The 72,089-nt window shown below is 45.3% G+C and overlaps 1 long non-coding RNA gene across 1 annotated transcript; it reads right to left on the bottom strand.

Annotated features, from left to right (window-relative positions):
- Positions 1–23,506: 23,506 nt before the first annotated feature.
- On the bottom strand, positions 23,507–69,576 carry LOC147583185 (uncharacterized). Its single transcript, XR_015242903.1, has 3 exons — positions 68,877–69,576; positions 67,794–67,904; positions 23,507–25,635 (listed from the first exon to the last, which is right to left on the bottom strand). It is a non-coding gene; the product is annotated as an uncharacterized LOC147583185 (long non-coding RNA).
- Between the last annotated feature and the right edge of the window lie 2,513 nt (positions 69,577–72,089).

Below are 72,089 nucleotides of genomic sequence, written 5' to 3'. Positions count from 1 at the left end.
TCACACAACAGCAGTCTCTTAAGGAACCAGCTGACCCAATAGTAGATCAAGGGGTTATGTTCATGCAGCTCTTCTCTGCCACAGATCAGTTTCTCAGTCAGTAATTCCTGGAAAGTCACAAATTAATTGAGTCTGCCTCAATTGTCAGATAATGCTGGTGTTTAAGGTGCAGCTGCCCCACCATGTCACCACAAGAAGACAGTGCTTGACCTCCACAGTGGCCCTAGCCTCTCCCCTTAACCCACTGCTCTCACTTCTCAGCTTCCCATTGGATCCTCAGCTTCCCGAACAGTCATGGCCTCTTCGCTGTTGGCAACAGGTTGGGCAATTCTTTTACAGCTTGAGGAACTTGAGCTGTCCACTCGGCTCGCTGTTCTGCCCTCTTCCCTAGTTCTGGTGCCTCCTGGAGGCATGGATGCCAGTCATCACACACCAGCCTAGCTCTAGCGAAGCCACCTGATGTGGCAGCTTCCTGCCCCTCTGCCCTTCCCCACCTTGCCAAAGAGGAAGGAATGGATAACCCAAGAAGAGAAATGCACTAGTTCTTACACTTGGGGTGCATCACAATCTTCTGGGGACCTACTAAAAACATAGGTAACCGAACTCTTCTCCGAGCCTCCGAAATCTGTACAAGTGTGTTTTAGCACATTTCCCAGGCGATGAAGATGTATACCAAAACAAAATGAGATCCTAGATGAATGTGCATAGCACAGAGCCTGGCTACCTTAGAGTTGCCACTCAGTGGTATATTATCTATTGCTCCATGACAAATTACTTCAAAACCTGGCAGCTGGAACAAGAAACATCTATTACCTCACACTTCCTGTGTGTCAGAAAGCCAAGAGTGGCCTAGTTGTATGCCTTTACCTCAAGGTCTCTTGTGAGGTGCCCTCAAGGACTACGGTTGGCCAAAGAAATTCAAGACTCAACTTGTGCGAAAGGCTTTGCTTCCAAGCTCGTTCATGGTTGTCAGCTGGCCCCAGATCCTTGCAGGCTATTGCACAGAAGGCACCACAACATCACATGGATCTCTCCATAGGGCCAACCACAATATGGCAGCTTACTTTCACCAGGGTGAGTATTGAAAAAGAGAGAGAACTCAAGACAGAAGTCATAGTCTTCCTAATATTCAGAGTAACATCTTATCAATGCTGTCATATTCCATGTTTTGGAAGAGAGTCCACACTTAAGGTAGTACACAAAGCCACGAATGCTAGAAGGCAGGGGTTATTGGGGGCCATCTTAAAGCCTACCCACCAAAGGTGGCCAGTTTCTCTTCAGTTTGGGGAGTTAGAGCCAGTCAGTGGGACTCACCAGTGGAAATATTTTTCAGAGTTATTGGAGAGGAGAAGACGTCAACAAGTAATCTGGAGTACTGGTATCAGTTACATCCTATATACATTAGTTACAATGGCCTTGGCATCATCAGTTCATCCATCCATCCATCCATCCACCCATCAAATAATCACTTATTGTTCACGGTCTTTTGTGCTAGGTACTGCTCTGGACACTGGAGGCACAACAGTGAAAAACTTAGGTACAGAGCCCACCTTCAGTGGATTCAACAGTTTATTTGAAGGTGTAAACAAGGAAACAGGCAACCACATGAGGAGACAGAAGCTCTGACACACCCTGCTAGAGTGTGATGGCAGTCCACTGTAGAGGCTGTCTGCTCAAGTTCATGAGCTGGTCAGGGAAGGCTTCCAGGAGGAGGTGACACTTAGGCTGAGACACGAGAACAAGAAAAGTTTTGTCAAGTGGAGAGCAGTCTATGCAGGAATGAGAGCAATGAGAGAAGCATGAATTTTTCCAGATTTCAGGTGGAGGTCAGAGTAAGTCTTCCTCAAGTGAGGTAAGTGAAGGTAAGGATAGGCCCATAGGGTAATAACATTTCCAAAAAGTATAATGGAACTTGAATAAGGCAAACAGGCCAAAAAAGAAGCTTATTTTTCATCTCCTTAGTCTCTTAACTAGAAAGTTTACTCAATTTCCATTGAGTGTGATCATTAATATATTTTAATTCAATATACTATTTTTATCTTATTTTGTGATCCTGGTAGAATTTCATAAGGATAATTTGGGTTATCATGTGCTAATCAGAAGTTCTTATCAGCAATTTCATGTCTTTGATTAATAAAAGTGGGAATGAGAATTAATTAATTAACACAGTTTGCTTTTCCTCAATTCCTTTAACTATTTTATATTTTATTTTATCTTACCACAAGGCTCTGCCTCTGTAAGTGGTCTTAAAACCTCAGTGATCTGGGGCAGGATATAAGTAAACACATACATAAAATTCTTACTACATATATTAATAATCACACTCAGGGGAAATGGACTAAACTTTCTAGTTAAGAGACCAAGGCCATCAAATCAGGGTTGAATTAAAAGAGAACATACAACAGCATCAAAAAAAAAACAACAACCAAAAACCAAAACCACAGGTTGTGTTTATAATTAATTTCCATAAAATATAAGAAAATGGAAACTTGAAAACAAAAGAAAGAAAAAAATATGATAGGTATATCATTGTGAGATGGGTTTGACTGCAAGTAACAGAAAACTCCAAATGACAGTGGCTTAAACAAGACAGAAATTTATTTTTTCTGTGTCTGTGGCACTCCCTCCTGTCAGAAACTTGACTTTTTTGATCCCATGGTTCCATATTGGGCTGATTTAAGCAGTAGGTCCAAGATGATAGTATCTGCATTCCAAGACGGAGGATGAAGGAAGGATGGAGAAGACGACATGGAATATCCTGTGTTACATCATAAGGTAGATTCTTGGAAGCTGCCAAACAACCCATTTGTTTTTATCTCATTGACCAGATCTTAGTCATATGGCCACACCTAGCTGCAAGGGAGCCTGGGGAATGTAGTCTTTACTCAGACGACCAAGTCTCCAGCTAAAAGTGTGAGAAAGGAAGAATCATATCACGAAAGACAGAGTTGCAAGAACCACTCTGTCACAACAGGCACATAGTAACCAAAAGAAAACTAGCATAAAATAATATCAGATAAAACAGACTGACCTTAGGTGAAAGGCATTACTGTCGATAATGAACATCAGTACATATTTTTTAAAAGATTTCACTAGGAACTTGTACGTACTTAGTGATGAATCTTCAAAACATGTAAAACAAGAATTGACAGATTCTAAGAAGAAATGACAAATAGGCCATCACTGAGGGAGACATTCAGTGGTTGATAAGTCAAGCAGAGAAAAAAAAAGTCACAGAAAATTGGACATCACAAGATTATTCTGATGGATATACATAAATAGTATTTCTAACAATGCGAGAATAGAGATTATTTTCAAGCACACAGAAAACAATGATGGAAGTTGGCCATATTATAAGCCCAAATCAAGTGTTGACAAATTTCAGATAATTGGTATGTGTCATTTACTGACATTTACTGACAACAATGAAATTAAGTTTTAACTAGGTTACAAAAAGATAATTTCTAAAAGCCCACTTGTTTTGAACATTTAAAGCATATGTTTTAAAGGACCCATGGTTACTCATGGTTCGTGGTGAAAATGAGAAGATGCTTAATATGAAAAATGAATAAGAAAAATATTATCAACGAAATTTGTGGAAGAACTAGTATCTAGAATATATAAAGAACTCTCAAATCGCAACAGCAAAAATCAAAACTAATCAATTAGAACATGGGCAAATGACATGAAGAGGTATGTTACTGAAAAAGATATGCAGATGGAAAATAAGCACATGAAAACGTGTTAACATCATTAATCTAGGGAAATGCACATTAAAACTACGATGAGGGGCGCCTGGGTGGCGCAGTCGGTTAAGCGTCCGACTTCAGCCAGGTCACGATCTCGCGGTCCGGGAGTTCGAGCCCCGCGTCGGGCTCTGGGCTGATGGCTCGGAGCCTGGAGCCTGTTTCCGATTCTGTGTCTCCCTCTCTCTCTGCCCCTCCCCTGTTCATGCTCTGTCTCCCTCTGTCCCAAATAAATAAATAAACGTTGAAAAAAAAATTTAAAAAAATAAAAATAAAAATAAAACTACGATGAGATATCACTCCTATAAGAACAGCTAAAAAAAAAAATGGTGACAACACCAAATACTGGTAAGGATGCAGAGAAACTCGATCACTCATACGTTGCCGGTAGGAATGTAAAATGTACAACCACTCTGAAAAACATTTTGGCAATTTCTTAAAAAACTAAACATGCAACTATCACATAACCCAACAATTGCACTCCTGGGGACTTATCCCGGAGAAATGAAAACTTATGTTCACAGCAGCTTCATTGGTAATAGCCAAAAACTGGAAACAAACAAAGTATCTTTTTTTTCCCAATTTTTTAAAAAGTTTATTTTTGAGAGGGAGCATGCGAGCAGGGAAGGGTCAGAGAGAAAGGGGCACTGTCAGTGCAGAGCCCAATGCGGGGAGCAAACTCACGAACTGTGAGATCACGATCTGAGCTGAAATCAAGTCAGGCGCTGAACCAACTGAGCCACCTAGGTGCCCCCAAATATCTTTCATTGGGTGAATGGTGGAATAAATTGTGGTACATCCATACAATGGAATAGTATTCAGCAATAAAAAAGAACATGTTTTGATTATTGGTACATCCAATAGTCTAGATACATCTTCAGAGAATTATGATAAGTGAAAAAAGCCAATTCCCAAAAGTTACATACTGTGTGATTCCATTTATATAACATTCTTCAGAGAACAGAGTTAAACAAACAAACAAGAGATTAGTTGTTGCCAGGAGTTGAGGAGCAGATGGGCGCAGGAAGGAAACTAGAGTGGCCATGGGAAGGGCGACATGAGCGGCCCTGCAGTGATGGAAATGTTCTTGCCTCAATGCTGATATCCTGGTTGTGATCTCATGCTGTAGTTTTGTAAGATGTTACCACTGGGGAAACTGGACAAAGGATACAGGGCTCTCGCTATATTACTTCTTACAGCTGCATGTGACTCCATAACCATCTCAAAATAAAAGTTTTAATTTTTTTTTTAAATCTTGTGGGATGCAGCGAAAGTGGTACTTTCACAGAGACCAACACGTACTAAAAAGAAGAAAGGCTTAAAATTAATGATATAATCAATTAGAAAAATGACAGCACAATGAACTCAAAGTAGAAGAAAGGAAATATTAAAGGACGGAAGTTGATGAAATAAGAATGACAAAAATACTGCGGGGAGGGCTGACCAAGCTGAAAAGTGATTCTCCACAAAGACTAACAATGCAGACAAACCTCTGGCAAGATTCATCTCGAAAAGAGAGAGGTGCCAATTGCCAATGTCAAGGAGAAAAAGGAACAAGCGGCAGGTGCAGCAGACTCTAAGAATATTTCAGACAATTCTTTACTGATACGTTTGGAAATATAGATAAAGTGGACACATTTCTAGAAAAATATAATTGACCAAAGTATTTTTTTTTAAATGTTTATTTATTTTTGAGAGGGAGAGAGACAGAGTGTGAGCAGGGGAGGGGCAGAGAGAGAGGGAGACACAGAATGTGAAGCAGGCTCCAGGCTCTGAGCTGTCAGCACAGAGCCCGACGCGGGGCTCGAACTCACAAACCGCGAGATCATGACCTGAGCGGAAGTCGGATGCTTAACCAACTGAGCCACCCAGGCGCCCCCAGAGTACTTTTGATAAAGGAGGAAATCTAGTTGAATAACCATTAAAATATTTTCACATGGAAAACTCCAGGTCTACCAAACTTACAGGACATAAGTCATATGTGATTGTTATGTTACACAAGCTTTTCTTAAAACATTAAAAAGAAAGGAAGGGAGGAAGGAAGGAAGGAAGGAAGGAAGGAAGGAAGGAAGGAAGAAAGAAAGAAAGAAAGAAAGAAAGAAAGAAAGAAAGAAAGAAAGAAAGAAAGAAAGAAGGAAATGGGCACCTGGGTGGCTTATTCAGTTGGGGGACTCTTGATTTCTGCTCAGGTCGTGATCTCACGATTGTGGGATTGAGCCCCTCTTCAGACTCCTAGCTGCACTTAGAGCCTACTTGAGATCCTCTCTCCTTCCCCCCAGCCCTCTGTCTCTCTCTCTCTCAAAAAAAAAAAAAAAGAAAGAAAGAAAGAAGAAGGAAAGACTTTAAGTAATTTATTGAGGCTGGTATAATCTTGATATCAAATCTAGATAAAGACAGATCATGTGCTCTAAATACTAAATAAAATAAAAGTAAAACAAATTTTTTTTTTAACAAATAAGAGATCAAGCAGAGTTTACTCCAGAAATTCACCATTGGTTCAATATTAGGAAAAATTCTCACTTTAATTTACCACATCAAGAAATTAAAGGAGAAAAACTACATGCGCATCGTAATAGGTATGGAATTCAGTAAAATTCTAAAATTTGCTCATCATAAGGATCCTATAAAAATTATTGCATGCCAGCTACAGATGACATGTGTAAGGATGCTCATAGAAGCAAAGACTGGAAAGAACCCAGATGGCCATAAACAAGAGATTGGATGAACACACTGTGGAAATTTGCAGCAAGGAATACAGCAGCGAAAGCGCATACATTATGGGCACGACAAAGCAAGGGTGAGTCTCATGGACGTAATGTTGAACAAAAAGAGAAAATGGAGGCAAATCTAAAAATACATGCTTTCAGGGATATATAGAAAACTTTAGGTGAAACAGAGTGATTAACACAAAACACACAACGGTATTACCTCAGAGCTGTCGGGGAAGAGGCACCTTTGAAGGTGGCTTCTTTTGAAAACCAGACTAAAAGGGAAGTACAAGGAAAAGCACATAATGTTCTTTGGGCTTTTCCTATTTATTTTCGGTCTCAGATTTGTGGGCCAGCATTATTTCTATCTATAACAGCTACTATTTAATCCATCATTTTTGTGGGCACTTACTATGTGCCAGGCGGTAGGCAAAATATATCATAGGCATTAGCTCGGCTTCCTTCTCCCTCATGAGGCACCTTCTGCAATTACTCTCCTTTTCCAGATGTGGGAACTGGTCACATGATTAGGATCGACTAGAACCAGGGTTGGGATCCGAAGCTGTTGGTCCACATGCTATATCGCCTATGAGTTCAGAAAATAGAACTGCCACTTTTTTTTAGAGAGAGAGAGAGAGGAAGAGAGAGAGAGAGAGCAGGAAAGGGGCAGGGAAAGAGGGAGAGAGAGAATCCCAAGCAGGCTCGAAGCATAGCGTGGAGCTCAACGCAGGGATCGATCTCACAACCATGAGATCATGACCTGAGCCGAAATCAAGAACTGGATACTTAACCACCCTGGCTGAGCCACCCTGGCTCCCCTAGAACTGCCACTTTTAAGGACTTGATTTGGGTAAAGCAAATGGCACTTGAAATACTATCCAATGCTCAGGAATGGGGATGTTAGCCCTTTTCTAGGGGACAGCAAATTCAATGCAGTAGAAAAACCACTTTATACCAAGCTTTTACTGAGTGTAGTATCACCTTTGATTGGCCCAGATGTGCATCGGCATTCGTGGAAGGTCATGGAGAGCTGTAACTCTACGCACTGCTGTATTTCTTTAAAATTACCCCCAAAGAAGCTATGGGTATGTCTGTTTTGTTTACAATCTCACACTAGCCTAAATCAACCATAACTAAAACTGTTCTCAGAGTTCCAAAGTAACCTCTTACTAACATGATCTGTAATTCTGATTAATTTCTATTGCTCTCAGCGGGTGTGAGTTCCCATGTTTTCTTCCTGAACAGGAGCCGAACTGCTCATTTGTTTGAGGTGCTCCTCTGAGAGAGGAAGAGGTTGGGCATCTAGACTCAAGTTAATTTCCTTTTGCTCTTGTTATTATAACAACAAATGGGTAAATAAATGGATTACCTTTGCAGGTACCTAGCCTAATTCATTTCAGCCCATTTTCTCAAATTCAGTGCAGAGTAGACTGAGCTGAGGGCTCGGTGGCTTTGGATTTGTCCTCATGATAAGGATGGCTATCATCTATTCTGCACCTACCATGTTCAGGGTCTGGAGACGCTCCATATTCAGCATTTCATTAATAACGTATTAATAACGTATTAATTACGTTATGTAATTAACATATTAATAACGTTCCTTCATCTGTGCCGAAGATGAAGAACTTGGGACTCTGAGAAGTGAGTCTCGTTGATCAAGGCCACAAAGTTAGAAATGAGCGAGCTGGGATTTGAACCCAAATCAGGCAAAGCTTCTCTCACTTACAAGCTGCCTAGATGGGGATGGTCTTTTTGATTGGTTGAGACTAACAAGTCGACTAAAAGAACATCACACCCTAGTCTTGAGTTTTGGATCTCTCTTCTGTGTGCACTCTCTCCACGATATGGAAAACAAAGAGTTGATCTCATTCCAACACAAACACATTTCTGACCCTGAAGGCAAGGTGGTGTTTCTGTCTTTCATTATCACTGGTAAAGAAAAAAAGAATTGCTACTAACTTGGAGGAAGTCTGTAATTCAAAGTTGATATATGCTAAATGTGAAATGGTTACTTTAAGACAATTTAATGTTTTCATTTGAAAGATGATAGAGGCATGGGATCATTTCAATATCTTCATGGTATCATCAGCTCTATAGCCGGACAAATAAATAGATAGACTTATAATATCACCATTCAAATGATTAAAAAGAAATAAAATGATGCCAGATGTTTATTTGGAATAACCCACAGAACACATTGAAAACAATTCCTATTTCTGCAACTGGAAATTGGAATTGATCATTACTGGGCATTAAATGCGCGTATGTTTTTCTGAAGTTCCTAAATCTATTTAATTTCTATGTTGACAGAGATATTAGACAGCTGTTTCAAAATCTGTCTCTCTTTCCTGAGCTATGCATAAGAAATCTTTATGTTAAACCACGAAATGTCAATGAGAGCTCTTCAGTGTACTAATCAGCCTGCGAGTGGAATGTGTGTGGCTGGAAGCAATAACCTTAACTTACATTCTCAATAGTCTTGATTGCCCCACATGCACCCCCTGAAGACATGGCTGTTGAAGGCACCAACTCCAAAGTGCAGCCTGCGTTGCCAGCTCTGACGATTAGAGTCAGGGACAATGAGTTAGCAGACGAGACGTGTTCTCCGCAAATGGCTTGGTCAGTGACTCCCTGCGTACCCCAGGGGACCGGTCCTGAAGCCTCTGCCTCTCTTACCCTATGGCCATCTCAGTCCCATCCACCCTCCTCCAGGGGGCCTACCATGGGCACCAGATACAAGAAAGAGGAGAGCCAGCTTCGTTCCTCAGAGTTCTTTAAGGGCAGGCTGGTGGGTGAACTCGATAATTGACATCATTCCAACATCACTTAGCTTGTTTGAAAACATTTCACAGCCCAAACAAAATCTCATACACAATCGTGCTCTTTGTAGTGTCATTTGTGAAAAAAAAAAAAAAGTATTAAGTTGAGATGTCTTCGAATAAGGAAACGGTTACATGAATTATGCTAAAATGGTTACGAGAATTACGCTAAATTCACACAGTGGATTATAGCAGACCCACTGAAAACGGTTTAATCACAATCAGAAGGTCAAATAAAAAAGAACCCCCCCCCCCCCCCTATTCATGAGCTTGGTGAATCTTCCAAAACAAAGTTTAGTCTTTTGTCTCTTAAGATTAGAATTCTGACTTTGTCAGCACACCCAGAGGTTATCTGTTTCTCGGGAATGGACACGCTAACCATATTTTTGACATGGAGGCATTAAAGCAGAATGCCAATATATCATTTCAAATTCAGAAATCTGTTACATGCCCTGAAATACTTGGATGGGCAAAATAGATGGGCACAATCAGCATATTCTACTCCTAGAAATAAGCTACATGGGAAATAATTTCCTGTTCGCCACAGTCATTTACCTGCCACCGTTTACTGAGTGTTTATAGTGTGCCAGGTACTCTACCAAGACTTATCAATATCTCATTTAATGAGATCATGTTTGCAAAGCACTTAGCACGTGCCTCCCCCCACGCTAAGTGCTCCATATTTGTTAGCTGCTGTTGTTTCTATTGCCACTTTTCCTTCTCGACTTATCACGATATCCAGTTGACATTCTCCCCTTTCTGCAAATTAGAAAATGAAGACAAAGGAATTCAGTCGCTGCCCAAGCTAGCTGGTAAGCGGCAGAATCACAACGAGAAATACAATTGTCAGAGGAGCTGGAACACCCAGTCACCAAGGTCTTTGGCAGAGCCCTGGGGAAGCACAGTCAGAAGGTTGTGCTGTGAGTATAGAATCACAACAAAGGGAGTTAGAAGAATTAAACCTTTAGTAGCATCAGGCCAAAACAGCTTGATATGTTCACCTCCTGGTAGGACGATCTGGCATTTGAGACCCACTGGCTGAGATTGCTTTCCCCTGAATAAGAAAGAGAAGCTAATATTTACTGAGAATTGGTGTGACAGCTTTCATTTAATTTTCATCAAAACATCATGAAGCAGTTAGGGAACATTCCCCAAGATGCCACCGCTGATATGCTGTAGAGCCTGGACTCCAACTCTGGACCATCCCACTCCAAAGCCCAGTCTTTAACCCTGAACTCTGTCACCTACCAACACAGAGACATAGGTGTGGCTAGTCCCGTTTTTCAGATGAGGAAACTGATGAACAACTTAAATCACATGCCCCCAAGGCATTTGGTCTGTGACTAAATGACAGAGAAGAAATACGAAGTTTTTTTGAGTACAAATTACATTGTATTAGCTTGCTCAGGTCGCCATAACAAAATGCCACACAGCCAGGATGGCTTAAACAACAGGAATGTATTTTCTTACAGTTCTGGAGGCTAGAAGTCCAAGATCAAGATGTCAGCAGGTGTGGCTCCTCCTGAGACCTCTTTCTTTGGCTTGCAGGTGGCCACCTCTTTGCTGTGTCTTCACATGGTCATTCCTCCACTGTGTCTCTCTCCATGTGGTCCAAATTTCCTCTTTTTTAATTTTTTTTTTCAACGTTTATTTATTTTTGGGACAGAGAGAGACAGAGCATGAACCGGGGAGGGGCAGAGAGAGAGGGAGACACAGAATCAGAAACAGGCTCCAGGCTCTGAGCCGTCAGCCCAGAGCCCGACGCGGGGCTCGAACTCACGGACCGCGAGATCGTGACCTGGCTGAAGTCGGCCGCTTAACCGACTGCGCCACCCAGGCGCCCCAAATTTCCTCTTTTTTATAAGGACACATTCATACTAGATTAGGGCCAACCTTAAGCACCTCATTTTAGCTTAATCACACCTTTAAAGACCTTTTCTCTGAATATGATCACATACAATGGGCACGAGGGATTAGGACTTCAACATACGAATTTTGGGAGGACAGAATTCAATCCATAGCATGCATCTTCCTAACCCGGAAACAATACTGCTGCCCATAAAGGGATTGTTTTATATTTTTGATAGTTTTTAAAAATGCCATTTTCAGGCCATATAGTCATGCTGGAAAACTGTTTTCTTATTTCTGATGATGAACTGGAGGATAGCCTGCTTGCTGTTAGCTCCTTTGTTCGTTCATTCATTTAGAAATAGAATGCCAATTGGCAAAAGGGAAAACGATTAACTAGAACTCATGGAATTTCAAAATGACTCACCAAATCCTCTTGCTTGGGGCACTCTATAACATGTATTTCGCTATCCAACCAGAGCTTAAATCAAATAGCGAAATTATTGAAATCAAGGCAGTATGAAGAATATCCAGAAGTATAAACCCCTGCAAGGAACTTAAAATTTAGTTGAGGAGACAAAAGCATAAATATATGAGACATTAATAACAACTCATGACAGTAATACAAGTAATGCCACAAGGCAAAATAGGATGAATTGTAGAATATAGAAGCCAGAAAGTAGATGCTGTGAATACAGAGAAAGGCCAGTGACTGAGAAGGGTGATCCAGGAAGGTTTCCTGGAAGAAGAGGAAGTTATCATGTTGAGTAAGTCAGAAGCGAATTCCCTCGGAAGCATCCCTTGGGGATATAAGCACCCATCTCTCCGCATCTCACAGGTGCTGTGAGATTCAACACATGTTCAACGAAGCCATGTATCTGGGCGCGGCTGACAGGAGATGGGAACCCGAAGAGGGAGGAAATGACTGGATAAGTGTTGGGCAGAGCCTGCAGGGGACGGGGAAAAGAAAGGAAATTCCCAGAACACCCGTAGTGGCCAGAATGAATCTGCACGAATTTGGAAATTCAGAGCAAGAAACACCTTTCCCCTGGTTTGGCTCAGAGGCACTACGGTGGCATTTAGGGCAAGTCAGCCGGAAAGGGAAGCAAGACACAGCTGCAGTTCAGATTGTGATGATGAAGAGATGCGCAGGAATTCAAGGTCAGAGAAAAGGCCCGAACTGGCTGCTTGCCTCTTTCACCTTCCAGGAGAGCTAGAAGAGAAGAGGACTGAAAAGATTCCTGGAAGCTTCTGTGCAAAGTAGAGGAAAATAAGAGAGACAGCATATGGTATGAATGCTCCTTACCGGGGAGGAACAGGTGCCCAGCCAGCCAGCCCCCCGGCTGTTGGCTGAAATGGAACCCAGGACCACGTTTGCAAGTCATTTAGTCCTTGAGCTTCATCAGCAGATACATTGGCTTTGTTCTGGAGGCCAGCAAAAAGAAAAAAAAAAAAAATGTGTCAAGAAAGTTGGAGGAACTTTCTTGCTATTTTGCTTAGCAGACCAAGGTCAAGTACACGATTCATTCTCTTCAAGAAGGAAGTAGTGTGACAGGGAGGGCGGCAGATGGTGACGAATTGCAGGGAGCTACCTGGGGTGTAGCACTTAATGTGCTCTGGAGTCCGGCTACGTGGGCTCAAACCCCTGTCCTCCACTGACCAGCTGGGTGACGTTGAGCAAGTTAATGGAATCTCTCCGTGCCTCAGTTTCCTCATCTGTAAAATGGGATTAATAACGAAGCCTATCTCATGGGGTTATTTCAAGGATTAATTAAGAGAACCTATGTCTGATATTTAGGTAACACTGAAGAACCGTTAGCATGAATATTAGTACACGTGAGAGTGGCGGGACATTCTGGGAGTGTGAATGGGGCGTGGTTGGGGGGGGTGAATTAGAGCAGATGCAAAGAGAGCACAGGGAGAATTTAAAGAGAGAAAAGATGATGGCTCCTAAGGTCATGAACAGACAAATCAGATTGCTAACCAAAAACAAACAAACAAACAAAAAGACTCCAAACAAAACAAAAACAAAACAAAGTATCTCGATGCAACGCCTAACAGGAAAAATGTTTCAGGCATGGGAGAAGTGGATTTAGGAGAAGCCGTATTTGACTTTTGGCCTCTGGGAGACTGTCACCAGGATGAGGAGGTGGCCCGAGCCTGGCAACATCCAGAGCCTTGAGGAGAGGCAGGACCAAGTGTTTCCTGGTCCAGGGAAGGTGGCTGAGGAGTGAGTGAAGTCAAAGGTGAAGGCAAAATTTTGAGGAAGGCATGGGAGAGAAGAAGGGAAAATGGTTGCAGAGGTGCTAAGCAAAGAGCGAATGGTGAGAGCACTTTGGGAGAGGACATCAACAGAGAAAGGGAGAAGGCGTTGAGATGAAGCCAGCGTTGCTGGGAAGGGCAGGTGGCTTGCCTTAGAAGACACAGCACCTTGGCTTGAAGTCCGTGGACAAGTCGCCTGGCCTCGTCAATAAAGTGGGGATCACAGAGCTATCCTCAACACCTCACAGGATTGTTGCTGTGTAGGATAAATACACGTATACGAAAATTTTTTGTTGATGCCACGGAATCTCTCCATTAATAAGATTTGCACTTGACAAATGTCCGTTTTCCCTTGTAAAATGTCAGAGATGCTTAGGCAAAACCCCAAGGTTATTTAGTCATCAGATAATACACCAATGACAGAAATTAATTTTACAGGTACTATGAAAACCCCCGCTTTGTTGGTCACGACACGCAGCAATGCAGCGAACAGGGGTGAGTCCGTGGAAAACCGTGATGACTGCGGGCAGTGATAGCGGTTGAGTCGTGAAGCTTCCTCCACACGTGTCCGTAATTAGCTTATGTCACCACAGGGGCTGTGAACAGAAGCCCCTATACATCACACGGGCCATGAGATAACAAGGTCAATGGTGGGCACTTCATTCCCCCAGTGTAAAAGGGAGGAGTGCATGGCAAATCGGTTTGTGAATGTACTCAATACCGTCTCCATACAGTATGGTTTTCACTGAGAATGGGTCTGCTCAGAGGCTGGCTCGCTGTGGCTGTGCCTTGCTGGCTGTGACCCAAGAGCTGGGATCAGGGAGTCTTTCCAATGCCTCCTCCAAGATGGTGGAAGGGATGGCTTTGTGGGGGCATTGAGGTTGCAAAGGAACACGGAGAACGTGTCCTATTCTCTGACCTTGGGCTGAAATCCATGATAACTTGTCTCCAAGAAGAATTTCGGTCTCTAAGAGGGTTTGGCTTAGCCTCCTTTCACATTTACAGTAAAGATCCGGGATGAACTCAAAAGGCTCACACAGCTGGGAATTACACAGAGACCAGAAAGGTATGGATCACGCAGGGGAGGCCTCCCTGCCTCACTCTGTAGATCTGGTGCTGGGCCGCTGTCCTTCTCCTTGGCTTGCTGTGGGCTGCTTTGCGAGGCTCAGCAACAGGCGGGCCACCGCCATCCCCGTGGTGCTGGAAGTACTCCTCAATGTTAAAATCAGGCGAGGGCATAACAAAATATGGCATGTATACACAAGGAATACCATTCAGGCTTAAAAAGGAAAAAACATTCTGACACGTCCCACACCACAGACGGACCTGAATACATTATATACTACGTGAAATGAACCTGACACACAAGAACATATACTGTATAACTCTACTTATGTAAGGTGCCTCAAGCAGTCACATTCGTAGTGACGGGAAGTAGGGCAGAAGTTGCAAGGGGCCTGGGGAGGGGTGATAAAGAGCTGATGATCAATGGGTAGAGTTTCTGTTTGGGGAGATGAAAAATTTCTGGAGACGGTGGTGGTTGCACAACACTATGAATGGACTTCGTGCTGCTGAATTGTACACGTAGAAACGGCTAAAATGACAAAATTTATGTTATGTATATTTACCCGCAATTTTTTAAAGTGTGGTTTCAAAACTAAAAACAAACAAACAAACAAACAAACAAACAAACAAAAAAACCCAGGGGCACCTGGCTCAGTCGGTTAAGTGTCCGACTTCAACTCAGGTCACGATCTCTCAGTCTCTGAGTTCGAGCCCCGCGTCAGGCTCTGGGCTGATGGCTCAGACCCTGGAGCCTGCTTCCGATTCTGTGTCTCCCTCTCTCTCTGCCCCTCCCCTGTCCATGCTCTGTCTCTCTCTGTCTCAAAAATACATAAACGTTAAAACAAAACAAAACAAACAAAAAAAAACCCCAAACAATAAAAATTAGAGGGGCCTCCACATGTCATAAGGAACTCGCTCTGATAAACCCAACGCATAGACATTGTCAATGTGTTGTTCCATGACGCTTCAATTTACATCTCCTCTCCGATATATGAGATTTTTCACAATTCCCGAATATACGAGAAGGTTGGGACAAGTCAAGAATAAACATTTTTGGATGGGTTGTGCTTTTGCATTTGGACACATAAAAGGACATTCTGCAGAGGTTGGTCGGCTCTTCCAATATTTTAAGCAATTTACAGGTAGTGTTAAGTACTTGGTTAAAATCCTTCTAATGTGTGCGATAATCATTTTAGCTGTTAGAGCATAATGTGAGTTCAGACATACAGTTATACTAAAATCTTTCCCACTCGCCTACCTCTTGCACAGATTACGGAGGGAATGTGTTATAGACAATAAAATCTAAGGGGAAAAAATTGCCATCCTGTTTCACCTCTGCCGTTAAACCCAGCGATGGCGGCCATTGCCGTGTAAAAGGAAAACCAACAAGTTTACAGTTCCTCATTTCCCATGGTAAACAGATTGCTTATTTTAATTTTGAAAATAAAGCGACGGAGGCTATGTAGGTCTGTAAATAAGAGTGTGCATCTCAATTTTCTGCAAATGCTTAAGTGGTTTACATCTGTTTCCTCCCAGTTGTATTTCTCAAACATGAATTTCCATTTTAAAAAGAGTCGTAAAATCACTACTGTTTCTCTGTGGATCTATTAGCAATAAAATAGCCTACAGAGGTTTGCACAGCCATGGAAAATGTACAGTGATAATAGGTTGTCCTGCTGTTACATGGCTTATGCAAACTTTACATTTATCACGGCAGAACCATCTATCCGCGGGGTTGTAGCACAGCAAACAACGGAATAAAAAAGACCAGGAGAAGGAAGATGAGACGGAAATCTCTATGTACACATCATTAATCAGACAAGATGAATTCTCAAACTTGGAAGCGTGTTTCCTCAAAGCCAACTGCGAGAAGGAGCAGGAGGGAGAGAATGTGTCGGGAATGTGTCACAATCTGCAATGGACAATCTTCTGTAAAAATTATCTGCAACAATAGAAGCATTAGCTTCTCTCGTTGGCATGCTGTGTAGTTCACGTCTCTTGTACTTTTTTTTTTTTTTTTTTTTAAGAGCAAAGCCAGATCATCTGTTGAAAACTTTTAGTACAGGGGCGCCTGGGTGGCTCAGTCGGTTGAGCATCTGACTTCAGCTCAGGTCATGATCTTGCGGTTCGTGAGTTCGAGCCCTGCGTCAGGCTCTGTGCTGACATCTCAGAGCCCGGAGCCTGCTTCGGATTCTCTGTCTCCCTCTCTCTCTGCCCCTCCCCCGCTCATGCTCTGTCTCTCTCTCTCTCTCTCTCTGTCAAAAATAAATAAAACATTTTTTAAAAAATTTAAAAAAAAAAGAAAACTTTTAGTACAGCAGACAATGCAATTATTCTTTCACTATTTTGAGGAAAAGGCCTCAAAATAACCCATTGCTTTCTCACACACCAGTTCTCCCTAACCCTCCTCCACCTTCCCTGCCCTGTCTAGAAAGCAGATGGGCGACACAGGGCACCTTATTCGGCCTCTGAAATTCTGTCTCGTAAGTGAGACTGAGACATTCAGACCCCTCTGATCCCACTTTGTAGCCCAGTGAAATGCTACCACATACCAAGAAGGTGTTTGTTTTTCTAAACCTAAATTAATTCACTAAGGTCTGGCATGATGGCAGGAAGCAGGTTTCAAAATGGCTCCATCCTAAACAGGACACACGCATTCGTGAGGTGTGCCCCGTGCCTCATCTGGAAGCCCCCGGGTGTTTCTCAATCTTCTGAGTTGCCCTGTTTCCCTGAAATAGAAAAGAAATCAATAAAATGTGCCGATGGAGTTTAGCCTGCTTGGCATCTCAAAGCCTGTTCTGTTCGGTGGGGTCTTTTTTCCTTTTTTAAAAGGGTTTGTTTTCTTCTATTAATGTGATAGAGGCATTCGAGACATATTCTTGAGCCTTTCAGGGGGAAGATGGAAAGGACACCTTTCAATTAACCTTTTGGTGAGTGACCACTTACCATACTCATTGCCAGAAGTCCCACCGTGCAGGAAACGACCAGGGTGGGGATGGGTGGAAGGAACCCCCGTAAGAGAGGGAAGTGAGAGGTGGGGGGCACAGCTCGTATGCCCAACAGCCCAATAGTTGCTGCCACTCCTGTGCTATGCTTCTTTTATTCAGGGGGAAGCCTGTTCTTTTTAATCAATTCATATCCATCAATGCCTGGAAGGAGGGGGGTGGGCTTTTAGGTAGATGTCCCGAAATCATCAGGTCATTTCAAACAACTGAGTGGGAAAAAAGCCAACTACCAGCGTCAACCCATCCGTAAATCAGGCAACTAGTTATTGAGACACGATCATTTTTTACCTTGGTTCGACAGCATCTACACATCACCTAAGTGTACCATTGTGTGTCCGTGGGGGTGGGTATTTATTTGCAATCTAGATCTGATGTTCTTATACTGAGTTGCGCCATGATCTCCCAGGAAGCGGTGAAGCAGCCTCTGACTACTGAAGCTGAACTTCAGGAGTCTGAATCTGAACTTGAATTGCACTGCTCTCTAGTCGATCCTCACTTTGTACTGTCAGTCATCTTTCCCTGGAGGCTTTGTCTTACCTCCTCTATCGTTAGTTCTCTGTGGGCAGAAGTCTGATACTTCTCATAATAGAGTCCCCTAGGCCTGGCAAAGCTTGTATGGTGACTGTATAACCACAGAGGTTGTCCCTGCCCTGTGTGGTGTAGACGAAGCAGAGATGCAGTGTGAAGTCTCAATAAAGACCACCCGCCCACATCCGCTCCTGATACCTTGGAGAGGAATTGGATGCACAGTGGTCAGCAGTGGTTTCCGGAATAGTCTCCAGATTTGGTGGGGAGCTGGAGGTGGGCCATATTGGCTACTGTTCCATAAACAGAGACCCAGAGTTCATTAACAACACCACCACGTCTCAACGACTGTTTTTAGGTTGAATTGAGACCCAGAATTCCTTGGCAATTCTGGGAGGCATCCATTAGACCCCTTTGGGTGGTTCCACAGTGGCTGCCAGTGTCCATTTCTCCTGGATCTCTTTGGTGACCCCTCCTGGGAAATCCTGGGAAAACAGTGCTTCAGATAATGTCCTGGGTCCTGCAGATCATTGACAACTGGATCAAGGCCGGATAATAGCAGCAGTGCCAGTAGTAACAGGAATTGCTGTAGCTATTTGGAGCCTTCTATGGGCCAGGTGGCACGAACTAAGACCCAGACAGACTCACTGGCTTGTCCAAGGCACCAGTCCTAAGTTTCGGAATTGGGGATACAATTCCATGCCTTCAGGCCCTGGGCCATGCTTCTTCTCCAGTCCTAGCGTCTTCATGGTGTCCTATGTTTGCTGAGTGCAAAGGAATCGTTTTTTGCTTCCAGCCATAAGAGTGAAGAGCCCATGCACGGGGCGCTCCTGTCGGGCTCCTCCTGAGTACTTTTCACTCTGGTTCTCACATCCCCACGCCTCTCCTCCTTCCGCACTTCCCCATCCCACTATACATCTTTTACACAGCAGGACAGGGTAATTCGCTGCATGCTAGGCAGTAACTACATAGTAATAACAATAATTCTTGGTACTTAGAGCTCCTCATCCGAGGATGTCACCCAAGCTTAAAGAAATTTAAATATATCTGCTCACAGCCGCGTGGTGGGGGTGGTCTGGGTCTCGTTTGCAGGCCTGGCGACGTGCACACATAGAAGAAGAAGGAAACACCCGGTCCTTCCTAATGAAGCCTTCCTTACAGACGCGGGGCCAAAAAAGGGAACCAGAGAGGGGATGGGCCAGACAAACCATCAGGGCCTCTTGTTTCTCTGAAGTTCCCTTGCCTTTGGAGCTTGGCAAGTTCACCAGACTCTGGTTTTGAGGCATCCTGTTCACCTGCTGAGAAAGGGCTGTTCACCTGCTGAGCCTTTATCATGAAATTAGCCACCAGTGTGAGTATTCTTCCAGAAATTGTCCCCAAGGCAAGCACCACTGGGCTATGGCTGGGTCTGATGACTGTTCCCTGTTCTTATCTACCTGCAGTCCCCTTTCCATCTGCCCCCCGGGGGGGCGGTGTCTTATTCCTGTTCTGAGGGCAAATTCACCCACTGGCTTCCCTGGCAATATCCGAGCCCAAGGCCTGGGGCAGCCTTCCCCCCAAGAGCAGCCTGAGAGGCGGTGGGGGCCGGGGGGGGTCTCTTAGCTAAGAGTCAAAGGTCCCAGAACCTCATTTCCTACTCCCACCTTCTAGCTGCCCCTTCCTTGGCGGAGTTGAGCCTCTGGGCTTGCTTCTCACCTACCTGGCCCTGTAGGTCGTACCACTCTGCTTGTTTAATCTAAAGTCTGCCCCTTTTAGGGGCGCCTGGATGGCTCAGTCGGTTAAGCGCCTGACTTCAGCTCAGGTCATGATCTCACGGTTTGTGGGTTCAATCCCCATGTCGGACTCTGTGCTGACAGCTCAGAGCCTGGAGCCTGCTTCGGATTCTGCGTCTCCCTCTCTCGCTGCCCCTCCCCCCGCCCCGAAAAATAAATAAACACTAAAATAAATACATAAATACATAAAGTCTGCCCCTTTTGACCACACTGATCTGTCAGCACCTGCACCCCGATATGACACAGGGGAGAGGTGGATCTTTGGAAATTAAGTTCACCAGCTGGGGAAACACTCTTGTATCTTGGATGAAAAGGGTCTGGTTTTCAGACATGCTGCAGGAGAGGATCATCTTGGAGCACAGAGCACATGTCTGCTTCCCTGACCACACCAACACAGTCGAAGGATGTCCCCCTTCCATGCAAATGACCGTTGTGGACGCGGAAAGATTTGTGGAGGAGTAGCTGGCATGGACAGGCATTGTCCTCACTCTCAAGGAGCACGTCGTCAGAGAGGGAAGACACGACACCAGCACGCACAGATACAATGACATCTCGATTTTCGGGTATGCTCCAAATCTTGATTCCAGGCATGTACCAAGCTCTGAGACCAAAAGGTGGTTCTCCCCTCAGACTCAGTCACGGTGAGAAATCCAGAAGAAAGAGGAGCAATTTAGTCCAGGTAGATGAGAAGCATTTCCACAGTAAAATCATTGGAGCTTTTCCTTCTGACTCAAAGCAAATCCATTTGTCAAATACACCATAAATATACATTTGCACTATTTATTACCTCTGCCTATAAAAGAAAATTGTATTAGGTGATTGTGCTGAAAATGTGTCAAAAATATAATTTGCATCTCTTTTATGTGGGTGTTTTTGTGTGTCTTTGCTATATTTCAATTTGCTAATATACATATATATCTCTGTAGAGACATATATAAATGCTGTTTAGTTCTTCTGATCTTTGTTTTTATTTTCTTGGTATAAAAATTTCAATATAATTTGTGATTCTAAAAATATTGCTTTCGAAAAATACGGTATGGAGTCTTCATTCCCTTAATTCCCATAATCCACTGCAATAAAACATTTACTAAAAGTATATTAAAGAGAATGTCCTGAAGGATTTGCTTCTCTTTGACAAACTGTCACTGGAGGATTGGGCAGAGTGCTTTCTGTGTTGTCCTGAATTTCCTAGAAGCTATCTCCCTTCAGTTAGGCAGATTCCCCCAAGCTTTCCCTTCACCCCCTAGATGGGTAGACTCATCTCCCCTCTTAGCAACTCTACAAACCACAGGGAACTGGGGTTTCAGCTATTAGAAGCTCAGGCTTTACTCTGCAGGTGTCATGCATTTGGAAAGGACGTATGTTCGTCTGCATTGTTTTTATTCACAGCCTCTGAAAGCGTCTTCACGGTTTCAGAAAAGACTTCTGCAATTACGTCTCCTGCTGGTTCCCCTCAACCATCCTGGGAAGCAGGTCAACACCCTCTTATGTTAGGGAACAAGGGATAAAGCCCAAGGGGAGATGATGTTGCTTTAGGGTCACACAGAAAATCATTAAAAGATTAATACTCGGGTCTCCCAAGTCTCAAATGTTCTGCTTTGCTGTTAAAAATGTCACCTTAGCTTCTTTTCCTCATCTACAAGCCACATCCACATCATTTCTCCAGAACGAGACAACAGCTAGGGCCAAGAGAGGCCACTGTCCCTTCTGTCCTGTTCTGAACTCTGGAAAGAGATCCTCTGCCAGATTGCCCCTGGCAACTTGGCCTCACAGAGTGGCTAGGCAGACAGAGGCTGCTAAGGACTGAACCACGTTGTCACTGTCTCCCACCCCCACCCCGCATCTCGTTTATATGTTGAAGTCTTAACCCCCAATGTGACAGTATCCGGAGATAGGGCTTTTAGGAGGTAATTAAGGTTAATTGGGGTCATAAAGATGGGGTATCATCTGATAGGACTGGTGGTCTTAAGAGGAGAGAGAGACATATCTTTCTCTATGTGCACACACTGAGGCAAGGCCATGTGAGGACACAGTGAGAAGGTAAGCCGGGAAGAGAGCTCTCACCCGTAACCGACCCTGCCAGAACTTGACCTAGGACTTCCAGCCCCCAGAACTATGAGAAATAAATGTCTGCTGCTTAAGCCATCCTGTGTATGATATTTTGTCATGGCAACCCAATCAGACTAAGACAGAGACCCTAAGGCTTGATTTTCAATTCATCTCTTGGGGTCTATGTGGCATAGGCAGGGCCTAGAGGCTGCTCAGAGTCTGGCTGGACCCAAAGTTTGCCAGAGAGGGTCCCCGGGGATGAGGTCACCCTATAGCAAGGGCTACAGAACGGATCCCTGAGTCAGAGCTGGGGGCTGCTGCAGAGCCCCGACCCAGCAGAAGCACACGACTGGGAAAGTCACCAACCAGACTTTAGCCACCACCGTCTACGGAACAAGCAGGTCCCAGGTGAACACGTGAGGCTGAAGATCTCATGCCCAAGAATCTCTAATCTGCGCCCTGCTCGGTGTGACCTTGTTTTCTCCGCATATTCTAACACCCCCAGAGGGAAAGAAGGTGGTGTAGGAGGGGGGTTGATCTCTGAAAGATAAAATATTTTTAGCAAAAAGAGTCTTGACATCCCCTAAAAGGACCGTTACGTCAGCTGGACTGTATGTAAACAGGACTGGGCAGTTCGTTTATTTTCCCCTCCTACTGCTGGGGACTCAGGAGGGAGGCCAGTTTAGTCACAGGCAAATAAAGGTATAACCTAAGTTGTCATTGAACTTGAATTTGTGCCCCACTCCAGAGGAAACTGGAGAGTGTGCCTCTTCCCTGGGAGAGGTGGGGCTGGGGACGAGGCCAACTTCTGTCATGTTCCATGAAAGTGAGCATCTTGGGAGTTTGCACAAATGAGGCCTGCCCCGTCCCACCCTTTATTCTGACTCCCACGCGCTTACGATACGTAGGCTGTGCTGTGCTGTGGATACGTTAGACGAGATTTGCAGTAATTCTCATATATTTGTGTCTTCCCAGCTACGTTGTAAATTCTCCTGAGCAGAGACACAAAAGGGTGCCAAGCGCAGGCTTTCCAATAAATATCGACCAACTAAGCAGCGATGTCGCTGCCCCTCCCCGATGGGACCTGAGTGTGTCTGGAGATTTTGCAGCCTGTTTCACACTCCGAGCTGAGGACTCCTGGGCTGGGCACCAGTCCCGACGTTAGCTATGGGACCGTCAGCTTCCATTTTAGGACCCCAGAGCCCATGTCTGTAAAACAGCATGGGTTGAGCTAGGTCCCCATCAAGATTCCCTCGGAGGTCTCAGCTGTATGAGAGCGTGAGATCTCTTATTTCATCTTTTCTTGTCTTTCCAGCCAAAGGGCCATCTTTATGTAGCTTATTTAGTGTCACTCCAACTCTGCAAAGAAGGTGCTATTATTGCTGTCACCATTTTGCTGACGAAGAAACTGAGACACAGGGTACAGCCTGCCCAAGGAAACAGGGCTAGCAAGGATCAGAACCGGATCAAATGCAGACAGAGGGTCCTACCTGAGCCACCACACGGTGCTGCCTCCAGCACTGGGAATTATTAGCCAGTAGGTTGGCTTTGGACCAGACAGGAACACATACTTCCTGAGTTTAGAAGCCTCCAAAGAAGCTCCTGCAGCCAAGACCCACTGTCACTCCTGCAGCCAAGACCCACTGTCACTCCTGCATGCTTTTTCCCTCCGCCCCCAAAGACTATTTTCTAACCTTGTCATTTCACAAGCATTGATTGAATGCCTGCCACGTGCCGGGCTGTCTTGGGACTTGGACGGGGATCTGGAGTGAGGGCCATTAAAGGGGCAAGATCAGGGGACACTGTCTGCAGATGGTCAGTTTCTAAGACGTTTTTAAGGACTCATATTCAAATGTATCGTGCTCATTCCAGGACACCTAATTCTATCATCTCATAGAATGCTGGAGGAATTATGGGGCGCCTGGGTGGCTCAGTCGGTTGAGCGTCCAACTTTGGCTCAGGTCACGATCTCGCCGTCTGTGAGTTCGAGCCCCGCGTCGGGCTCCGTGCCGACAGCTCAGAGCCTGGAGCCTGTTTCGGATTCTGTGTCTCCCTCTCTCTCTGTCCCTCCCCCGCTCATGCTCTGTATCTCTCTCTCTGTCAAAAATAAATAAACATTAAAAAAAATTAAAAAAAAAAAAAAGAATGCTGGAGGAATTCTCCATGGGGCTATTGGTTGAGTGAGCCCCCACAGAGCCCTAAGTGGGCCCATCTTACCCTGTGATTTATGATCTTTCTAATCTTTAACTGGTTTATTTGGCTTTTGTAAGGAGATGGTAGAAGAGAAGTGGGAATACCTTATCCTATGGATGGATTTGCTTGTAATTCACTTTAATTCCCTGCCATGAGAAAACTGTGCATTTCTTTTGAGCACCACGACTTTTTTTTAAAGTTTATTTATTTATTTTGAGAGAGAGAAAGTGTGTGTGTGTGTGTGAGTCGAGCAGGGACAGAGAGAGAGGGAAGAGAGAATCCCACGCAGGATACGCACTGTCAGCAGAGCCCGATGTGGGGCTCAAACCCACGAACTGGGAGATCATGACCTGAGCCAAGAATAAGACTCTTAACCGACCGACCGAGCCACCTAGGCGCCCAGAGCACCGTGATTTCTTTCCACAAAACAATCATTCCTCAAATAGCTGATAGCACGAACTGGAACGAACGAACTGGAGGCAATGTCCTTTGCTGAGTTAACAACAATAATGTAGTTACTTTCTGAATAATTCCACGAGGGGCTTGCTTTCCATCCCGAAGAACGTTTCAGCAATGTGACCCTCCCCAGTGGACAGCTACCACCCTGCCAAACAAGGGAGGACGGCTGGCTATCCTGCTTCTCAGACAGAATCCAGACTGCTCTGGGCCCTTTAGGGGACCAAGGAGCTGCCCAGGTAACTGCACGATGCTTGTGGGCGGCATAGGGGCTTGAGACCCTGCTGAGGTTACTGTGGTCAGGGTGGAGCATAAACCCTTCTTCCCCAGGTGGACCCCACCTCCCCCTCAGGCTATGTGTGTTTGCTGGGCCAGTGGCCACTAGTCCTGTAAATGCCAAGGGCAGAGGATGTGCTGGGGTGAAGAATGCATTCTCAGCTGCTTCCTACACCCAGGGCAGAAGGAAGAGCTCAGAGGGACGTTGCAAAAGGAGCGAGGCTGGGAGGCTCTGGCAGGCTGGGAACTGGACGCTGGAGAGCTCAGCACCTGTCCCCATGAAGGGCACTGGTGTGCACTGAGCGCACTTGAAGAGGACTGGCCCAAACTCCAGGAGGGTGTGGCCTCTCCTCCTTTACAGCCTCTCTGGTGAGTGGGTAGGAAGAGAGAGCCCCCACAGGGAACTCAAGTTTACCCAGAGCAGTGTGGTCCAGCTAGACCATCTTAGGCCCCCCAGGTGAGAAACAATGGGTGGGGGTGGGGGTGGGGGTGAGGGAAACGATCTGCAGCAAGAGGGGTTTGTGCCCACCAGGCCTCCAACCATAGCCAGAAGACAGTGCTGGCTGGGACAGGGAGGTGGTCGGCTCTCTTCTGAGGTTCCTTGGCAGAGCTCCAGTGGGAATGTCAGTCTGGAAGACATCTCTGCACTGTGTGACTTCCTTAAAGCTGGCTGAGGTGGTGGCCAGGAGCCAGCAGCCGACCCACCCCCTCTCTGGAAGGAGGCCATTTTGTCTGCCTGGTGCTATATCAGCCAGGCCACCCTCTGAGCCTGTGGCACTGAAGAAGGTTCCAGAGAACTTGCCTTCAGGTAATAGTTGACTCTCCAGCCAACATGCACTCTATGTGTCTCTAGGAGAAGCAGAAATGCTTCAGTCATCCACAAAACCGTGTCTTTTCCTTTTAGAATACAGCTGCATAGAGAGAGAGAGGGAGGGGGGGAAAAAAGACAAGACACCAAGTACAGAATAATGTCAAAGTAAGCGAGGCTCCCCCTCCATTTTTCATATTGTTTCCTATTTTCAATAGCTACTGGGTGCCAGAGAGGAAAGGAACAACTTTAAAAAACAATTAGTGGGACATGTGGTGTTCATTCTTGGCTGGCACTATGCAGCCTCATCTGCTGGCGAATACTCTGCAGTCTTTCATGAAAAATGTTTTAGAACTAATGAGCTATATTTGCATTCCCCGTAGAATGGATTCGGAATTTTTCATCTACGCCACACCATGAAAAATGGATGTGTTTGGCACAGAAGTCATTTGAACATAAAGCCCGGCCTCAGTGGAAAGACAACCTTCAGAAAAACTTTTCAAGTAACTTAGCTCGTTCGTACTTGCTTCCACTGGGGAAGGTCAGGCTCATGTGAAAGATGGAAATTTCCTGCACAAACCTAGATGCTGATGAGATTTGTTTTTGTAGATAATCTGCAGCAGTGAGATTTTTCATAATGTCACTGCAAAATAAATTAAAATGTTCATCTTCATATGGCTGGTTCCATTGCATTAAAATAAATGTTGCAAGCTCATTTAATTAGTATAGTTAGGAATGTCTCTTCCCTGCTTCACTGACTCTCCAAATCACAAGTTAATTTGTCAAAATCAGACCATTGTTTTTCCTTCATTCTTCATTACTAGAGACAGCCCCATTTAAATAAATGTTTATGCTACAGAGAGCAGAGCAGTGAACAACCCCAAATATTTTCATAAGCCAGTGCTGGAAAAGTTTAAAACACAGAAAGTGAAGATGTGGGTTTTTTTTTTTTTTTCCCCTCCCTTCGTGGTTATTGGATATTTGACTGGCTGAAAAGGTACAAAATTGAGCAGTCTGCTGTAACTGATGATGCCCCGTCCGCCATTGCTCATGTTGGCGGGCTATGTCCTCTTGAAAGTAGTTTTCTTCTATGTTTTCAAAGACAAATGATGACAAAAGATACCATCTCTATAAATTACCCTCATCAAATCATTCTCTTCACGAACCCTTGGTTAATCAATTAGTCGGTGATGGGGGAAGGGTCTGAAATGGGGTTGGGGGGGTCTGGTTTTCACAGCCTTTTGCTCACCATTACTGGCTGTGAGCAACCAGGCGGCCCTGCTGAAAATGCAAGAGACAACCGAACTCCAGGGCTTCCTTCTTTCCTCCTTCACTTCCCAACCCTCCCAAGCCTCCAAGTAAAATCAGAAGTGTCGGTGACCACCGACAAAGCATGAATTCCTGGCAGTGAAAGGGTGTTGGGGTAAATGATGAAGAGCAGGGGGGGAAAGGGCTTCACGTAATTGGCCGAGGTGTTATGTCTGCGGAGATCTTCTGGAAGGCATCCATCAGTAATGAATGAAAGAGCTTATCAGATCCTTATCAGTGCCCCACACCAGCGAGATGTTGCCTTGCTGCACGGGAGGGACCCTCCCGCTGGAACTCACCACAGTGCTCAGCTCTAGATTCAGCCCCAGGCATGGGAAGGTCAGCTTTCTTCCCTGAAGTGTTGTCCTTCACCGAGACAGAGTGACCCGAACCGCCTCTTCCATAAAGACACTAAAAGGTCAGACTTTTTCTTCTTACTGTATAGGGTTTTCTTGCCCCATTACCCATTTTCTTCTACCACGCATGCTTCGCACGGCTTTTCTCCTCTGGATCAAATGGGTACAAGAAAATGGATGTGGCTCTTCAGAATTCTCCATATGTGGTGTGCTTAAAAGACTTTTCAAAGCTGTCCTCGGTCTGACTCTGATGAGGTCTGGTCTGTAGAATCAAATTTTCTTTTTTTTTTTTTTTTTTTAATTTTTTTTTCAACGTTTATTTATTTTTGGGACAGAGAGAGACAGAGCATGAACGGAGGAGGGGCAGAGAGAGAGGGAGACACAGAATCGGAAACAGGCTCCAGGCTCCGAGCCATCAGCCCAGAGCCTGACGCGGCGCTCGAACTCACGGACCGCGAGATCGTGACCTGGCTGAAGTCGGACGCTTAACCGACTGCGCCACCCAGGCGCCCCAAATTTTCTTTTTTTTTTCTCGCTTTCCTTCTTCTTTTTTTTTTTTTTTTTTGCACAAACTGGGACCAACTTTGCCCCGTTAATAAATTATTTCAGGAACAAGAGGACACGGTTACTATGCCTTGTACAATGTGCCTCCTCCTTGACTCTCAAAAATCAGAACTTTCTCGAGCCACCGCAGACTCAGGCTGGCAGGAAGCGGCAGCTTTCCCGGCCTGCCTCACTGACAGGTGGGAGTTGGCCGAACAGGACACTCAGCATGCCTTCATTCATTCACTTATTCATTGGAGACACATTTGTTGGCACGGAATTAGGCACTGCGTGTGGACAGCCAATCTTCTTTCGCACGTAGGAGCGTCACCTTATGACTCAACTAGGGCCAACATGCCCTGGAGCCTACTGTCCTACCCCTGAAGCATGCCTTATCCATGATATAATTAACTGAAAACACCTCCTATGTCTCTGGTTGACTCTGGAGAGGCCTTTGTGAGACTGAAGAGCTAGCCACGTACCTGAAAGATGAGCGAACTAGGGGCGGGTCAAGCATCTGGCGTTGGCAGCGGTCTAAAGGAAATGCAAAATTGTCACCCGGAGTCCTTGCTCTTTGGCTCAGCTCACTCTACACTGCGTTTCTCGGTATGAGAAGGGCTCATCTGCACTTTGGACATTGAGAAGGCCGGAAGCAGAGGAATACTGACACGGAAGGGCAAACTAGAGAACAGGGGAAAGGTTCTCTTAGGAAAAAACACGCTGCCACATGACATCAGCCTGTTTCTCTGTCCCTAAATCGAAAGCCAGGCCAGAAGCACGGAGCCAGATCTGTCAGCCGTGGCCGACAGGACAGGCTGACTTCAGACAAACGCAGCTAAGCTCTGTGAGGTTGCTGCCATGGGGAGAGAAAGGCCTCTATTCAAATCCCGGGCTTCCCTGACCAGCCGTGACCTTGGGCCAATGATGCTTTCTGAGAGGCCTTTTCTCACACATAAAATCATCATCGTCATCATCATGTATCTTTCGCAGGGTTCCTGGGAAAATTAAATGAGACCCTACGTGTAAAAGTGATCCGGCACGTCTCAAGTGTTTGGCAAATGCTAGTTCTCTTCTGGGGGCTTTTAGAAGGATTAAGGTAGCAGAGGAGCGGGAGGTGGCTGGATCACAATGAGTGAGGGGTAAATAGAGTGTCCTTTGAGAAAAGTTAAGTTTTCACCCGCATTGGTTTTTAATGAAGTCTGGCTGCTAAACTATTCTTGAGTGGGATACTACTCTACGACTGAACCACATCCATCTCTGGTTTCTACGGGGCATAACACTCATAGCTTTTTTTTTCCTGGAATGAACTTAGTGATCATCTGGTCCCAGCCCATTCACAACTTGCAAAAAGGTCAGATGCCTTCTGAGGTCATACCTAAGTTAGCAGCTCCCCTCCGTGCTACCTCTCACCTCCCTTCAGATGTGAGAGAGCCGTCTGTAGACCACCTGGGACTAAGGATGCCCATCCCCTCCCATCATTCCTGGTATCTTCCCCGGGCTTCCCCACCATTTATTATCCTTTCCTCCTTCCTTAACCCTCGAGAGTTTTACCATCTTCCTTTTTAAATTTTTTTTTTCAACGTTTATTTATTTTTGGGACAGAGAGAGACAGAGCATGAACGGGGGAGGGGCAGAGAGAGAGGGAGACACAGAATCGGAAACAGGCTCCAGGCTCCGAGCCATCAGCCCAGAGCCTGACGCGGGGCTCGAACTCCCGGACCGCGAGATCGTGACCTGGCTGAAGTCGGACGCTTAACCGACTGCGCCACCCAGGCGCCCCTACCATCTTCCTTTTTAAATGTGATGCTCGAAAGCAAATAAAATACACCAGATGCTTCTGACTATGGCAGAAAAAAAGAGGGACAGTGGCCTCATCACCTCCTGTGATTAAAGTAGTATGTTGGCAGTCACATCATGTTGCCCTTATAATCAACTGAAATCCTTGGGACTTATTTTTACACCCGAATGGATGTCAGTCAGCCTCTCTCATCCTGTAGGTGTGTCATTAGTTATTTATCTCGATAACAGAACCTTATGTTTATCACCCTTAAATTCAGTGAGTTTGAGGCTATCGCTCCAGACCGTCGAGACCTTTTTGCGTCATAATTCTGTCATCTGCTGAATTAGTTTTACTTCCCCGTTCAGTGTCAGGCTGTTATTCTGCCAGTCACACATTTCTCCCTCTGGTCCTCAAGGATAACAGGATAGACTCTGTCAAAAGACTTGCTGAACTCGGATGCTTATTCCTCTGAGCTCCCTGTTCTCAGGACACCCAGGCTTACAGCAACACCATCCCAAATTCTAGTGCCTCCTCAGGATGTACGTCCTTTCAAATACTGAGAGATCTGCTAGGAAGAGGTGGCCAATATAGTTGTTATTGAACGCTTTGCTGTTTGATCAGTTTACCCTTTACAATGACTTCCAAGGAATGGAACTAGGAAGGAGTCTACAATAGACTGAATATTTGTGTTTCCCCCAAATTCATATGCTGAAACTATGGCATTTAAAGGTGGGGCTTTGAGGAATTGATTAGATTGTGAGCGAAGAGCTCTTGTGAATAGAATTGGTTGGTCCCCTTATAAAGCCTCCTTTACCCCTTCTTCCCTTGAGAGCACAGTGAGAAGACCACCCACCATCCGTCTACGAACTAGGAAGCAGACCCTCTCTAGACACTGAATCTGCAGGTACCCTGATCTCGGACTTTGCAGCTTCCAGAACCGTGAGAAACAAATACTTGTGGTTTCCAAGCCACCCACTCTGTCTATGGTATTTTGGTGACAGTGGCCCAAAGACAAAGTCCTTGAGAGAAGGAAGGGATGCAAGTAGAAATATCCAAGGTGAAAGGAAATGGGCAAACATGGCTTACTTCACACTTTTCTATGCTCAGAAGGTTAAGCAGTTTAATGAATGATCATGAAAATGTAAGAAATCATGAGAGATTTTTTTTTTATTTTTTTTTTATTTTTTTATTTTTTTTTTAAAAATTTTTTTTTTTCAACGTTTATTTATTTTTGGGACAGAGAGAGACAGAGCATGAACGGGGGAGGGGCAGAGAGAGAGGGAGACACAGAATCGGAAACAGGCTCCAGGCTCTGAGCCATCAGCCCAGAGCCCGAAGCGGGGCTCGAACTCACGGACCGCGAGATCGTGACCTGGTTGAAGTCGGACACTCAACCGACTGCGCCACCCAGGCGCCCCGAGAGATTTTTTTTTTTTAATTCAGTGCAGTCAGAAGTGAAAATGGGCATTGTGTTCTGCCCTTTAGTTCAGTCTTTGCTGCCTAGAATCTAAAGATTGTGTATCATGCATATGCTTATTTATAAGTCTGCCAACTTTGCTTTTTATCCTTATTTCGAAGATGTCATGAGCATAAGAGAAAGGTCCATTTATGTAAGGTTCAAAATCACCTATGGTGTTACAAGTGAGGAGAGTGTTGCTTTTGGAGAGAAGGGCAGGCAGGGGTTGGGGGGTGCGGGGGCTGGTTTTTGACCTGCGTGGTGGTCACACAGGTGTCTTCAGTCTGTGGACGTTTATCAAGCCACACAAGTGTGAACCGTTTACTTCTCTCTACGTAAATGGTAAAGGGAAGCCAACTGGCAACGATCAGAATGCTTTCTGGAAGTCTCTTCTTTTTTTCTCACTGAGCACAGACAGCAAAAGAGCGTACAGTTTGATTCATCAAGTTTTTGCTTTCTGAGTGCCTTGTACCCACCAAGCATTTTGTTGGGGCTCTGGAGGTAAAAATGAAGCAGATACAGCTCCTGCCTACAAAGAATTTCCAGTCCAGTGAAGGATAAACATGTATGGGATGTCGCTGTACTCCAAGGAAAAGTGTCCTGAGGTCCCAAGAGGGATCAGGTGGTCGCTTTTTGTGAAAAGCCATTTAATTTTTTTTTTCGACGTTTTTATTTATTTTTGGGACAGAGAGAGACAGAGCGTGAACGGGGGAGGGGCAGAGAGAGAGGGAGACACAGAATCGGAAACAGGCTCCAGGCTCCGAGCCACCAGCCCAGAGCCCGACGCGGGGCTCGAACTCACGGACCGCGAGATCGTGACCTGGCTGAAGTCGGACGCTTAACCGACTGCGCCACCCAGGCGCCCCGTGAAAAGCCATTTAAACAGCATTCCATATATTCAAGAACCACATGTAATCTTTAAATGTGAATTTGGATTTAGTAAACGACTTACTGTTTTACTACCCTACTCATATAATTAAGAGCTGCTTAGATTCTACTTTCCTCCCATTTTGTGGCCAGATCGAATTCATACATAATCAACAAGTGACGTGTGGTTGTTATTACTGAAGGTATTAAAATAGCGTATACTTTATAGCATTTTTTTCAAAGGTCGAACTTTTCAAATATCCCAAACAGGACCAATACTCAAGGAATTAAGTATAAGGCAACTTTTGACAGGAATTTTAAATAAAAAACCATCCACTGATGAACAGGTAAATAAAATGTAGTATAACCATATAATGGGATATTATTCAGCTACAAAAAGGAATGGGTGCTGGTACAGGCCACAACATGGATGAATCTTGGAAACATGCTAAATAAAAAAAGCCATATTCAGGGACACCCGGGTGGCTCAGTTAAGCATCCGACTTCGGCTCAAGTCATGACCTCGTGGCTGATGGGTTCGAGCCCCACACTGGGCTCTGTGCTGACAGCCCGGAGCCTGGAGCCTGCTTCGGTTCTGTCCCTCCCTCGCTTGCACTCTCTCTCTCTCTCAAAATAAATAAATAAACACTTTTTTAAAAAGCCATATTCAAAAAGTCACATATTGTATGATTCCATTTCTTTTTTTTTTTTAATTTTTTTTTAACGTTTATTTATTACTGAGAGACAGAGAGAGACAGAGCATGATCACGGGAGGGGCAGAGAGAGGAGGAGACACAGAATCCGAATCAGGCTCCAGGCTCCAAGCTGTCAGCACAGAGCCTGACTCACAAACCACGAGATCATGACCTGAGCCGAAGTCAGACGCTTAACCGATGGAGCCACCCAGGCGCCCCTGTGATTCCATTTCTGTGAAGTGTCCAGAAGAGGCAAATCCACAGACTCAGAAGCTAGATTAGTGGTTGCCAGAGGCCAGGCAAAGGAAGGAGTGCTGAGTGGCTGCTAACAGGTACAGGAGGTTCTCTTTCAGGTGCTGAAAACGTTCTGGGATTAGACAGTGGTGACGGTTCCACAACCTTGTGAATATACTAAAAACCACTGAACTGTGCGCTTTAAAATGGCGAATTTTATGGTATGTGAATTATATCTCAATAAAAAATATACAAGGCAATTTTCAAACATACAGATAGAAAATTTTAAATCATAAAATGTTTTCTACTGAGAAATCCTCCACACAATTTTACGATACATCTCGCGAGTGAGTACCAAAAAACATACACATAAAGATGGAAAGTTGTAAAGATCAAAATGAGGAAATGGGCTTCCCCTTCTGTGAAAATTACATCAGGACGGAACATAAGCCCTTACACGAGGCTGTAGAGGGATCGGGCCGTGACTGCTCCCGCCTGGGTCTCTACTTCTAATTCCCGAACAGAATTCGTTCAGAACTGGATTACCCGCATCAGCGAGTATTTTATGAACTCCCCCTTTTCTTAAGCTGATCGGCAACAAAAACGTCTTTGGTTTACTCCTCCGATAAGCAGCCCTCTCTCCGATCCCTGCTGGTGGAAATTAGAGAACGGTTTGTGCGAATCGGCCTTTCCAGGTGAGGTGAGCTTTCTGTGAGGGAGAAGGAAAGGAATCAAAGCAGCCGGGCTCTGTGTTGGAAACCCAGGTAGGCCCCCAGTAATAAATACATTTATTGCTTGGACAGTAAAAAGTACTGGAGAGTTTAAAATAAATTCAGAGTTATTTAAACTTAATTTATGACCAGGAAAATAAACCCTCTCTTCCACCATTAATGTTTTTTATCTGGGCCATCAAATGTCACACGCTACTGATTTTGGATGTAAGGTCACTGGAAACAACATATCAGAGGTGTCAGCACCACAAATCAAGTGAAATTCCCTTAAAAATAAAAACGTCAGGAGTAAAATAATAGGCAATAGTTATTTCATGCTATGAGAGACTTGTAATATATCAAAGGGTTCACCTTTTTCTACCTTTATGATGTATCGCTTTGAACACGAAATATACTTCTGCTTAACAGATAAAGTAAAGAAAACAGGCATCAGAATGCCGAAGATAAGAATGATGATGTATCATAAAACTATTTGGGGACACATAAACATTAGAATGCAGACCGCTGAATGTATCAAGAGACAAACAATGACCCTGCCTCTATGGGGATCTGCGGTCTGGCATGTCCGTTATTTTAAGGGGTCATCCTAAAGGTCACCTCGAATGGGATCTTTGAAATCAGAATACAAATTGCATTGGATTTTGGTAAGGAAATGAAGGATGTCTTAGGGCTTGCGACGCTGATGCAGTTCTACACAGAAGTCCAAATCCTGAAGCAATCCTCTGGTCTTTTATCCACAGATTGAGAAAACAGAAGCAAATGCCAATCTGCCGGGAGGAGATGAGAGATAAAGCAGACTTGGAGCAGACAGGTTCTTTATGATCCTGATGTTAAACACCTGACAGGCAGTGGCGTTTGCCATAATGCGTCGTTGTTAAATGCATTAACTCCTGGCAGAGTGAATTCGCCCAGGATTATACTTTATGCAAAAGCATCTGACTAAAAGGGTTAGCAAAGCCTCAGGTAAAAATGACTTTGTTTCATCCTTGTGACGTATCTTACAGCGATTTTCTAGGACATTAAAGGTAAAATCTCACTTCCTAAGTCAAGGACTCATAATCTGGTGGATGAAATGGCTCCAGGGAAGGATAAAAGAGTATAGAGTCATTCACGTATAAGCACAAATTTCGCCCAAGATGGTAGTGAGCAGTTAGAGAAAAGCCATAATACTTTAGTTTAAGCCTCCCCAAGTCCTTTTATCATTGGGAGCGGGCGGCGGGGGGAGAGGAGGTCATGTTTGCCTGTCGGCGGAGAATGGGGACGGGAGACAAACCAGTGCCACCACTCTGTAAGCTTTCTACCGGGATCACACCACTAGAGCCCCGTATCCAGCAGGGTGAAGTATGACTGCCTCCATATTGGAGCACCCTTCCTGGCTGCTGTGGCTATCGAATTCGAGGGATGAAACGGAACGCAAGACTTGAAAATCTATCTCCCTTCAGATGATAGATGAGGAAGCCGAGGCCCAATCCCAGGAGGGAGGTGCTTGGGGAACAGAGCAAGATGGGAACCTCCGCTGTGATGCCTCCTTCTGGCGAGGTCACTCGTGTGCATGTCACACACCAGCCCCACACGCGTGAAGCAGCTGTTCCACCTGGGAAGCCGGCTCCCCCCAAATGATCTCCAACTCGCCCTTGACTTACTACGTTTGTGATCCTACTAAGCCACTGAATTCTCTGCCCTTCAGTTTACCCGTGAAGCTGCTTGACTCCTGTGCCCATCGACTTTCCAGAACACGTCTCTAAGCTTGGGCATCTTAGGAGGACACTTGTATCCCCAACATAGTCTAGCAGTTAGAAACCCAGACTGTTTAAATTGAAGTCTGGCTCTGCCATGGGCTAGCCGCAGGCCATTGCATAAGATGCTACACCTTTCTAAATCCTGCTTTTCTTACCCACGAAACAGGGACAAGGATAATAATACCAACCTGGTGCGGTATTGTGGGAATGAAATGGAAGGCTCTCAGGACCACAAAGTGTGCATTTAAACAACAGAGAACGAATTGCTTGAAGCAGAAAGCTGTTGGCCTCAGGGGTCCTGGCCCACAGTTGTCCTGCCACCCAGAACCTCAGCTGGCACCTGCAGACACAGGACCTGAGCTCGCTGCGAGAATGGCGTGATTCTGGGAAGGCAAACCCCGTACCCCCAGGGCTTCCCTGCTCCAGCCTGTTACCTGCTCAAATGATGGATCGTTCTCTGGTTAAGATGGGGTCCGATTCAGAGTCACATGGTGAGAGACACGAGCCCCGATGCCAGCCAGTGCCCTATTCATTTGTGGATTTGGCTTATTAGAGACAAATGATGCTGAGGCAGTTCTGTGGGCATCAGATGAATTATTTATACATCCACTTAAGTTGTTTTATCGGAAGGCTCGAATTCGTTTAAGTCTTGAGTTTTCCAGCGTGGTGTGTGAGCATTCTATCGAGCGTTTTGTAATCACTTTCTGAATCTTACTTTGAGGCACCACCTTGAAAATCCATGGGCTTTAAGACTACATAGCAAGGAGATGTCCATACTCAAGGCTTCACGTGTGAAAAAAAAGATCAAAACCAAACTTAGGTTTCAGAAAACCATCCGTTTCGACAAAATGTTTATTGGGAATCTGTTTTTGAACCGATTAGACCTTTGGAGGTCTAAAGTGAAAGATATTTCAAATAAAATGTAATGATACAGCACTTTTTTTCATTTTCCCTAACTTTAAGGGAAGCTTTTTCTTCCTTCAGGCACACAATTTCACTCAAAAGTAATTGCCAACCCTGCCTTATTCTATTACTTGTAAATTCAACATAATTAGAGACACATTCAGTTCATTACTAGCTTGACTCTTTGCCCAGCTTTTTTTCAGCCTGTTGCCTTTTCAAAACACTTTATTAAAAACTTGTTTCAGTATCATATTCTTCAAAGGAAAAGAATAACTCCCAAGTACGTTTTATAGGAATTGCTCATAATACAGGACCCAATGCCAGAAACTAATAAAATCAAATCACAGAACTTACATCAGAAGCCTGCCATAAACTCCTGCAGAACAGCTTGGGCATGTTTGACCTGGAAATTGAAATTCATGTGCTCTAACAACTAGTTTCACTGGAGAAACTGTCACCAGATCTTGCAATTTAAAAACTCTGTTCTTATTCCGTTGACTGTAATGCAATTTAGCCCCTAAATATCCTTTTTCCTCCGAAGAACTCCAAACACTTTCCCGTCATATTACCCAAAGCAGCAGCCTTGTGGGCATTTATTAGTCCTGTTTCACAGAGTGAGATGCTTGGATGGGCATTGGTTTTCAGGTCAGATCACTGAGATAAGGAGTTTTGACTTTGATGTTTCAAAAAGGTGCTTTAGTCCCGGGAACAGGGAATTTCAGGAGAGAATGCCCTGGTGAGAGGGTGAGTCTATGTCGATACATGCAACCCAGAGGTGGGTCATCAGGCTTCCTGGTCCATGTGTCAAATGGCCTGCAAGTTTGAAAGCTTCAGCAAATGAGCCCGTGGGTGTATGTGAAGTACAACAACACTGGCTATTTTCAACACTAGCTCTTCAGAGAGCACTGAAGCAAAGCAAGCAGGCCATCCTGGAACCAAGTGCCAGGAAAGAGAAGCCGGCCCCAGGGAGAGGCAGTACTGATGGAAAAGAGAGAGCTGTTCCAGGTCACCCTGTTACCTGGCAAGCTGAGTACCTGCCGAGCAGAAAAGTACAGGTGTAGACAAGACCAATTCTGGGAACTTATTTGTTAGATTTGCTGTTACACTCTGGACAGGGGTGCTTCAAATAGCTTACTTTAAAAACCTATCCAGGGGCACCTGGGTGGCTCAGTCGGTTGAGCAACCAACTTCGGCTCAGGTCATGATCTCACGGTTTGTGAGTTCGAGCCCCGCGTTGGGCTCTGTGCCGTCAGCTCAGAGCCTGGAGCCTGCTTCGGATTCTGTGTCTCCCTCTCTCTCTGCCCCTCCCCTGCTCATGCTCTGTCTCTCTCTCTGTCAAAAGTAAATACACATTAAAAAAAAAGTTTAAAAAAAAAACCAAAAAACGTATCCATAACAAATCAAAACATGAAGATTTGCCTCCCGGAATCTGGAAGGTGTTTCTCTGATCGAGTCACACTATGTCTGGTCCACAGCACGTGGATTAGGGTATCTTAGCACATTGGTTTCCTGGGACCCTAGCATTAAGCACTGAGGTATGAGAATGGTGACTCTGTGGTCACTAGGTAGAGAAATTGAGGCTGAGGTGTGTTGCTGGTCCCTTTCTTAATTTCCAATTAAGATAGCCGGTCACTATCTTAATGTCAAGTGAAATACAAAAGTTTGGGCCACACACACTAGTTTACCATTTTAAGACCCCAGGCTTCTACTTGGCTAGTAAGGGAAGGGTCCCTCATGAAGAAATAAATATTTCCTCATTCTGCTGTGTTTCGTCAGCAGAAAGTATGGGATCCAGTACTCAATAAAATAGTCCGACCTGAACAACACATTTTATTTTTTTTTTAATGAATTTAAGCACTGACCTTCCATTCTTCACAAAAAGTAATTCTAATTTTTTTTTCAATGTTTATTTATTTTTGGGACAGAGAGAGACAGAGCATGAACGGGGGAGGGGCAGAGAGAGAGGGAGACACAGAATCAGAAACAGGCTCCAGGCTCTGAGCCATCAGCCCAGAGCCCGACGCGGGGCTCGAACTCACGGACCGCGAGATCGTGACCTGGCTGAAGTCGGACGCTTAACCGACTGTGCCACCCAGGCGCCCCACAAAAAGTAATTCTAAATGGAGTAGAGACTTAAAAGTAAAATCCAAAACTATGACACTTCTAGAAGATAACGTAGGGGAAAAAAATCTAGGTGACCTTGGGTTTGGCAATGAGTTTTTAGATACAGTACTAAAAACATGATCCACGAAAGAAAAACTTGATCAGTTAAATTTAACTAAAGTTAAAAACTTCTGCTCTGTTAAAGGCACTATAAAGAAAGTGGGGGAAAAAAAGGCACAAACCAGGAGAAAATTTTTGCAAAACACATATCTTATAAAGACTTGTATCCAGAATATGGAAAGGACCCTTAAAGCTCAACAATGAGAAAACAAGTAACCCAATTAAGAAGTGGGCAAAAAAATAGGAACAGACACCTCACCAAAGAAGATAAAAAATGGCAAGTAAGTATATGAAAATACGTTCGATATCATGCATCTTGAGGGAATTCTAAGTTAAAACAACAGTGAGATATAATTGCACACCTATTAAAATGGCTAAAATCCAGAGTATTGACAACATCAAATGTTGACAAGGATACGGTGCAATGGAAACTCTCATTCATAGCAAATGGTATAGCCACTTTGGATGACAGTCTGGTACTTCCTTAAAAAATTAAACATACTCTTACCATATGATCCAGGAGTTGTCCTCCTTGGTCTCTCCCCAAATAAGCTGAAAACTTGTGTCCACACGAAAACCTGCACACAGATGTTTATAGCAGCTTTATTAAAGGTTGCCAAAAATTGGAAGCAACTAAGATGCCCTTCGGTGTAAATGAATAAACAAACTAAGGTACATCCACACAATAGAATACTATTTAGAAATAAAAAGAAATGAGCTATCAAGCCGCAAAAACACATGAAGCAACTTTAAATACCTATTATTAAGTGAAAGAAACCAGTGTGAAAAGGCTAAATATTGTAATAGTCCAGCTATGTGACATTCTGGATAGAGCAAAACTATAGGGATGGTGAAAAGATCAGGGGTTGCCAGGGGCTTGGGGGGCAGAGGGAGGAATGAATAGGGTGAGTACAGGAGATATTTAGGGCAGTGAAACACACAGCGGTGGATACATGACAGCATGCATTTGTCAAAACCCATAGAACCATGGAACACAGAGAGAACTCTAATACAAACTATGGACTCTCGTTAATAATAACGTGTCAATATTGGTTTATCAATTACAACAAAAGCACCACACTAATGCAAGATGTGAATCACAGGAAAAACTGTGCAGGGGAAGATGGGGTTTGAGGGAACACCCTGTACTTCTCAGTTTTTCTGTAAATCTAAAACTGCTCCAAAAAAAAAAAAAAAAAGTCTAGTAATAGTTAAAACAGTGATTTAGTAGAGACTTGTTTGATCAGATGACGCAAATTGCTCAAAACCGATCTTTTTGCCCTGTTCAGGAGCTGGTTTTCCAGGAGAGGCGCTGTAGATATTGGTCAGGGGCTCGTGTTCCATGAGAAGCGCGCTAGTCACCTTTCACCGGGTCTGAACAACGCACACATACTATTTTTAAGTAGTGGACAATGAGTCCTATCATCCCTAGTTTACAGATGAGAAAACTGGGTTTAGAAAAGAGTCATAAGGCAGTGGCTAGAATTCAGGCCTCTTGCTCACCGAAACTCTAATATTTACTGAATGAGCTCGTTCTCGTATGCAGGAGGGGTAACGGCTTTAAACAGATGAGCAAGGTGTGACTGTTACAAGAAGACGACAGCTGCTAATCCTGGCCTTGAGATACATTGTGCTGTCACTGGAGACGGAGGGCGGCTGACGCACTCACTGCATCGCTCAAAGCTCCAGTCACACGCTGGGCCCTCCAACAAGAAGAATCTTACCTCTAGGACCGTGGGTGCCTGGGATAAAAGCCTCTAGTCTCTGAGGTCTATCATTCTCTTGATGAGAAAAAAAAAACCCAAACTATTGGATATTGAATTTGTTTGAATCATAACAGCATCTGCCAAGTAAGAGTATAATTTCTAGAAGAAAGGGAAAGAGAGAGAGAGATGGGTTGTGGGGATGCCGAGGGGGTCGGGGAGATAGAATTACATTTTCAAAACCAGAGTGTGATGATTTGAAATATCATTTACCAGTCAGGGTGGGTGTGGTTATACTCCAATACGAACAAAAATTTCAGCAGCGTAAAATGGTGCAGGTTTATTTCTCACTCAGGTATGTGAGTATTCTCAGGTGGTGGGGCAGCTCTATCCCATTCTGTCCTCACTCAGGGTACGCCATCTAGAATGTCGCCAGTCACCAGAGCAAAGAAATGGGGACATATAAATCATGCACCTGCAAGACCTAAAGTCTTAGAGACTTCCCCTGGGAATCGATACACATCATGTCTGCTCATGTTTCAGTGGCCAAAGCAAGTCACATGCAAAGAGATGGGGACATGAAATCCTACCAGGCACCTGGAAGGAGGGAAAAGGGAGTTACCAGTGAATGATAGTAATGACTGCCATCACCATAGCCCTTTATCACAGTTCTCTTTGGACGTCACACAAAATGGATTGTTTTTAGAGGAAGAGGTAGAGGAGGAAGGACAAAATATAATGAAATTGAATTGATGCTCCACTTCCTGGGCACTGCTTAAGTAGAGGCTAGACCAAAGATTGCCTTGGTGTGCAAAACTGTGTTCTATCAATAATGCAGATTAGTCTTAGAAACGTAACTTAGGGAGAGGTTTCAAATCAGACTTGAGAGTTCTTCAGGAAAACGGTCAGCATCCATTGGTCAAATTGAACCCTATACTAACAGAGCACAGTTGAACCCCTAATGAATTAGTTTATGTCATACTAATCCATGGCTACAACTATACTCTTAATTCTAGGTGGCCTCCTTTTTTTTAAATTTTTTTTTTTTCAACGTTTATTTATTTTTGGGACAGAGAGAGACAGAGCATGAACGGGGGAGGGGCAGAGAGAGAGGGAGACACAGAATCGGAAACAGGCTCCAGACTCTGAGCCATCAGCCCAGAGCCTGACGCGGGGCTCGAACTCACGGAGCGCGAGATCGTGACCTGGCTGAAGTCGGACGCTTAACCGACTGCGCCTAGGTGGCCTCCTGATAGAGCAGTGGGCTAATCAAAAAAGAGAGTCATTTAAGAGACATAGGTTTAGAAAAAAAATTATCACCAGTAAAACCTCACAGGCAATAGGTCAGGATTTACTATCATTATCATCATCACTGACATGCAAACACTCAGTCTGATTTTATTTTATTTTATTTTATTTTATTTTATTTTATTTTATTTTATTTTAATGTTTATTTTTTGAGAGAGAGAGAGAGAGAGAGAGAGAGAGAGCATGAACGGGGGAGAGACAGAGAAAGAGGGAGACACAGGATCTTAAGCAGGATCCAGGCTCTGAGCTGTCAGCACAGGGCCTGATAACAGGACTCGAACTCACGGATCGGGAAATCATGACCTGAGCCGAAGTTGGACTCTTAACCGACTGAGCCACCCAGGCGCCCCTCCCTCTGATATTTTAAAATTAGGCTCACCTAGTCATTAAAATAGGACTCCAACTGATCTTACCAAAGTGAAATATGTGAACAAAGAAACTCATTATTCAGTAACCATTTAGCAAGCACCTACTATGTGCCTCGCACTGTTCTAGGAAACAAACACAAATTACCACCCCGACAGAATGAATGAGAGGTGTAACCTTAGGTTAACTTGAAAGCGGTGATTATGATTATTTATTTTGAAATATCTTTTCATGAGGACTTTTGGGTTTGAACATCAGATAAAATAAATGTTTTAGTCCTTGGGAAATCTGGGTCATGGCTCTGCGTTCAAGCCTCATGGCCAGCTAGCGTGCATGGGGTCGTTCCCACCCCAGCAGAGCTGTTAGGACAAAACGCTGAGCCAGGAGGAGAATTAGTCTCCTTGCGTCCTCCACCGACTTCCTGTATCACATCAAGAAAGGCACTTGACTGGTTCCGTGCTTAATTTCTCCATCAGTCAAAGGAAGGCAATATTTCTTGCTCCTGTTCCCACTCCTCCCAGGGTGTTCCATGGATTAATTACCTACGATCTAGGAAGTGCTCTAAGTGCCTCATAGAAAGGAGTTTTTTTCAAACACAATGTTCTACTTTGAAACGCCCCTGGAGAAGCACGGGCGTGATTTTGGTGTCTGGCTTCCCCAGGAAGGATCTATCTATCTGGAGATGCCACTCTAGCTCACTCAGTGTTCGTTTATTGAAAGACCAGCCCCCGGGTAAGTTTGGAGATGCAAGCAAAGCGACCATGGTCCCCTTCAAATAAACACCTCCCCCAAATTCACAGCAAATGCTTGTCCTGAACTTCTCTTCTCCCTGAAGCCCTTGGCGGACCATCTCGTACCTCCCCTGACAAGTTCAGTCTCCCCTTGGTGGCATCTATGGTTTGAATTTAGATGCTGACACTTACCAGCTGTGTGATCTTGGGCTGGTTATTTAACCTCTGTGTCACTCCTCAGCTGTGAAACAGAGATAATAATAGTCATTTCACAGGGTGAGATGGTGGAGGTTTACAGGGAGGACGCAAAATACTTAAGTAGTATCTGGCACCTTGAAAAAGTGCCCTAAATGCTCATCAGTTTTATTATCCCAGCAGATGTCAGATTTGTATTGGACATTCTTACCACCCCGTTCCTGGCCTGGCAGCCTTCTCTGCCATATACATTTAAGGTTCTTGCAAGCATCCGTTTTCATCCTCTACCTGTTGCACTGTGTGGGGAGAGCTGATAGCATGACGGCCGATGTAAATTATCCTCTGGCCCGCGGGTGCCAGTTGGCAACACTGTAGTGGCCACACGACGGAGAAGTGGGGGCCAGGGCAGGAATGGGGTGGAAAGGAGGGACAAAGTCCCGGTGCCTGCAGAAGGAAGAGAGGGTAGGAAGGGTGATAAGATGATACAGTTCAAATCAACTAACACGTTGAGCGACACTGTTGGATGCACAGCACCGCACTTGTGTCTGTGGGGTGTGTGTGTGTGTGCGCGTGCATGTGCGTGGGTGAACACACACACACACACACACACACACACACGCATACACACACACAAGCACTCACATGCATAAGCCTGTACAGGGAGAGGTATAGAAATGTTTAAAAACACGGTGTCTCTGTCTCAAGAAGCTTGCAATCTAATTGAAAGGCTAAGACAAGTAGCCAAAAAATTTAGTTTAGTTCAGACTATGACATGTGAAAAGATAAGAACAAATGAGGGGCCAAGAAGGACACCCAGTCGTATGGGGAGTATTGGAGATGGTTTCCTGATGAGGGTGGCACCTGAAATGGCACCTGAAATGGTAGGAGGCATTGCCCCATTCATTCCTTCACTCAGTAAAACTTTATTGAGTGCCTACTTTGTGTCAGGCGCTGTTCTAGGTCCTGGGGAAGCAATGGCAAGCCAAATGGACACAGTTCTTGGTGGTAGCATGGAGAAGAGCATTTGGGACATGCGAAACAAGAAAAACAAAGGGACAGAGGCAGGAAAATGTACGTTGGAGCATGGCTGGGACAACGGGGAAGAAGCAGCAGCTGGGAAGGCAGTTGGAAGCATGCGTGGGAGGGTTCAAATGCCAGGCAGTGAGCTTGAACTTCATTCGGGGAGGATGTGCATGTCTATAGAAACAGGAGGAAGTCAAGCAGGGCAGAGCTGGGACTGAGCAAGCCTGATCCACAGGAGCAAGTGGAAAGGATTGCGGAGAGGAAGGGAGGGACGTATCAGAGCCTCCCAATCCTGGGGCTACCGACTGCCAGTGAGGGCGCAGACACAGGAGGTGGCCGAGGGGGCCGCCGCAAGGAAGAGGCAAGCCAGGGAGAAGCAGAAGATTTGGTGTCAGGCCGTGTCACCAGCCTGCCTTTTATAGGTTGTGTTAGCCAGGCTGTTACTTAACCTCTGGGACTCTGTTTCCCCATCAATGAAACCAACCAAAAAAACAAACACCACCGGAGAGTTGTTTTGAGAAATAAAAATAAACTGCATGGTTTTAGACCCTGAGTAAATAGTAATTACCGGGCACTGCATGGATGAAATAAGTAAGGCATTCACTCGTTTAACTTTTCTTGCCCGTGGCCTTATTTGCCTACGGCAGTGTTGGAGCAGATCCTGCAGACAAACGGGTGATCTTGCCCCCACCCTTGGTGATGCTGAAGGGTCAAATGTCTTTACAGAGTAGGGAATGGGTGTTGTTGCTTAATGGGTATAGGGTTTCGGTTTCGCAAGGTGAAAAGAATTTTGGAGATGGATGGCGGTGATATTTGCATAATAATGAGAATGTAACTAACACTACTGAACTGCGCACTTAACAAAGGTTAAGGTGGTAATGTCATGTTATATGTATTTTAACCGCGATTGAAAAGAAAATAAAAAATAATAAACGAGGGCAGGTGTAAGAGGAGATAACATTTTTTTTTAAGTCTTTATTTACAGTTCCAAGTCTTTGTGACCAGGAGTATGGTGGGAATCAGCAGAGACATAGGATAATCTAGATGATTCCATTTGGGGGGTAGATGGAGAGCTGGGTGGGTTTGGACACACTGAGCTTGAAGTACCAGCCAGACACTGTGTTGAAGCCATCCTGCCAGCCAAAAGAAATGTGAAGCAGGAGGCTGGCACAGAAGATGCACATATGGGGACCATCGGGGCTGAGTGGGGTTGACACGGAGGAAACAGATGTCTCAGAGCTCCATGGAGGACAGCGGAGAGAAGGTGAGAAGACAGCGGCTTTTCTCATGTCAAATAATGGGGATATCCAGGAAAAGCAAACCAAACAGTGGTCTCAGTTAAAGCCAGGCCTCGGGGGGCAGGAGGATGAGAAGGACAAGCACAAGGGGGAAGGAAGGTTCTAGGCCTCTGAGGCAACACCAGGGCCGCACAGCTGGTGTGTGTGCAGCCTGTCACCTAGTCTACCGCCCACGCACCATACTTCGGCGGCTCTACCCCGTCGCCTCCCCCCATGGCTTGCCATTGTTTCCATCACCTCTTCAGACCCCTCCTGTCCCCATGCCTTCTGCTTCCCCAGAACCTCAACCCTGCTTTCTTCCTCAAAATGGCGGTTCACACCTCTCAGCTTCTCCCTGCACAGCCTTTCAACTCTAGCTCCACGCCTCATTCTCTGGAGATAATTTCACCAGTACAGGAAAAAGTGCAAATACAAAGGTCATGACATACTATTCTTTTATTAAATAAGCGACCACAGTTAAAAAGAATGGTGACGGTCAGTGCTAAAGAGAGAATGAGGGAATGGGAATCCTCATATATGTAGGTGGGAAGGTAAACTTGGTGTAACCATCTTGGAGATTAATTTGATGATATTTATTTGTTTTTAATTTTTTTTAACCTTTATTTTATTTTTGAGACAGAGGGAGACAGAGCATGAATGGGGGAGGGTCAGAGAGAGGGAGACACAGAATCTGAAACAGGCTCCAGGCTCTGAGCTGTCAGCACAGAGCCCGACACAGGGCTCAAACTCACAGACTGCGAGATCACGACCTGAGCCGAAGTCGGACGCTTAACTGACTGAGCCACCCAGGCGCCCCTTGATGATATTTATTTTTTAAAAATTTAAGCGTATTCTCTTTGACTCTGCAATCCCACTTTTCAGCACAGAAGTTTGGAAATCTATCTAGGATGTTTATTGCAGCATGCTGAACGTTGCATCAGCAGGGAATTGTGGAATATATTATGGGACATCCATTCAAAGAATTCTGATCAATCAATCCCTGATAAATCTGCATTTCTTGGCCCAGAGAGATTCTATGGTACAGCCCAATATACAGAGGATAAGTCTACATAATAAACGCACACAAATACCCATACATCTACCTAGATATATACAGATGTCTGTTTAAAAATAGGAAAAAAATCAGGAAAAACATGCACCTGCCAATACTGATTATCTCAAGGGGATAAGATTTCTTGGGCAGACACAGGAAAAGAAAGGGGTAGAAATTTCACCTCTGTATATAATGTCTTTTACAAGTGGCAAAATTTGAGGGGGTGGGTGATTTTTCTTTTATGTATTTATCAGTATTTTTCACATAAAGTAAATTTAAAATGTAAATTGAAAAATATTCTCGGTAGAGGCACTCTCATGAGTACAGTTTATTCTTTGATATCAGGCAAAGACGGAGGTTTCTGACAAGCCAATGGATTGCCTGCAACTGGGTCACCTGATAACCCCCATCCAATCAGAAGCGGGTCGGGAGCAGGTGTTCCTGTCCGTGGCCATAGCTGGACTGTGGGGAGGGCGGTTTCGCTTGGAGGGGTCTGTGGAAATGCAGATGTCAACACGGAAATACCTAGTACTTCCCACTTCAGCCCAGGACATAAACTGGGGAAACATGTATATTTCAGGGACATGTAGGGAGAAGAAAATTTGAGGGAGGTTAAAAGAAAACTAAAACAGTGCAATGCAGAGAGGGAAAGGAGCCAGTAGAGGGAAGAAATTAGAGACACGAGCAAGCTATTCCTTGAATAAGCATTTACCAAATGACTACTATGTGTGGGTGTCATTCCAGTGCTGGGCATAGGGCACTGAACAAGGCAAGTACGATCCTTATTTTTATAGAGTTCGTATTCTCTTGGGAGGGAGGTTTGAAGGTGGGGGTAGAAATTGACATTAGAAGTTAGGAGTCAATTTAGCTGCAAATGACAGAAGACCTGACATAAGGATAGCTTTAGCAAGTTACAGCCTAATTTCTCGGTCACATAAAAGTCCAGAGGGACATGACTCAGGGCTGGTAGGGCCACACCATAATGCCATCAAAGACGCAGGAGCCTATTATCTTGGTGCTCTGGTGTCCTAAGTATGAGGCTTTCACCTCAGAGTCCAACGTGGCTGCCTAAGTCCTAGCAATCGCATTCACATCCCAGCCAACAAGAAGAAGGAAAGAGAATAAAAAGAGTGCTTCTCCTCCTTCTAAAGATACCTCTACTTATATTTCATTGACCAGAACTGAGACACATAGCTATGCCTCACTGCCAGGGATACTGGGATATGTGGTCTTGTTCTGACTGACCACATACCTGGCTAAAATTTGGGGTTCTGCTGCTAAAGAACAAAGAAAGAATGAATGGCAGGAGGTACCTGCTTGTCTCTGCCACAGGAAGAAGTCAGAAAATGAGCCAACAAAAATATCACAGGGAATAAATGGTTTGATGAGTAAAGTCCTGTGGAAAGAAACAAGATGAGGCTATTTGAGGTGGGAGTGGCCAGGTAAAGTCTCTCCACAGAGGTGAGATTTTAGTGAGATCTGAACAACAGGAAGAGCCAGCCAGCCATGGAAAAATCTGGGGGAAGAACATTCCAGGCAGAGGAAGAGAGCAAGGTGGAAATGAATGAAATGGAATGAAACGGTCGCCATGATTGTGCACACAAACAGACACAGGGTCACATCTGAGGGGTTCCAAGAGCGGCGGGAACACTAGTGGGGCTTATTAGTGCTCTTTCTTACAGACATTGCGTGCACATGCGTTTGTGTGTGTGTGTGTATGTGTGTGTGTGTGTGTGTGTGTGTGTGAGAGAGAGAGAGAGAGAGAGAGAAACAGACAGCAGAGGCACTCTCTCTTACTCAGGTGCATGTTTGTCTGTGCCAGACCTTCCAGATTCAAAGTCTCGAGTGGATGAACAATTTGGAGGGCCAGAGATGGCAATCTAATCCAAACCCATCACGATAATAATTATAATAAAGTTTCTGCTACTCAGAGCTATGTTCCCTCTTCCCTGTCAACACCCACTGGGATCCGCGATGTCTTTGCTGAGTGGGGAACTCGGGCTGTTGGCGTCAATGACACTGCGGCATTTCTGTGCAATCAGATGCAACACGTTCTGCTTACCGCCTCTCTTTGGTCCCGCGGCCCCCTCCCTGTGCATCCAGACCTGGCCTATTGTTCTGGTCCCAAGGCAGCTTGGCCAGAAGATGGAAGCCATTAAGAATTGCACATTCATCCCATTCAGGTTCAGGCGATGCCCAATTCCAATGAAGCCAAATTATTCTGCTGTTACTATGTAATTTAATTCTCGCAGCATCCTAGGAATTGGGCGAATAGATGTTGTTCCCGCGATACCGGTGGAAAAAAGAATTGAAACACAGGAAAGTAATTGATTGACCTAAGGTGAAGAAGCAGGCTGACTGCATCTCAAGACTCTCTCCCTTCGTTGTAAGTGCTTTGTCTGCTGGACCACACGGCCTCCTGACTGGCGTGGCTCCTATTTGAGCCACAGATCGCTAACATAAAACAGCCAAGGGATCCTTGCTCTGTTGCCTGCCGGGGCGACATGTGCTGCTCTTTGGAAGCCGACACACAGTCATGGCGTGGAAAGGGTTACGCACTTAGACCTGGGGATTTCTGATTCATACAGGAGAACAGCAACATTCAAAAGAGCATTTCTGCCAAGTGCTCTATTTTGAGGCAATCCCGCAGTGTAGCTCCTATCCTAGTTGTGGCCAGGTCAAAGGCAGCGGGAAGGGAGGAAACCGGAGGGTCGCGTTAAAATCTTGGCTGGTGGGGGGAGCAAAAGAATGCCTGTTACCTTGCTGGGCATGTGAATTTTTATCCAAAGGATTAAAGGATATGGATGTGAAGTAGGGACTCGTGAGTTTCTTTCAATTACCTTTAGCAAAGTTACTCCAGGCCGCGTGCTCCTCTTTTACCGCTAACAAAAGGGGATCGTGCTTGAATTCCTTCCAGGGTCTGGGTTCGTTTGGTTTCTTTCCACCCCCGAAGCGAACATTCTGCTCTCAGCTACACAGGTGCACAGCACAGCACCGTGATCTCTCATAAACCCAGCTCCAGCCAAGGCGCTCACAGACACAATGGCTGAATTTATGAGGCACACGTCAGCAGGGGGCAGGGCTGGCTCAGGCGGAGAGATTATGGGGTTCCTCGCTTCTATGTTACCAGGTCAAATTAAGTGCTGGCCAGGTGTCCCTACAACACACTCCCCACAAATAAACGGGGGTCTTGTGTGAAAAATGGTCCCAAGACCTTGAATCAACTTTCATCGTAGACAGCAATCTCATCAAGGGTGTGAATCTGCCAAAATATCAAGACGGTCTCAGCAAGAACTCGGGTTCAATCTAGCTTTAATGGCCGGCACCTTTCGAGGTTAGGCAGCAAATACAGTGGGGGCTGGATGTTTTCTTTGCCTGAGACTCCGCTTAGAATTTTATCACAAAGGCCAAAGCCCCAAGGGCGTAACTGCAGGCGTGTGTCTAGCATGAGGATGAGTTCGCTTGGGGACAGGGAGACCCAGGCTCAAGTCTCAAGTTTCCTACCTTCGCTTCGTGGCCTAGGCAAATCTCTCTCTTCTCTGTCACACAGGCTGATATTTCCCACCCCTTCGCACTGGTGAGGATCGGATGCGATGGCGTATATATAGTCGTTCGCTTGCAGTAAATGCTCAATAGGTGTAGACACTGGCAGTGTTAGGTGTGAAAAGGAGCGTGTTGTATGACAATTGGGCTTTTTCCAAGCAGTTTTTATGGAAGAAGATCAGATCAGAGTGAGTTGAAGTCACAGGATCATTTCCAGGCCCTCATTGGCTCTCAGGAGGACACCCCTCTGTGATCCCGTCTTCTCTGGCAGCTGCCTCCCTTAATAGACTCGTCCCCTCCCCATTCAGGCCCTGGTGCTCCTGCTAAGGCTCTCAGCTGTGCGTCAGCTGGGCCAGCGACTTCTAGAGCTGGCTCTCTCCACAGAGCCTCACGAGATGAAGCTCTGTTTCCTGGCTCTGTCTCCATTCAGGGCCATTGCCGGATAAAAAGTACAATCACTGAATCCACGGTGGCCTGGCACGGAGCGCTATCTGTGCACACGGTACGGATAGCCATGACGCGTACCTGGCATTCTCCTGGGGACAGCAGGCAGCCAAGGCCTAGACACTTTCCCTAGGAAAGCCCTGGACATGTTAATAACTTGGAAGGAGAAAAGCCTCAGAAGAAGGTGCACATGATAAATGGTTTATTACATCAAGGACCCATTAGAAAAATTAATTAGAAGGTAAAAGAGAATGGAATAAAGAGATGTGGCAGCTCCCTCTGGCCCAGTCACTTTCTCTAGGATCCAAGAAGCTGTGGGATGTGATTTAACATGATACATTAAGGCGTCACTTGGGTTCATACGTCGCCGTGCAACTCAGCGGCGGTGTGCCGGGTGGTGTGAGGTTACCTGCGGCAAACACGCATCTTTGTACTAGAATAAGGTGGAACCTACTGTGCCCATGAAGGACTGGGGGGCTTCCCCCGCTCCCTCCTGGAGATGCGGCCTGATGCCGCTAGGTGGGCCGGCCAAGGGGAGAGAAGTCCCTGTGTGAGCTGACCCTGCTTCTTAGCTCACCTCTTGCAAAGGATCGTGTTGCAAATAAAATTCCTCGGAAGCATTGTTCTGCAAAGTGGCTTTCGTCCCTTGTCCGCATGGGAAAAATAAACTGTGGAGTCCGAGCACAGCTCTGGTTACCCTCCTTCTAAGGAGAGGGCTTTCGTGGTTTCCTCAGCCTGACTCGTTGCCTGCTTTGGACCACACTTTCTGGAACCTTCTCAGTTCTGGACTTCACAGAGCAGGGGTGTGTGCCTTCGGGGAGAACAGCGGGACATATTCGAACCCACTTTCTAAATATATTGCAGAAGAGCTGACAAAGGTGACGTCTTCCAGAATGCAATTTAGAAAGAAGTCAGCAGAACCTTCCCATGCCTTCTTTGCCCTGTCTCTCATGGCGTTGCGCACAATGTCTCACGTGCTACAAGTAGATCAAAAGCACGGAGAAGCAGAATCAGGCCGCCGATTTCTGGAACCACTACGTGACGGTTGTTGGAGTCGATCTGCGGAAGAAAGAAAGCGTTTCCGTGCATCTGTTTTACGGGAGATTCAAAGATACTCAGGCATTGGGGCCAAACGGACCTGATTTCAAATCCAAACTCTGCAACTTTCTACCCCGTGACCTTGGGCAAGACACGTTTCTTTGCTGGGCCTCCATGTCGTCATTTCTAACTCGGAGAAAGTAACTCGAGTGTCATGTGGCTGCTGTTCAGATGAAATGAAACGCTGTGACTGACTGGCCTTCAATGGAAGGTGTTCCGTGCACGTGAGCTCCTCTTTCCCCGCCTTTCTGCTTTAAATCTGTTTCCATGCTGCACGCAATTAAAAGTTTACGATGTTCTAAAACTGATTTTCCAATTTAGGGGCAGTAAATTGTAAGTCGCTGCTATTTTCCTGAAATGACATTCTTTAGATTAGAGTCTGCTGGGTTTCTTTTCAATTGCATTAAATTCTATCCCCTGCATTTCTAATAAGACACCAGCGTGTCTGCGAAGGATGCAAGATGGCTGATTCTGACTATGAAAGCGTCCTACGGGAATATTAACACCCCAGACCATCGTCCACTCGCTTGTCCCCAATGGGGACGTCGCCAGAGGACGTGTCAGGCGCCTTTGAATGTAACACCACTGTGCTCATTGATTCTATTCGCCCGGCCTTGTACAAGCTTTCAGAGACACTGAAATGAGTGCGTTTTCGTTAAATTGTGATGGGAGGTACTGATGTGCTCTTCGTGGCTCCCAAGTGGGAGTTGCTCTCTTACTAAGACCATTAGTGTCCGCCCCACCAAGGCCAACGTCACCGTCCCACATACTAGGGTCCTGTCCACAGACGGGGAGGAAGAAAGCTGGCTCGTGAAGGTCTGCTCCATAAAAAAAGACTTGTTTGCTTTAGACTTGTCAGAAAGAGCCAGTCGAGGGCTGGAGCCCAGGGGGTGGGGAAGAGCCTTGTCCTCCTGGCACCCATACCCTGCTGATGATCCCCGCCCGGCCAAATGTCCCTCACCTCTGAAAACTAGCTGTCTGGGCAAAGACTTTTCTGGGCTACATCCTTGTTAGATGGTAAAGCTTTCTATCCCACGTAAAACCCAATTACTGTAGGGAAGGCAAATAAGCCCCGAGCACCTGTTTAATTTAGATTCTTTTCCCAAATACTCTAATTAACCCCGAGGAAGCCTGCTTTGAACAACTGACTTCCTTTGCACAGCTGTCAGATCCTTCCACCTGAAATCCTCACGCCCCCTGAAGCCCCCCTGCCTCCCTCAAGTGTCCTTCTTTTCAGGGTCTGAGGGTGGCACGGGGCCCACCATGCCCACTTAGGGGTACAAAAGACAAGTAAGCACAAGCTTACGTAGGCCTGAAGCAACCCAACCGCTCAGCATGTCAGGCCAAAGCAGAGAGGAAAAGAGGGAGAACAGCCCAGCTGAGCGTCTAGAAACACACCCTCGGGCTACAGGGGTGCAGCTTCCAAGCCACACATGGGGGTGCCAGGTTGTCTCATGGGCCTGCTGGTGCCTTCCGGAAAGCTGGTCTCTGTGGGCGGGGAGGTTTCCCCACGTCTTTTCTGCTTCCTGAGGCCGGGTGCCGGTGCTGGATAGCAGGAAGAGGGCAGCTCCGAGGCCACCGTCTGTGGCACGAGGAGCCACCCCAGCCCGCCTGCTCCACATTCAGCCATCCCTGGACTGGCTGGGCCCAGCTGCGGGGAAGGGTCGGGCCAGAACTAGGAAAGAGGGCGCGGAGCAGATGAACTCAGAGGGAAGGAGACCCTGCGAGCCCGTACAAAATCCCTCAGGCAGGAAAAAAGGCAAAAATGAAAGAAAGCACATTCAGGCAGTGCTTGCACAGGAACAAAGTCGGTTCTCTGATGCCCTGCAGATTTCAGGGACTTTGAATGTACCGACAGGGAGGGATGGGGTGAAAGGCTGAACCCCGTGAAGGGCAAATGTGTTCTCACGGAGGCCTGAAGGCTTTCTCTGAAAGGAGGTGCCCTTGCCCAAGGGAGGGGGCAGGCTTCAACGGGGGAATGGGCAGAAATGTTTCCTCCTCAGAGCAGAACTGACTCCAGGTGGTCGTGGCTTGGCTAGCCGTGGGATGTTTCTGGATGTCTGCCTGCGTGTCCTGCATAGTGTTCTGAATGTGTGTGAACAGTTATGCAAAATTCTCCCTTTTGCTGGCCCAAAGCGAGGAAATGTTTAGGACGAACTTCCTAATAGTAGAAAGGGCTTTTATTCAGAAGCCCAGTAGAACTTACAAATGACCAAGAGCAGAGCAGGCTTAAGTCATGTGGCTGAATGGAAAGAACCGGGGTTTAGAGTCAGATTAGGCTGAGTTCAAGGATACCCCCCAGCATAGGGTGGGAACTTGGGTACACCATTCAGCTTCACTGGGCCTCCATTTCCTCATCTGCACCAGGTGAGTAAGAATACCTCTTCTCTTAAGAGTGGCTGGGATGTGGAGTCACGACACCCGGGGGCCTTTATAAAATACTGATGTCCAGACATTCCGATTTCATCAGTCTGGGGTGTGGCCTGGGCAGCAAGATTTTAAAGGCCCCATCAAGTGATTCAGATGTGCCGTCAAGTTTGGGAATCACTAGCCTAGAAAGTACTAAGTGATCAGCAAATGTGCCCTCTCCAGGACCAGCTACATAATCTGTGGCGCCCGCTGTTTGGAAATTTTTCATAATTTCAAGATGGCGAGAGTAGAGCATTAAATCAATCCCAACCCTTGTTTTCTGCCTTCTGCTCACTTCCAGGGGGATGATTCCCCACACTAAATTATAAAGGAAAAGAAGTCATGTGATGGGCAAAGGGAACGAGAAATGAGGCGATCCAAGGTAGTTGTGGGGGAGTCTCTTGCTAGCAGGGTTGACAGGATATTTTCTTCAAGAGCCTGGGACCTGTACAGAAGGAAGCACCCTGGTTGTGGGGTCCTGAGGACGATACTGAGAAGGCTTTCTACAAACCTAAGTGGAGAGCTCATTCCCACCTCCTCACCAGTCCACATCAGCTCGTACGTGTCCATCCATGGCAACACGAGACATCACGGCACCAAAGCAGGAATTCAAAGCGGGAAGAGTGTTCATGTGGGAGATCATTTCTGTGATATCAAGACACTTATAGGAAAGACCTTATATTTCGGTGATATCAAGACCTTATAGGAAAGGCAGTGCAGCGATGAAAAGAAATTTCGCAAGAAGGATGGGACACACTGCATCTCTAGAGAGAAGCCAGGCAAAAATGATGTCGTGGAAAATTAAACCCTTTGGGCCAGCCATCCAGCATGCCCTTTGGGTGGCATCACTCATTTTGGGGTGTTGATGCTGGCTTCCCCTCCTCAGCCTTTTCAAGGGTACCCGAGACTCCATTAGGGACCCTTGATGCTTTAATGCTGTTTTACTAGAACAGGGAGGCGGCAAGGAGGGAAGGGAAGCAAAGGGGAAAGAAAGGCTGGTGTGTGTGATCTCCTCCTTGGAAAACTCCCCCTGGATCCTGGGGCCGATTCTTCCCCCAGCCCTGGGACGCAGTGATTTAGTGAAAGGCACTTGTGGCAACAAGTCACAGGCTCTGTGAAAACATCAGAAATGGGCTAATCCTGCAGAGAATTTACAGCCGTCTGGTCCCCACTCCACTGTCTGGTCTGGGTCCTTAGGCAGGTTCACACAAAAGGTTCAGTGATTTCCACTCAGCCAACAGAAACTCAGAGCATCTGTGCCTGGGCCCAGCTGGTGGCTTGAGCCCGATGCGAGGCTGTCAATCGCAGAGGTAGAGGAAACAGTTTGGGGAACGTTGATTAAAAAACAATGAGGGGCAATGAAAAATCTGGGGATTCTTCCCAGGTTCAAAATGGGAAGAGGAAAATGCGTGGCTCTGAGGACGCTCTGTGGACATTTCATCGGCCATGAGGACACTCAGCTTGGACACTGAGGGATTCTGCCCCCCGGGCCTCTGGCTTTCATCTTACTGCTTTGGGATTCAGAAGAGAACAAAGCAAACTTTTCCCAGCCCCTGCCCCTGGTCCCAGGCTTTATGCTCAGCCAGTTGTTCACCCCTGTGAGGGTTGGTCCTGCCTTTATAAAAAAAAAAAAAGTGGGGATAATCAGAGGGTTGGTCCATGAGTTAAACGAGATGATGCATCTATCTCAGCACTTCCTGAGAGCATAAAGAGAGGGCTCAGTAAATGCGAGCTCTTTAGGTATTTAAGTATCATCCTCACAGAGAACCCGGAAGGGCAGGACTGTTATTCTCCCCACTTGAAAATGAGAAAAGTATGACTTAAGAGAGGTTAAATAACTTGGGGTGCCTGGCGGGGGGAGGGCTCAGTTGGTTAAGCATCCGACTCTTGATTTTGGCTCAGGTCATGATCTCACAGTGCTTGGGTTCGAGCCCGTGTGGGGCTACTGTGCAGAGCCTGCTTGAGATTCTCTCTCTCTCCCAGCTTGTCTCCCTCTCTCTCTGCCCACCCCCCGCTAGCTCTCTCTCTCTCTCTCTCTCTTTCTCAAAATAAATAAAATTTAAAGAAAGAGAGAGAGAGAGAGAGAGGTTAAATAACTTAAATCAGTTAGTGGAAGTTCCAAGATCAGATCCCAGGTACATCTGAGCCTTGGGGACACCAAAGACCTCCACGAGCACAGGGGTCCACCAACTATGATTTCCACCCGAGGCTCACCCTACCCAGTTCTGAGGTCGTATGTGTCAACTTGAAGATCTAAGAAATCTCAAGGCTAGACAGAAGAAGGAAGATGGAATAAAAAGGAAGGAGGAAAAATACCTGAGACGGATGATCTCACTAATCGGCAAATTTAAAAAGAAATAGGAAAAGAAAGGGACAATTTTGCTCTCTGTGGCAGCAGTGGGGGCCGTGGTGATGAGATGGCGGTGGGCATGGCCAGTTCGAGGAGTGGCCTTCGGCGGGATTTCCAGGATGGTTGCTGGACTCTGATGCCAGATCTGAGCTGGCCGGCCGGCCTGGAGAAGCTTTCTCAGTTCCAGCAAAGGCAGGCCCCGAATTCTATCCTTGGCCTGGGCGCAAAGTCAACGGACCCTGGGCCGAGGGGCCATGTGCGGGCTTCCATGCTGGGCTCTGAATCCTCGCAGGCCAGGAAAGGAGAGAGGGAAAGACATTTCAAGTGCGCGCGCACAGCACTGAGCTGTGTGCTCTAGGCCAGGATGGCGGCCACTGCCGAAGGGGCTGGGCCGCGGCACAGTGGCTCGAAGGATGATGGAGTGGCCTTTAATTGTTTATACTCCGCAACCTGGGTAGTGTTGGCAACAAAGCAAGAATGGAGAGGCTGCTGGCAGCCAAGTGACAGGCTGGAGAGGAAGCCTCCACCCACCTAAATGGTTAAATGGCCAGTTTGCCAAGGCCACTGAGCAAAGTGTTACCTCACCACGGGGCAGATTAAAATATGCATTTTCTCCTAATTGAGCATAGTGAAATCAGCCGGCGGTCCTGTCACAAGTGCAGGAATGAATTGTCACAGCACGAAACACACTACTCGACAGAGCATCTATTATATGGGGGAGAAAAGCCACATAAACTTCCTTCACGTTGGAATTTCAACGGATTTGAAATTTGTCCAGGGGGCTTGGAGAAGCCTATGTGAAATGGTCACCCTGCCATCCTAATCTTCTAGAACGGCAGCTCATGATCTAGTGATAGCATCTGGGGCCTATCGCATACCAACATGGCAAGGTCTAGTTTGCAAATTGGGCAAGACAGCTAAAAACTCTTTGTACTGATTGTCTTTTTAAAAAAAAAAATGTTTTATATACTTATATGGTTAAGTATATATTAGGGCAAATGTATATAAGGCAAATCCTATTTTCTACCGCTTCCCATTACAAAATTAAAAAGTGTGTCCTTATAAGAGAACAGAAAATCCCATGACGGAATAAGTCCATTCTATCCACAAATCTGGTATAGTACCGGACAGAGCCGCTTAGAGCAAAGACCAGCGTGAATCTCTCCCTTACACAGATCCCTGGGGGATGCTAGTGACACGCTGGCATGAAAGCTTTCACATCAGGCTCATTTCTGAGCCACCACTGGCTGGTGTTAGTTATGAGACATGTCAAGCTAAGTTGATGTCAACACTCTGGAACAGACAGAACCTATGTTCTCCGTTTTTAACTTCACAGTCCTTGATATTTTTAACACATCGATAGTACGTTTTGGTTTAAATATCCCTCATTTCAGGGGCGCCTGGGTGGCTCAGTTAAGAGACCGACCGACTTCAGTTCAGGTCATGATCTCGCAGTCCGTGGGTTCGAGGCCCGCGTCGGGCTCTGTGCCCACAGCTCAGAGCCTGGAGCCTGCTTCAGGTTCTGTGTCTCCCTCTCTCTCCGCCCCTCCCCTGCCCATGCTCTGTCTCTCTCTGTCTCAAAAATAAATAAAAACATTAAAAACAAATGAAAAATAAATAAATAAATATCCCCCCTTTCAGATTGTTTACAGACGCTTCCCCATCCTGATCTCCTTCAACTTCTCTCTTCCACGGAGGCATCCAAGTGAACTCAACGAGAGGGCCCTTGTGGCCCAAGACCCTATTTCAAATAGGTAGCAAACACCCCTGTGATTGGCACCTCCTGAGCTCAAGGCTACCTGAAACCCGCTGTTGTTTTCACATTGCGTCTCAGTAATGGATTCTGTGTACCTAAATACAGGACTTTGCATTTATTTTTATTAGCTTCCTTGTTATGATTTGAACTATGTTTTATCCCATTGAGGACATTTTGAATCCTGATTGTGTCATCAATAAACTAACTGTTTCTCCCACTGGTAGGCTATATCTATGGACTAGATAAGCATTTCTTCTTTGCGTTCAACCAAGTCAACGAGAAAATATTCACCGGGTTTGAGCACAGAGCCTGTGACATCTTCTAGAAACTTCTCCATGTCTGTCAGAATCCTCTGGATTCACTATGTCAGCCATTTGCTGGAACCTCTTTCTAGAATATAAGCTTCTTGGAGTCAGGGACTGTGGCCACTCAGTAAATACTAGTGAGTTAATGCAATGGAAAAATTTTGAGTTCTGTTTATTCTTTTATTAAGAAGGATAATCAGGGTGGCTGGCTGGCTCTGTTGGTAGAACATGCGATTCGTGATCTCAGGGTCATGAGTTCAGGCCCCACTCTGGGCATAGAGCTTACTTTTAAAAAAATGTAGAAGGGAAGGTATACATTAGCCTAAGACTTAGGCATGATTGCAGGTGACCATATAGAAAATCTTGTGTTTAGGATCCTAATACAATGTGTGACATAGAAAACGTAGCCCATATGTAGAAATGCAAATACAGTATCTTTTCCTGGAGATACAATGGACTACAATGACTTCTTCTTTGGTTCTAAAAAGTGATTGGAGATAAAAATAGACTAATTAGCCTTAATTAACACATTTGCTTATTCTTCTTCCCTGCTGGTGACATTAGCTTATGTTCAGTCTTCAGTAGCAACACACACATCTTGTTGGTGAAGCCTAAAGTCAGAGGCAGGAGATGTGGGTAAAGAACCTGACATCCACTGACCCACTCAAGGTCCTCGGGAGGTTGCTTGTGGCCTTGAAAGTTCCAGTTATGAAGAGTCTGGCAACTGGGTTGCCTGAAGTCGGCAGATGGGGGAAGTCAGCAGCAAGGGTGGGCCGCATGGGTCCCTCGGCGTGGAGTCTTCTTGTCCCTGGCTGCTGCGACCCTAATCCTAATGTTACCTGATTTCCGGATACTTCTTCTTTGCCCTGCCCTGTAGTGAAATACCAGTGTACTACTGGGAGACTGACCGCAGTAACAGAGACAGAAAAAATTAGCAACGACGGACATTAATTGGCTGCTGACAGCGTGTATGTGCATTATCATAGTTGATCCTCACAAGAGCCTAGGCTCTACCTCTAATGGAGGTTGAGTTATTGTCCCCTTCGTGGAGGGGGAAATTGAAGCTTAGGGTGTGGGGGTCACTTGGCCGAAATCATGAAGCTGAGAGGTAGTAGCCTGACTCCAGAGGGCTTGCGCCTGACCACTAGGCCACAGTGCCTTCCTTGTCATTCTACACTGGGTGCCGTTTGGTTAAATTTAATCCCACAAGTAATACCTGCGTTCCCATCACATGTAGACACTATGTGAGGTGGCATAGACATTTCCGGTCAAAAGGCAAAATTCCCAGCTGGTGGATCTTACAGCCCCCGGAACTAGGTTTTGCTGTGGTAACAACCTCAAAACCAAAGCTGGTTGACCAAAACCAAAGCTGGTTTCTCAGTCATGCTACATGTCCAAGGCGGATCAACTAGGGTCTCTGCTCACTATGATCACTCGAGGACATGGGCTAACGAGGCAGCTCCCACCTCGAACACTGAGGTCTCCCAGGAGAGGAGAAGAGACAAACATGGAGGGCTCATGCCAGGCTCATCCCAGAAGGGACACACATTCCTTCCACTCCCTACACATCGTCTAGGACACATCGATGGCTCCACATACTCAGAGAGGGACTCGGTAATCTGATCCCATGACAATGACCACCACAAGGAGACGAAGACTAGCTGCCTCACAAGGCAGAATGTGGTACGTCGTAAGCTGCGTGCCATAGGTCAGAAGGGCCTGGAAAATGATTCCCTTTTGTGGGATCAGGAAAGGCTTCGTGGAAGAAGGATGGGCTTTACAAGGTAAGTGAGACCATGGTAGGCAAAGATTGGGGTGCGGTGGGGTGAGGACCTAGGTGGAGATAAGAGTAAGAGTAGAGGCTCAAAGTGGGGAAGGGGTGGTCACTGAAGGAATAATAATACCTTCTAGAGCACAGAGTGCAGGTGGTGCATAACAAGGGCAAAGTGGGAAGGCTGGACTGAGGCTGCGTCGAGAAATCTGTTGTCAATTTGGTGGCCCATGGAAAGCCCTGGAAGGGGCAGCTGTGACACGATCAGAGCCATGCTTTAGAAAGTTTCTTCAGACAGCAGTGGCACAGAGGGGAGTCTGAAGTTACGGCCTCAGGGGCAGGGAAGAGGCTGTTGTATTCCCTCAGATGAGAGAGGAGAAGGGCCAGGGGGAGGGGCCAATGAGAATGGAAAGTAAAGGAAGGGTGGAAATAAACCCCCCCCAGAACCACAGACTCAGGCGATCAGGCTAAATAATCAAATGTAATCAGGAGGGTTGGGGAAGGGAGGGAAGGAGGGAGGGAGGGAGGGAGAGAGGGAAAGGGAGAAGGGGGGAAAATGCCCTGATTTCAAGCCTGCGTAAGTTCTTGGATGACATCAGTGGCCTTTCTTGAGAAGCCACAAGTGGCATCTAGCAAGGTCAAATCAAGTCTTACTTCTATGAAAAAACAGATGCCCCAGGCACCGTAGATATCATACTAGGCAAGAGCTTGTTGCTAAATCTATCAAATATTCTCCTCTCCCAAGAACATTTGAATTAAGTCACTCCCTCCCAAGTGTGCCGTAGGATTTGTGTGCTAACCCTTACACACTGGCACTGACCACGGAAAAATCTTTGACAACCTATAGCTGGTGTGAAAATACGCTTCGTGTCTTCTTTAGACTTAGCAGCATACATATTTTATGAAAAGATTTTTAAAAACATCAAGGAGAGCCCGTGTGTCGGCGTGTTCATTCTATATGCATGAACGAGAATTCGATTCAGGAAACCTGAGACAGGTTATAGGGGATTTTTGCAGAGTCGGCAAGGTGTTATACACCGATCACTATCATGAAGTCCAAGGCCTAATTAACCCTACTTAGATGGAAGCACAATCAAAATCCACCGAGGCTATTTTAACTCGAGGTAATTTTAACTTCAATCCAGTCTTGCACACATCAGAGCAGCTCGGTGAATACCCCCATCTAATCTGCCTCGCACAGCAGGTGTATCTGTGAAGGCTTAGAATCTGCTTTCCAGTGAATATAAAGCTTTGGTTTTATAATGAATCATATGCATCAGTAAACTTACTTTAATGTTTTCGCGTTGTTGTCTTACAATTAGATCAGGAATGCCAGACAGTTTAGTAAACAGGAAAATGCAAAGCCTGAAATGGGATTCAGCTTTTTGTTGGGATTTTTTTTTTTTCACGTATTTGGAAAGCATATTGATTCCATAAGGAAGGAGCAGGATCTTGGAACTTGAGTCCTAGATGCCACATAAGGTCTTGCTACTCGGGTGTGGTCTGTGGCCCAGCAGCAACATCATGACCTGGGGCTTGTTAGAAATGCACCTTCTCAGGCTCCACCTCAGCCCTACTGAATCAGAAGCAGCATTTTAACAAGATGGTGGGGGGAAGCTGTGTGCTCGCCTGAAGTCTGAGAAGCACTGAGATAAGGGACCTAACACAGGGAACTAAAGACATTTAAGTGACACATGACCCGCAACGAGCCAGAATCTACATCAGTTTCAGCCAAACCTCTGGATTTCTGTAAATCCCAGAGCATTCAGCTCAAATCATTACGGCTTTGCTCTCTTTCCACTGGAATTTCTTTGACAAAATTATCGCTATCTGATACCTGCTCTCCCGGCGGATTGAGAAGATGCAATTCGTTTCAGAAGGTTGACAATTTTTTCCACGAACACACATTTTGTCTCCTTAGTTCCATTGTAGGCTCTTCGAAAGCAAGGCCAATTTAGTCTTCCTAGACTAGTTTTCTAGACTAGAAGATCCTTCTAGTATTCTGCTAGAGTCCTTCTATTTTAAAGTGGTTGGAGGTTGTCTAGTCTACTTAGCACTTCTCAGCCTTATAAAAAGAAGTTTGTTTATTTACTTGTTTGGTTATTTATTCAGAGAGTGAGAGAGGAAGGGGCAGAGAGATAAGGAGAGAGCCGAAGTAGGCTCCATACTCAGCACAGAGCCCAACATGGGGCTCGATCCCACGCCCATGAGATCATGACCTGAGCCGAAATCAAGAATCAGACGCTTAAGCAACCGAGCCACCCAGGTGCCCCAGCACTCCTCAGCCTTTTGAAACGTACGCTCCTTTTTGAAAACTGTGGAGGTTCCGTGTCCTAATGTTCAGTGAGAAAAAGTAAAGTCCGAAAGAGTATTTGGAGTATGCTACCTTTCATGTAAAAAGAGAGAATACGGGAAAATGCCCAGCCATGTACTCATTTGCACAAAGGAAATGCAGAGAGGGTTAGCCAGGAACGAAGGGTGTGGGCTACTACCCACAGCAGGTGAGTGGACAGGAGTGGAGAGAAGAGGAAAACAGAAGAGAGGAGGAAGGGAGGAGGAAAGAGCCATCCTTCTATGAGTACATCTTATGTACAGTTTGACTTACGCGTCAAAGTAATGCTTCACATATCCCAAATAAATAAATAATTCAAAGCAATCAGGATGTGTGTTGGGGGGGGGGGCAAATGGAATACAATACTAAAACTAAATCTAGCTCTATTGCGAATGAACAACTACATTAAAGGGATGGGGAAGAAAATAACTAAACAGCTGTGGAAAACAGTGTCCTGACTGGCTACTGGAAGGCTAAAGACAAGCAGCATAAATGCTGTGACCTGGTTAGCAAACATGTTTCTCACAGGACTATCAGCTAGCAAGTCTGGAACTAATCTATGTAGATAATAGAACTAATAAATAGGTAAATTCATCTTAGAATTCGAGAGCAGCAGTTTCCACCATAGAAGAAAGATGTTACAAGTCAGAAAAGGGATACGTATAAAATGATCCCTGTGATAATTAGTTTTAAATCATATTCATATCTATCTATCTATATATATATTTGTCTGTCTCTCTTTATATGTATATGTATATACACACACATATATGTGTATATGTATATGTATATACACACACATATATGTGTATATATATATATGTATATACATATGCATGTGTGTATATATGTATATACATATATGTGTGTATATACATATATATATGTTAAGGCCTAAAGGCATTACCACCCAGGAGCAATGAACACACCTACAACATAGCTATCTGGGTATCTACACAGCACTGGCCAACAAAAAGAATCAGAGCTTTTGGAGAAGTGGCCAATTCTGAGCCAGGACATGGAAAATACAAGATGAGTCTGGAACATCTTCTAATGCCAGAAAACAAGAAAATGCCCCCCAAAAGATGAGAACCTGTTCAAAGAAGACAGCAATGAACCTGGAAGCACCAAAGCTGAAACAATCTAGCAAGAAAAGATAGTATAGATTCTAACCTAAAATAAAGTAAATGTCCATAAATGATAGATAGATAGATAGATATATAGATAGATAGACAGATAGATAGACAGATAGATAGACAGATAGATAGATAGATAGATAGACAGACAGACAGACAGATAGATAGATAGACAGATAGATAGATAGACAGATAGACAGACAGACAGACAGACAGACAGACAGATAGATAGATAGATAGATAGACAGATAGATAGACAGATAGATAGATAGATAGATAGATAGATAGATAGATAGATAGATAGATAGACAGATAAGTAAACACCAAAAACAGATAAACAATTGTGATCAAATGCCTATAACATAAAGATTGCCATGGTGACCATTGTTAAGAGTACAGGGTTTTCTGGCGTTAAGTACATTTACCTTGTTGTACAACCATCACCACCACCATCTCCAGATCTCTTTGCATCTTGCAGAACTGAAACTCTGCACCCATTCAACAACGATGTCTCATTCTCCTCTGGCAACCACCATTCTACCTTTGTGTCCATGAACTTGACCACTCACATTTTGACTGCTGGGTCTTTCACACGAGGGGCATCGTAGAGCGCTTGTCCTTTTGTGACTGGCTCGTTTCACTCAACATAGGGGCCTCAGGATTCATCCATGACACAGCAGGTGTCAGAATTTCCTTCCTGTTAAGGCCATTGTCTGGACACCACATTTTGTTCATCCATTCATCCGTCAGTGGACACTTTGTGGCTTCCGTCCCTTGGCTATTGTGAATAATGCTAAGAACATGTGACATCCCGCTTTTATATTTACACATTCTTCACTCAATTATCAGAGTCCTACAACATCTCTGGAAAATCAGTATTATTATTACTTTCTTGCTTATCAGACGAGGACAAAGGGGCTCAGAGTATCATGGTCACTACGTGGCAGAGCAGGGTTTTGAATGCAGGTGTAACAGACCAACAGTCCCTGAATTCAGTTCCACTGATTAAACATGGGAAACCGCATATATCTTTCATTTGCTTTTGAAAAAGGAATACTGGCTAGAAGAAGATCCTCCCTGGGAATTTACTGGATAATAGAGAGAGATTAAACTGTCCTAGGTTTTCAAAATAATGAGAGTACTACCATTCTGGGTTTCCAAAACAATTTGAATCACTTTTAGGGGTCCAGAGTTAATTTAGCTCTTTTTCCCCGTGAAATGTTCTTTTGTCTTCTGGAAGCTCCTGAAGCCTGGAATGAGAAGGTGAGGAGGGTGACGCATCCCCCAAAGTGACGGATTCTAATGAGGATTCTCTGTCTGTCCTGTTATATTCCCTCCTTCCCTTAGAGACCAGGGGATCTGACCCCTGCAGGGACCTGGCTGGACTGGGGGTTGAGGGGAGAGTGACAGGGAGTCTTGAGCTTGGGTGCAGTCAACGAGGACAACACTGTTTTCTGGGGTAAATGGTACCCAGAACCACCCCACTGTGCCTGGCCCTCAGGAAAAGCTGTCCCTCGCCCTGCTGAAAGGCGCCAAAACATTAGCTGCCTGTAATTTTGACATGGCAGATATTTAATAAGGAACAAATTAGCACTTGGGTCTTTTTTTCCTGAGACAATCCAATTTCTATGCCAGGCACCAACTTCTATATTTCAAAATGCATTTTTGAAGGTTAATTAGAGAAGCGGCAGAGATAGTGTTTTCCAAGAGGGATTTTTCTGGTTCCTTCTAGGTCTACGGACGGCAGAAAAAATAACTTTCCGACACTGTAAATTGAGTATGTGAAGCTGTGAGAATAAACCCATCTCATTAGTCATCATGTCAATTATAGTATCTAAGGAACAATTTTGTAGCAATAGCATATTTATTTGATGTTGTGAAAGCTACCTGGACCCACTGTTAGGATTGTATTTGCTCTTAATGCTCCGAGTACCTCTTTAACAAAATGGCACTCCATAAAAATTTAGTGTGTTCCTACCGTAATTAAATGGCCCTAGTCATTTTTGCATTTATGATATAAACTGTAATGGCTGTAAAACCCCGCAATTAACTTTCCTTGCGCCAACATTTCATACTTGAGAAATTCTCATTACAAATTTCATTACTGATTCACTTATCTGTAATTTGTCCTATGTAACCTAAAGAATATTAACAAATTTAGAGTCACTTTTGCTCTATTAAAAACTAAATATAAAAGTCTTTCACCTAGCAAGTCAATCTTGATATTTCAACGGGCCCCGAAATGGTTCAAGTGCGGTGGTGAGGACGGGAAGGGGAAGAGATCATCTGTCTGGAAAAAGGGGAGCGAATGTGGCGGGAAATAAGTGGGTGTCATTGAGCTCACCCGCCTTCTCAGCGAGAGGCACAAAGGCTCTTGGGTAAGGCCAGGGGAGCAGGGGACAGCGCATGTGGAGAAGTGACAGGGGAAGTCAATGAAGGCCCGGGGTTTCCTAGGCCGGGGCCTGAGGCTTCTCTCACTTTTGCTTCCAGTCTCTTTACCCTGTGCTCCTCTCACTCTTGGGGGTCAGGGCTGGCTGGAGCCACCGTTGCTGCACGGTTGTACCTGGCTTTTCTGCTTTGGTAGGAAGTCTCCCGGAGGAATTTGGTTGTTACCAATGGCAACGTGGAAAAAGAGTTCAACGGGAGAGAGAAAGCGAGCGTCCCCGACTGGAGAATACTTACATTGCAATTTGCCTTCTCCCCTGGCACAGATCGCCTTGTGGTGAAATTTGGAGAAAATTTCTGCCTCTTCTAAACCCCCTCCCCCACTCTTTAAGGCAGAAACGAATATACACCCACATTTAAGTGCAAGTCATCTGACCTGGTGTCATGAGACCTGAATTCTAGTCTTCACTCTGTCTCGACCTTGCTGGTTGACTGGGGCAGGTTTTGTAACCTGTCTGGGCCCCAGCTGCTGCACTGGGAAAGGAAGGGGCTTTTAGAATGGTCACTGAGAACACAGGGAACACCGAGAACATAGGGAACATAGAAAGCTACCGAACAGTTCACTTCCTAGTAGATAAAACCAAGGGCCTCTCTTCATGCAACCAAAGCCACCTTAGCCCCTGGGTTCCCGTAACAACGATCTCCACAAGGAAGAGCCTGAGTAAATATTTTCCCCCAATAACACCCTATCTCAGCATTTCCCTGCCTTCCATAACTGCATTCATTTTATTCTAGTTTGTAATTAACTTTTACACAATTAAATTGGAGATAGAAAATTACTGTCCCAACATAAATAATCCTGCTGCTGGATGCAGCAGTGTTAACACAATCAACAATACGATTCATAAATGAAAGAAATGTTGTCATACTTATTACTTCTGTGTGCTCCATCTTTTATAGAATATTACAGTGTAAATTGAAATTTTATATGATTTAATAAACCTCAAAAAGATATTATGGCCAAGTAACCACATAACTGTAACAAATTGTCCTCCTCCCTCATTACAGAGCTTTCTCCTCACACGGGGCTCAGCCTCATTATCAGAGCGGTGTCTTTGACAACCCGGAGCCCATTAAAAACACCTTGAAGAAAGGATACCCCACGCCGTGGCGCTTCAAAATCTATACCGGGCTGCAATCCTTAAGGATGGCGTTACAAAATCAGGAAGCAGTTCCTTCATTTTTCATCCCAGGGAATCAAGCAACAGACGGGTTATCTGGGCCCCGAAGCCAGCCGCCCACCCCCACACATCTAAGTGACCCAGGCCAAGTTCCGCATCGCCACAAAGACTCTGAAGTCAAATAATCGAAACGGCAGTGGAGGTGGGGGGGGGGGGTACTGCCCCTCCAAACCTTTAGCTGCTTTTATAGGGTTACTGGTTTAGGTTTCAAGTTGCTTTGTTTTCAGGGCACCAGAGCTCCCATTTGCCACCGATAGCCATTTTTCAAAAGTTTCTGGCTCACCCAGGAATTCATTAGGGTAGTAGCGAGAAGAAAGGGTGGAGAGAATAGACCTGCCGTGGAAGTCCAACCCCACCCCGCGCTCTCTCCCGCTTCACCCGCGCTCCCTTGTTTTCCAGCTTGGAAGGAGCAAGCCAGGGGTGTATGTGAGCACCGTCTAATCAGATGCAGCGGTTTTCTCAGAGCCTGGTGCGATTTCTGTAGCTTCCAGCAATGTGTGGGACACACTTGCACTGAAGAATTTAATGACTTGTTTTACTGCTGCCTGCCATCAATATTTATCTATATTAACTGAAGAAAGGCATTACTCGAAATGGCGTTTCACACCTCTGAGCATTATACAGTAATTCTAAAGTCGTAAGTTGTACCAAATTCTACGGGCAAACTGAGAGACACGGTATGAATGGAAATAGTCCAGCTCGAAGTTTTTAAACTTGAATTGTCTGCAGCAATCTGGAAAGCCAAAGTCAAGATGATTGGAGTTGTTATGGCTGGGAGTCTCTGGGTAAAAAGAAACGGAAACAATCGTTCCTTTGCTTGTTTTTGTTTTGTTTTGTTTTGTTTATCCCTTGAATTATCAAGAGCCCTTTGAAAGTATATATAATAGAAAAGAGAAGCTCAGACAAAGCAATGAGCCGACGTAGAGGAGTACCTGGCTTATTTCTGCCTTAATCACTCAGGCAAGCAGGCTGAATTATCCCTTCCGTGTTTCCACTTACCTTCCTCTGGTGGTCAGTTTTCTCGCCCTTGGTTTCCCCTTGCCAGAGAGTTGTCTCTGAGCCCGTTTTATCACGTAAACACTTCCTGGTTTGCATCTCTTCAACGCACTCCTGGAAAAAGTACCCCACTTACTGGATGGAGGGTTTGTACCCCTGCTTATGGCCGCCCCGCACCCCCACTAGCACGCAAGCGCCTTGAGGGCAGAGACAAGCTGTTCTGTCTCTAGCATAGATATGTGGCAGGGGCCACTTTCCATTTGCAGAGTGAATTACCCGCCCCAGAAGATCGTGAGCTTAAGGCACTGCGGGAATTCTAGTATCTGCACAGACCACGTCATTTGGAGCTTTAAAAGCACCCTTTAAATATCCTAGGCTTGAGCTTTACTGAAAGGCCAGCGTTCTCAAGGGTGAAAAGGCTGAGGGAGATCAGTTGGGCCAACCCTTCACCTTACCGAGGAGAGAACCTAGTCCCAGAGGGATTAAGAGACTCACGCATCCAAGGTCGTTCAGAGCTTTGCAGCAGCATAAGAAGCTCCAGAACCTGGGCTTCTGACAGCTGCTGGCTCTTTCTCAGACGCTGTGTTCTATCTCCAAAAATAAGCTCTCCCGCCAATGGCTTCTAGAATAGCTTGACTTTCGCATTCTGGTCTAAAATGCACTTCCTATAATTTTCCCGTCTTTAGAAATTATGTTTATGGGACATCGGGGCAGGAGAATTAGTCCTCAATTCATAATAGATAAGGTTTACAATTTTTTTTTAAATTTTTTTTTAACGTTTATTTATTTTTGAGACAGAGAGAGGCAAAGCATGAACGGGGGAGGGGCAGAGAGAGAGGGAGACACAGAATCGGAAGCAGGCTCCAGGCTCTGGGCCATCATCAGCCCAGAGCCCGACGCGGGGCTCGAACTCACGGACCACGAGATCGTGACCTGAGCTGAAGTCGGACGCTTAACCGACTGAGCCACCCAGGCGCCCCGATAAGGTTTACAATTTTAATAACGGAAGTAGAACTTCAGGGAAACTTTACAACTGCCCTATCAGCCCACCACACTTAGGTTTTATGTTAATCCAGGATTACTCACCCAGTGACTTTACACACTTTGGAAGAAGCGCAAGACTTGGAAATAGAAATAGCGAACAGAAGGACACATGTGCAGCGGGAGTCTGATTCCCAGCCTTTCTGGAGTTGTAAAAGCCTGCTGTTATTTGGTGGCTTCTGTGAAACAGGACTGACACATTGCTTATTTCCTTTAAAAAAAAATATGAAGTAGAATTAATTTATTTTCATTTTAAGGCTTGGAAGCACTCCTGGAATTAACCAGAGATACCCTGGAGAATGAGCTGTAGGGATGAGAATCACTGAATGAGAAGCTGAAAATCAGGAGGTAAGACTGCGTATGTATCAATCCACATTCAGGCACGACATTGAGCATGACTTATAAAGTCATTTGTGTCCTTTAAATAAATAGATAGTGATAGATTTTCAAAAAGGGTTGAGGGAGGGAAAAAGCTATTCAGGAAACGCTGGTGTAATCCTGCTGTTTTCAGAAAAAAAGGGAAGTCGTGGGTCTAATTTCGTGCCATGCTAGGCATTAGTACTCAGAGTAAATAAAACTGCCTACTAAAATAAGATATCTTTTCTCTGAATGTCATCTGTTTATCCACTCTTCTAAGTAAAATTAATAGCAAAGGTAAAGAAAAGCGTGGCTCATCATATGGGGCAGAAGCTTTGAAAAAAAAGGAAATATGTAAAGCTTTCTCTCAACATCAAATCAATATCTCATTTTCTTAGTGATTAATTCAAAATGAGCATCCAGCTCCTAATGTTTTAACTGATATATGATCCCAATCTTTTATTTACTCTCCATATTTCCAAGGCGGGATCATTTTAGTGGCAGCTGGTCGTTGCATTGATAACTCCCTGATTTAGGTCAGCGGAACACGTGCAGATAATAAAAACAGTTTTAGGTATCTCGAAATCACGATACGGAAATATTTTCTTCATTCTTTTAGGCTAGCAAGCAACGACAGGTATTCAAAGCATCGGACTGTCAACACAGTGAGTTCTGCTGTCGCCTGCATCATAATCTGTTTCTTAGTAACACTTGGTCTGAGCAGCCGTAATAGAATTAATTATACTTCATTTTGCTGCCTTTAACAGTATTGACCAAATTTAAGAACAAATGAGAAGTGCTTATCAAGCTTGAAGAAAATAATCCATCAGTGGCACAATTTAAATTCTCTGCAGTTCTCTTATTAATCAAAGTAACACTTACTATCCTATCTCCACTTCCCATTAACAGTCATTAAGCCCTGCTGCTGATTGAAGCAATTTCTTTAGGGATCTCAACCTCATTTTTAAGAGAACCTTCTTTAGTGGAAAACAATATCATATAAACGCAGCAACTTAAGAGAGAGGGAGAAGGTTCTTCAATCATGTTCTGACCTTGATAGTTTTCAATGGTGTGAGTTCAAAAAAGTACCCAACTGTGATTCTGGAAACTTCGAGAGTGGATGGGCTGTCCTTGCCTCAGCACCTGAAGGAGGCACGACTCGAACAGGCAAGGCTTGGACTTGGCTCAAACCACTTGCCAGCCTCTCTGGAGCACTATGGCCCTTGTTCTAGTCTTTCGCTCACAGTGTCTGATGCTTCTCAGAAAAACGGAATACCCCAAGAAGGGCTTACCAGGCATACCTCTGTTTTGAGTTGTCGTTCTGAGTAGGCGCGTGGTAGAGAGGTAAGACCAAGGAGTGTGGGGCCGGAAGACTTGGGTTTGAGGCAACACTCATACTTCTAAACCAGGGGATCTTGAACAACTTATCCAGTCTTTCTGTCTCCATTTTCCTCTGAAATGGAAATAAGAGTACCATCGGCTCCACATTGTGCACAGCACACAAGAAAACGTATGTGAAAGTCTTTTGAAATTGTCAAACGCTATACAAATGTTAACTCATCAAGCCCTAGAAGTCATGGACGGTGTTTCGTTCAGTTCTGTCCCCAGGCTCTCACCCAAGGCTGAGACATAGTAGGGGCCCAATAAGTGTTGAAGTAATGCTAAGGAAGCCCTATTTCTAAACGTGAGGATAATGTAATAAAGCCGCATCATGTAATTTTTCAAAAATACCTGCAATGGTGTGGAGTGGAAGGGGCCATGGATGTACAAAGCAGGGCTCTAGGGCACTGAGAAGAAAACCGAAACACTACGAGAATCCGGGGAATTTGGAGGGCCACGCCCTGCTCCTGAGATGTTCCCGGAGGCCAGAAGAGAGTAGACTTTGGCAGGGAGTGCACTGCCTTTCCTTGAAGAGATGAAGGGCACCTTCCACCACTTAATCTCTGGTAAGACATTCAGTGTATGATTCCCGGCTCGAAGAAATGAAACGCGGAGCTGAATTTTTGGATCACAAGAGTTCTGTGATCAGTGTGACTGAGGAAGCGGTGACCTTAAGAGGAAAATGCCCAGGGAGTGTTGGTGACTGGTACGGGAAAGCCTGCCGGTTAGGTCATGCTAGGCAAGATGGAAGAGGGGGAACCGTTTCCTCACCAGGTGCCCAGTGCATTCCGCGCCTGGAGGTTGGACGTCACAGCGATTGACAGCACAGCTTGGGGAACTTACTAGGCTGGTAAGAGTCAAGTCGGCAAGTCGAACGCAAAGCAATCACATATCAGGATGTGGTCTGGACTCGGGCATAGGCTCTGGGCCTGCATCGTAGCTGTTCTACTAGCATTTTGTGTCCAGACATCTAATAATACTCTGGAGTCTCACCTCCTCGCATGCCTAACCCCTTGGACACCAGTGTTTCCTTTCGGTTATTCATTGTAATTCACCATAATCCTAATGTTTATAAAAGCCAAATACGGCATGGCACTGGTTATAAAATTTCAAGGCAGTAAAAACACTCAGTATTCATCCCGCTCAATCTTATCCACGAGGAAACAGACTCCGGTCCAGTGCTGTGCCTGAGGCCACCCAGCTGGGCACAGTTGGCCATCTTGAGCCCATTCAGAAGTGACCTCACTCCTTTGCGCAGCCTTCCGAGATCTGCTACGAAGCTCTTCTCTTTCCCCCAGAGGAGGCCGTATACCTTTGAAGGAGACCCACAGAGACCTCTCAGGAAGGATTTCAGCATGCCTGTTGGATTCTTATGTCTCCGTTTTAAACACGGAACCCTTTTGCTTTGGGCTGGCTCAAAGAGAAAGGTTTCAGAGATGGGACAGGTGAGGCAGATCCATCATTTTCGCTTAATGGTCAAAGTCCCAGGACAGATCAATCAAGACCTGGATCTGAATTTGC

This window comes from Puma concolor, chromosome A2 (assembly GCF_028749965.1).
Source record: "Puma concolor isolate L17-30 chromosome A2, mPumCon1.1.hap2, whole genome shotgun sequence".
NCBI lineage: Eukaryota > Metazoa > Chordata > Mammalia > Carnivora > Felidae > Puma > Puma concolor.
The sequence above is the reverse complement of the archived record's forward strand: the minus strand, read 5'-3'. Positions and strand labels throughout refer to the sequence as shown.